A 65,765-nucleotide genomic window follows, 5' to 3' on the forward strand; every position below is an offset into this window, starting at 1 on the left:
ATTGCCTTCTTGTCTGTCAGCTCTGAATTTACGCTGAATTTTTATTTAATCATCTCAGCAAAGGCCGTGATGCCAGTAGTTGCTTCTTGGGGTCTCCTTGCAGAACCCACTGTACCAGTGTCCAGCAGGCTGGAGCAGCCGGGGCAGGGGAGGCAGCTCTTGCGTCCCTGGGCACTGCCTGCCCCGGCTCCCCATAGCTGGTCCCGAGGCACACATGCTTATTGCCGGCATTTTAAGTAAGACTGTTGTGTTGTAATTCAAATGTCATTATGCTCACCTAAGGAAAGAAACCTCCAGTTTTCAAAATGGTAGATTGGTGCTTCTAAAAATTCAAAGCTTGTATTGAATCATTTGTTAGAAGCTAATGACTGAGAATTTGAAAATACAGCACTTTTCCTTGGATTTTTACATTCCATTTTTATTACATCTGTAAACACTTACAAGCATTTATTTGCCAGATTAAGGGCTAGGTGCTGAAGGTGCAGGGGTAAAAATCTTAAAGCAGAATGATTAGGCAGCTGGGAACAATTTGTGACAGAGCTATCCTGCATAGTGAGACTAAAGCAGAAGGATCCAGTCACAGAAAGCTCTCTGTGCCTTTGAAAATGTTCAAGTCTGAAAGCAGTGGGAAAGGCATGTTAGCATTTACAGTTAAAAAAATTTACCTGGCAAAACATATAAAGGACAAAGAATTGAGGGGTACACCATAGTGGAGGTAATCCTCGTGACAATGCTGACAGGCAAGTAGAGAGAAAGGGGTTTCAGTGCTAACTAAAAAGATTCAGGGGATGTGGAGAGCGAGGTGTCTCAGACACTCGCAGGTCGTGCCCTGGGGCCCAAGGTGCTGCCATTCCACATGAGCAACTTTAAATACTTGTGTTAACAGACTTTGTAGGAGTATCATGTGTGTTTTTAAATAATTTCTGTTTATCACTGGATATTGCTCAGCACTGAACCTCCTGTTTTTAGGACATGAATTTTTCTCAGTAGAGATGTTTTGTTTTGGTGATTAATGTAACTTAAGTATTAACCTTTTATAAAAATAAACAGGAGCTTCTTCAGGAGGAGACACGCCAAAAACTAAACCTAAGTAGTAGGATTAGGCAGCTCGAAGAGGAGAAAAACAGTCTTCAGGAACAACAGGAGGAAGAGGAGGAAGCCAGAAAGAACCTGGAAAAACAAGTACTGGCCCTGCAGGCCCAGGTGGGTGTCATCTTAGGGTGCCTTGGTGACCTAGTTGTGTGTATTCAGCTGTTAATGTCCCTGTTATACCAGACTGTTTGAGCTCCATTTGGGACAGTTAATCAGGTTGTACTAAATTAAGCCCATTCAATGCTTTTTCTTTGACCTAACCAAGTGCTGACCCTGTGCTGGTAGAAGCATTTAAAATAAAGATACATAACTATGTCACAGTCTTTTACTTATTAGCTAAGAAATTCAGTTACAGTCGAACATTTATTTGCTTAAAATGACATTGTGTTGATATATGTTTCTTCTCACAAAATAATCAAAAGCAGTTTATATATATATTATATATCTATAATATATATATATATTTTAAATATATATAATATATATTTCCCCTTTACACAAAATCTAGTTGACTGATACCAAGAAAAAAGTAGATGACGACTTGGGAACAATTGAAAGTTTGGAAGAAGCCAAAAAAAAGCTTCTTAAAGATGTAGAGGCACTGAGCCAGCGCCTGGAGGAAAAGGCTTTGGCCTATGACAAGCTGGAGAAGACCAAGAACCGTCTGCAGCAGGAGCTGGATGACCTGATGGTTGACCTGGACCATCAGCGCCAGATTGTCTCCAACTTGGAGAAGAAGCAGAAGAAGTTTGATCAGGTGGGTTCTCTGTCCTCTTCTGCAGGACGAGCACCACATTTTCTCATAGCAAAGTTCTCACTTTTGTTGTTTTTGTTTAAAATAATCTTGTTTACAAGCAACACCTTTGTAAATTAATACCTTTGTAAAGCAAAATTAGAAAAAACAGAAAAGCAAAAAATGAAGAGAATACCCATAATCTGGTGGTAGTGTTCTTAGCAGTAAGTCAAGACACACAGTGAATGAGAAGAATTTATGTTGCTTTTTAAATTGTACCTAATACTCAGTGCCATTCATATAGCTATTAGCAGAAGAAAAGAACATCTCTGCTCGCTATGCAGAAGAGAGAGACCGTGCTGAAGCAGAGGCCAGAGAGAAAGAAACTAAAGCTCTATCTCTGGCCCGGGCCCTTGAGGAGGCCTTGGAGGCCAAAGAAGAGTTTGAGAGACAGAACAAGCAGCTGCGGGCTGACATGGAAGATCTCATGAGCTCTAAGGATGATGTGGGGAAGAATGTAAGTATCCCTGGGGCCCTTCTCTTCAAAGGAGAGTGGGCAGCTCCTTAGAACAGCGTGAAGCAGCCGGGGGCAGTGCTGAGCCCATCAGCCATGTCATCCACGAGTGAGTTTCTTGGCCTGGGATGAACAGGGATTGCAGTCGGTGGAATAAGCTGTTGGGCTCACTGACCACTTGTAGCAGCACTTAATGGTGGGGAAGCTTTTTTTTTTTCACTCTTCACTTCCATGACCCTTCCTGCCCTAGCCTGTATCCTGGCAGGGGATCTCCACATAAAGAACTCCACAGTGACTGATTGGGAGGGTCCCCTTTCCCTTTGAAGGCTCCAAACACATTGGTAGCTTATTCACAGTGGAGACATTACCACAACACTTTCTGCACCACTGCACACGTCTCTGACGCTGGTGGTGGTGGACCCACATCCCCCCTCAGCTAGGTGGTGCTGAAGTTACTGAAGGAAGCCAGGCCTGAGAGGTCATGACCATGCCCAGTCTTTAGCTCTGACCGTGGAAAGCCACTTAACCCCTCGTAAGTCACCTCACCTGTCAGATGGACTTTACACTTGCCCTGTTTCATAAAGCATCCTGCAGGTATGCCTTGAAAATCTGAAATATTCTCTTTTAACTTTATAAAGTCTCGTTTTCTTGGAATGGACTCTGGCCATATCATAAGAGGAGACTGTCCTGCCTTCCTGCCTGGTCTCCAACATGGTGCCCAGGGGACAAGCCTTAGGGACAAGAGTAAAAATGGACATGATTACATAACATAGAAGGGGAATTTCACAGCTGATTTCGTTTTCCTGTTTTATGTTCATTTTCTCTTGCATAATCAATAGTCACACATTCATTTCCACAAGCACTTCTTTGTTCCTGTGAAGAGCCAGGCATGCTGAGAGACCCATGACCCTCCTCCTGTCCGGAGTTGTCGTCTCACTGTGTAAGAAGTGAGAAGGCCACCTACACCCCATCACGGGGTGCCTCCGTGGTACCCAGGCAAGCCTGCCTGAAGGCTGGTTGGTAGCTGGATCCAAAGAGACGAGGTGGAAGCACTCAGCACAGCACTTGGCACAGAGAGCTACCCAAATGTTTATAGAGGTCTTTTAGCTGTACCCTGTCTTAGGCCTAACACCCCTTAATATTTTTTAAGTTTCCACATAACTCCTTTTCAGTACGCAGGAATGTACCATAGTACCTATAACACACAGACAAATGGCATCTAGTAGATGAGTTCTTTTGACCCTGGTCTTTTTGTTTTTCTTTGGTGTTTAAAAATCTCCTACCATCAAGGTCAGCAGAGAATAATTTACTAATAATAGTGCACAGGCAAATAAATCACTTATGCTGTTTCGATAGCATATTCTGAAATGAAGAACAGCAGTAGCCATAGAGGGAAAAGGAAGGATGTGTGAGGTGTGTCAGGGAACTGGCCGGCGGTGACCCGAGTGGCCAACATGCAGGCTACGAGCTTAGGAAACAGGAAGGCTGCTTGCCTCATGCCTCTGCCAAGGGTCAGCTGTGTCCTCAATGTTTCCTATGGTTTAGGTTCATGAACTTGAGAAGTCCAAACGGGCCCTAGAGCAGCAGGTGGAAGAAATGAGGACCCAGCTGGAGGAGCTGGAAGATGAACTTCAGGCTACAGAAGATGCCAAGCTTCGTCTGGAAGTCAACATGCAGGCCATGAAGGCTCAGTTTGAGAGGGACTTACAAACCAGGGATGAGCAGAATGAAGAAAAGAAGCGGCTGCTGATAAAGCAGGTAGATCAAAGGGGCCTCTGGAGCAAGAACCTGCTTGTTTTTAAAACCCAGTTTTTGGTCAACATCCTGTTCATTCACATTAGAACACATTAACAAAATCAATTTATTTGTTTATCTGATAATCCTTTAAAATTTAATGTCATTGATTTTCATATCCAATTTTTCAAACAATGTCATTGAAAGCCCCTATGTGGAATTTCAAGGAAATGCGTACTTAGATTCAAGTTCTAGGAGTCTTAAGATATAGGGGTATAAAAAAGAATCAGTGGGTATCTGAAAAGATTCAGCATATTTCTGAATTTCCTATCACATGTTCTCATTAAATCGTTTTTTAAGAAGAAAACAACTATTTAAAATTTTGAGTTTAAAATGTAGCCAGCACTGGTATTTTATGCATGTACTTTCCTAAATGTACTAAACTCCTAATTTAAAAGTTCACTTTTGAAATTAACTGTAGTTATGTGACACAACCCCTTGGTTCTTGCTATCAAATCTTGGATCTCAGATGTATTTTATTTTGTTCTTTTCACTCCGCTAGTATCTATTAGTCATTTATTGCTGGATTAACAACTACATCAAACTTAGTGGCTTAAAATAACACTAATCACAATTTCTGTGGTCAGAAGTTCAGAATCCACTCATTTAGGTGTGCCATTTGAAGGCCTGACTGGGGCTAGAGAATATTTCCAAGCTGCTCAGCTACATGATGTTGGCCCGAGAGCATAGCACCTCACCAAGGTGCTCCTCAGGCTGCCTGTGTCCCCGTAGGGAACTTTCCTATGAAGTTGCCTCCAAATCTTTTCATTCTGTTGTGTCACCTGGACTGCAGGTTTGAAGAGGACACTGCCTTCTTGTGTATCTCATAGCAGTTAGTGGAAAGGTTTGTACCAGGTATCGTTTAACGATCTCGTTAAACAATATTCAGCTGTGGGTTTTGTCTGTAAGAACAACTGCTTGGTAGCAGAGAGACCCTTACAGGATAACAGCCCTGACTAATGGCTGGCTGCCCGTTCTCTGAGAATACGGAGTCTTCTCGGGCATAACCAGTGCTGTCTGTTAGGTGCGGGAGCTCGAGGCCGAACTGGAGGATGAACGGAAACAGCGAGCGCTAGCTGTTGCTGCGAAGAAGAAAATGGAAATAGACCTGAAGGACCTTGAAGCTCAAATTGAGGCAGCAAACAAAGCCAGGGATGAAGTGATCAAGCAGCTTCGAAAACTTCAGGTATGTGCTGCTGCCTATCACTCTTCAACGGTGTCATTTGGCCCTGCTGAGGTCAAGCCTGACAGGACCCATGAGGCTGGGGGCGATTTTGCTGCCCAGCTCAGTGCTGACCCACCATCCGTCCAGGGGCCCAGTGGCGCTGTCACATCCTTGGTGGCGGTTTGGGGCAGCAGCCGTAAAGGCACCTCTGTTCCTCCAGTGTCTGTAGGGTGTGTTTGGCACATGTGCTTGAGGCTCTGAACAGCCTCTGGTGCTTCTTAAACATGTAGCCACATGACCGCCTGAGGGAAAGTGGCATCAGCCTCCCTCCTTAGTGCTGTGAGCTTTGTCATCTTTCAACACCACATCTGCTGCTCCCTTCACACAGGCTTTCTCACAGGCATAGAGGTGGTTTCATAGGTGGACATCAGGAATATAAAGGGTCTCTCACAGGACTGGTGGTAGCAAAATGGGCACAACTTCTCTGGGAGGATATTTGTCAGTTACAATTCCATTCCTCTGACTTGATGATTCCACACCTTAAGAATTTATTCCGGCCCTCCCTGGTGGCACAGCGGGTTAAAGCATAGCACTGAGAATCTAAAGCCGCTTCCGCATGAGTTCGATTCCCGCCTGCCCCGGAGGTGACCACATGGCGCGGCAGACCTCTCCTGACCCGCCCGCTGCTCCCCTCAGCAGTGTACTTCCTCGATCTGCCTGTTCTGCTCCCCACTCTGTCTCTGGTGAAGCCTCTCACCGCCCCTGGGCCTCTGGCCTGTACCCCAGTTCTGTATGCACAAATAAATAAATCTTTTAAAAAAAATTTATTCCAACAAAATATAGGAAATATTCATATACAGAGATTATAACTGAAGTGTTATTTATGATAGCAAAATGTTAACAATCTAGGTGAACTGCCAGACACTTAAATGATGGGCTTGAAAGATGTATGCTGTAAGGCAATTTCATTTATAACCCACGGATGGGTATAGAGGTCTACATACATACTGTATGGTGTGAGTTCTTCCTTACTTTTTTTTAAGCTACATGCAAAGGTTTCTGACTAATTACAAGGAATATGAATGATTACTATTTTTTAATAGTTTGTGTTATATAATTAGCATACATACAGTTCTATGTTAAAATATTTTCTGTTATTTTATATTCATAGGGTTTGTGCAGCCATCACTAGTGCCTAATTTTGGACATTCTGGTTTCCCCTAAAAGAAACCCTTACATCCGTCAGGTCTCACTCCCCACCCCCCACTATCGCAGCACTAATAAGCCATAGGTCTACTTCTCTGTAGATTTGCCTGCGCTGGACACATACAATATGTGGCTTTTTGTGGCTGGCTGCTTTTTTTTTTTTTTTTTTTCCATTTTAGTTTTCAGAGTTCACTCACATTGTAAAATAAATATTTCACTCCTTTTTATTACCAACTAATATCAATTCCTTTTTATGATTATACCACATTTATCTTTTCAGTTGGCCATCTCCTCCCTACTTTTGAGGACTGTCCCTGTGAACATTCAGATACCCCTGTGGGCTTGTGCTTTGTTTTCTCAGGCAAATACTCGACAGTGGGGTTATGTGGTAACTTCATTTAACTTGAGGAGCTACCCAAAACCTTTACACAGCAAGGGCTCATTTCTCTGCATCCTTATCAGCATGTGTTTTTGCCTGTCTTGTTTCATAGCCATCTTACTGGATATGAATTTGGGATCTCTTTGAGGTTTTTTTTTTTTTTTTTTTTAAGATTTATTTATTATTTGTACATACAGAACTGGGGTACAGGCCAGAGACTCAGGGGCAGTGAGACAGAGTGGGGAGCAGAACAGGCAGATCAACGAAGTACACTGCTGAGGGGAGCAGCGGGCGGGCCAGGAGAGGTCTGCCACGCCATGCGGTCTCCTCCGGGGCAGGCGGGAATCGAACTCATGCTGAAGTGGCTTCAGCTTCTCAGTGCAGTGCTTTAACCCGCTGTGCCACCAGGGAGGGCCCTCTTTGAGGTTTTTTTAATTTCCTTTATGACTAATGAGGTTGAACATCTTTTTGTGTGTTAATTGGCATTTACCTTCATTCTTTTGCATATGGATATACACTTAGCAGGTTTAAAATTATTTCTTATTGGACTGCCTGTGGCACCATTGTTAAAAATTAACTGACCATAGATTTATATGGATATCTTTGGATTCTCGATTCTACTCCATTCACCTAATGTGTTTGTCCTTATGCCAGTACAGTCTGTACAGTCTTGTTCACTATAACTTTCTAGTTAAGTTTTGAAATTGGGGTGTGACTTCAACTTTGTTCTTTTTCAGGACTGCTTTAATTATTCTGGGTTCCTTACAATTCCAAGGTCATATTTCCAATATTTCCCCCAACCCCGCAAAAGCCAGCTTGGATTTTGATGATACGCTGACTCTATAGCTAAATCTAGTTATTTAGATATTCTTCAGTCTTTTCAATGGTGTTTTATAGTTTTTGGTATGCACATCTATAAACTTGGTTTTTTAAATTCATACCTAAGATTTTAGGCCGTATAATAGCATCTTCCTGATGCTATTATAAATATAACTATGTTCTTAACTTTTGGAATATTCAGTATATAGAATCATTGGCTTTTATATACTGATCTTGTGTCTTCAACCTGCTAAACTCATTTATTAATTCTAATGGCTTTTTGGTGGAATTCTTAAGATTTCTAGATTCAGGGTATCATCCATAAAGGTTGAACTTGTCTTATTTCTTCCTTTCCTATCCAGAGGTCTTTTATTTCTTTGTTTTAGACTAATTGCCTTCACTGAACGTCTCCATTAACATGTTAAGTGGGATGGTTGGATAACATTGTTTTGTTACTGATCTCAGGGGGCAAACATTCCATCTTTGACAGTAGGCGGAGTGATATTACCTCTTGTTGAAGTTTCCTTGATGCATATTGTCAGCGCATCTGTTTACTGCTTTTATAAAGGGGTATTAGACTTTTGTCACATGATTCTATGTTTACTGAGATGATCATATATTCCTCAGATGAACCCACCTAGTCATGGCCTGGAATCCTTCCTTTCCTCTGTTGCTGGATTGTTTACTACTGTTTATTGAGCACCTTTGTTTCTGTATTCAGAAGGGATAGTGATCTGAATGCTTTCTTATATTTTTGTCACTTCCATGTAATTTTACATCTGATGACCTTATTTTATAATATGGGAGAAAACGCTTTAAAAGAATGTTATGCTTGAAAGGCTGAAATTCCTACAAACCTTCTTCCTACTTAATCTTAGGCTCAGATGAAGGATTATCAACGTGAATTGGAAGAAGCTCGTGCATCTCGAGATGAAATTTTTGCTCAATCCAAAGAGAGTGAAAAGAAATTAAAGAGTCTGGAAGCTGAAATCCTTCAATTACAGGAGGTTTGTATTCATTCATTTCTTCAAATAATTGCCCTTGAAATTTCTCCAAAATCAGGTAAATCTATTTTACTATCTTTGTAGCCTACTATAAAGTTCACTATCCATTTTTGGTATGGTACTCAACCATTCATTACTTCAGTGTGACAAAGTGTCACAACTTTGGTAATGCTCATATATTTTTCTCAACACCTGGCTAAAGGTAGTTGTGACTAGAAACTCCAAGCCACTTTACAGACCTTGTTCCCGTGTGTAAGGAAAGGGAGTGACTGACGTTAGTGTTTGTAAGCCTCAGGATCATTTAACTCTGACCTTATTGACACTAGAGTACTTTGTACACAGTAGCATTATTCATGTAATAATGAAACATATTTCTGTCCTTTTATTTTTCTACTATATTATCGTGTAGTCAAACAACTGTTTCACTTATCTCTTCCACTTATCTCTTCCAAGTTCTCAGATAGGGAGAGATGAGTAACAGTATGGGATTGTATCAGTGCAAGGCACACATGAATAAATACTTTTTTTTATCTAAGCAGCTTTATTGAACTAAAACTGGCATATAAAGAGCTGTACGTATATAGTACACATTTGTATAAAGGATCAAGTCTTAATGGATAAAAAAATATTACCCGATAGCTATAGCTATGGAGTTGAACTTGCAAGAAATAGAACTCCCTAGTCTCAAGAATGAAGATGGAACTGAAAACCAGATCCTAAGATTACCCTGAGCCCATTTTAGGTTTTGAACTTCTTTGTTTATTTCATTGCTTTTTGCTCATCTTTATTTCATTTGGACTCCCACACATTGTTTTTCTCTGTCCCAAAATTAATATGGTATGCTTCTGTTGTCATTTTTTTCTCTAAATTTTTTTCTTAATCCCATGAAGAATTTTAAAATGTGTTTTAAATGTCCAAATTTAACTTTTTTTACTTGACTTCTAATTTCATTGCCTTGTGGTTAGAAAATGCTGACAGCAGAGCAGCTCTAGGCCCCAGACCGTGGTCATTAAAGGTTCCATGTGTGCTTAAGCGTTCTTACTCAGCAGTGAAGTAAGAGGGCCAAAGTCGATATAGTTCATGGTGGAACTGATCAGCGACAGCCCCAAAAGCCCATTTTCCTGAAGGTGATTGGGCTCTGGGCACTTGCCTCCTGGGAAGCTCCTAGGGCATCCCCAAAGTATCCACACTCCCTGCAGCTCAGCGCTTTCAGGTCATTCAGAAAGCTGAAGACATTTCCTCAGCCTTCAGACACAAAGGTTCATTGTGTTCAGAAGCGGCTGATCTGGGACGCTAGCCCCTGCCCTTCGCACTATTTCTCTTTCCCTTGAGCACATTTATTCATGTGTGCAGGGTCCTCTTTTTTATTCTCCCATGGGTTCCTGAGCCTGCCTATAGTGCCCTGGGTCCAAGAGGATGAAGACCAGAGGTGAGACAGAACTGACGTTTACATGTTATATCCTAGACTCCCATTTCATGTGATACAGTTCTTTCGGAGGACCTATATCTAACAAAAGAGGTAAAGTTCATGTGTAGAGCCTGCCCACAAGCTCCCTTTATACACCCCTCCTCCTCAGACGTCTAAAGTACTCTGACTAAAGTGGCATCTTTTGAAAATGGTAGCTGAAGGAAGAGGCCCCAGACAACAAGGGAAGTCAAAGCCCAAGCTGCTGACCATACTTAGGACTTAGGGCAAGTGATTTCATCCATGAAATAGGGAGAAAGATGGCTGTCCTTCCTTTTGCAGATCCACTCTCCACAGAAAAACTGGAAAGGTAGCCACCATGCTGTTCCTTCTTATATGAAAGCTAAAGCAGCCTGCCTGGCCAGTACTCCCTCCCCTTCAAGAAAACTGGGCAAAACTCTAGCTCTCCAAACCACCTGAGCCCCTGAAGCTGCCTCTGTCCCCCTACTCTCTACAGGTAGCTGTGATCTGTGTTGCATTGATTAACTACGTCATGCTCTGATGCCGTGATACTGTGCCACTAGTGTACTTGACCTCCAAGCTGTATGACTTGCATGTGTGACAGACACTGCAGGGCCATGAGTTGGTAAAGTCAGGGTTTGAATGAAGTATGTCTTCAGTTTAAGAAACACCAGGATTCTAAGGGAGGCAGGAATAGCTGCCTCTTCCATTGACTGTGACAGCACAGCCCCTCCAGACTTGGACCGCTTCTGTCGGTGTTTCGATATGATGATACTGACACAGCACATCATCTGACTGACCTGCATCTAGATTCTCTTCAGCAAGTTGGCCAGCTTGCTTTCTCTTGTCCATTTGCCACTTGAGGCACATGTAGAGTGCCAGGAGCAAAGTAGCTGCCATATACAGGCATTGTCAGGTATCCCATTTGAAAAAACAGCTCACAGCCTTAAATCAATCTAAACTTCTTTAGGAACTTGCCTCATCTGAGCGAGCCCGCCGCCATGCTGAGCAGGAGAGGGATGAGCTGGCTGATGAGATCGCTAACAGCGCCTCTGGCAAGTGAGTCTCCTGGTGAAAGGGGGTGGCACCTAGAGAGTGCAGTGGCAGCCCCTCCAGTGTGCTTCTGCTTTGAAAGTCTGGGGTGTTGGCTGGTGTCTAGTAGTCAGAAGTTGGTTTGCTCGTTCAGCCTGGAAAGATGAGCACAGCTGGCTATGTGATCAGGCAGATCACACTTCTGTCATCCACACGATGGCATGAGATCTTCAAAGTCAGTGTTTGGCAAACAAATTAGACTTACCCTTTTTCTGAAAGTTTTACACTTTTTTTTTCCCAATTAAGAAGTTGCTTTGTCCTTCTAATTACCAGGTTGGCATGCCAATGCACTGGAGGAAACCTGTAGAGTTTGTTAGGGGATAAAGGCCCTGGTCATTTATTTGCATTTTTGAAAGCTAATTCTGGCTGCTGTGAGTGAAGAACAGATGGAGAGGCAGCAGGGAGGCCCCCCACAGTGGTCCAGGAGAGAGACCAGCATGAACTGGAGTGATAGCAAAGTCAGTATTAGAAAGTGTGATCAGTAGGAGTTGTTGGCAGATTGGGTGTGGGTGCAAGGAAAGAGAAAAATGGGGCTGCTGCACATGTTCCAGCAGCAGGGTGAGTGGAGGAGTCTCCCTGACTTCCCCAGTTTGACACAGAGCTGTCTCCTACCTTGGCCTGCCTAGGTCTGCACTGCTGGATGAGAAGCGCCGTCTGGAAGCACGAATTGCACAGTTGGAGGAGGAACTTGAAGAGGAGCAGAGCAATATGGAGCTACTCAATGACCGCTTCCGCAAGACCACACTACAGGTGATCCGACCGCAGCCTGTCCCCAGGGAGGGCTGCACTGCCCCTCTGGCGAGACTGACTCAACCCCTCTCTCTAGGTGGACACGCTGAATGCAGAGCTAGCTGCTGAGCGCAGTGCAGCCCAGAAGAGTGACAATGCCCGCCAGCAGCTAGAACGGCAGAACAAAGAGCTGAAGGCCAAGCTACAGGAGCTAGAGGGTGCTGTCAAGTCCAAGTTCAAGGCCACTATCTCAGCGCTGGAAGCCAAGATTGGGCAGTTGGAGGAGCAGCTTGAACAGGAAGCTAAGTAAGAGGTTTTGCTACCCTAAGCCAGAATTGACTGGGTTTTGGTTACAGGCTCAACACTGTGGCTCAAAGACAAAATAGACACCCCCTGCCCTCAGGGAGCTGCCACAGCATGGGAAAGGATAGGAAACAAAGGTGACTAGAGTAGGGAGACAGTGGTGTGAGCCTTCATGGACAGATGGGCTGGCCTGTCAGCTCCCCCCAAACTAGGGCTACTCTCACTATGGCTGTGTGTTCCTAGGCAGCATTAAGTTCACCCAAACTGTTTCCCAAGTTGGTGGTATCATGTGAAATGCTGATTCATTTTGGCAGGCAAGAAATGCAATGACAAAACAAAGGAGCTTTTCTTCTCCCATAGGAAGGGCTGTTTAACAACTTCCGTTGTTACAACTTATCTTGTACTCTACGATGCTGAAATGCAATAGCTTGGGCATTTATAGAACCATTAGAAATGGACTGTCAACTATGGGGTAGACCTTCAGATTCACAGTTGAGAGTCCAGAAATGCGGGGCCTATGCTCAGGCTCCAGCATTCTGTACACTTTCCATTAGACTGCACTCAAATAAAACAAGGGTTTATTTGTGACGAGTTGTAATCACCACACTAGTCCCTTCAGCTTGCTCCAGTGCTTCCATTTCTGTATATTTGTCAAGGAACATAAGAACTTTTTCAATCTAGTGTACTTCCTTCGTCATGTAGTACTCTGTAGGCCTATACATGGTAATTTGCTTGGCTTCAAACTAAAACGTTTCTGCTGGTTTCAGTGTTAACTTCAATGTCACAGTGCCCAGAATCACTGAAGCCAGTCAGTACATTTTAAATAGAAACCTTTGCTTAATAAACTGGGTCTTTGTTTTCCAGGCTAAAAAGTTAGAGACTAGAGAAACCAACTCAGCGCCTTTGTGTTCAAAGAGGCTGCACCTTAAATAAGTACAAGTAGTTTATAGATGGAAGTTACATCTTCTGAAGACCTCTGAATAAGTAAATATCCACAGGTGCAGGAATAACATGGCTATTTTCCTACTATCAGCATAAGAATATATAGTAAAGGCAATCCATATTTTGACTAGAAGGGTAGAGCTTCTGGGCCTTTGTAATCATGTTCTAGCCATAATCGGGCCTTGAAAATCACCTTCACCTTCCAGAGACAATAGCCTAAAAAAATTTTACCACTTAAATTAAACTTTCAGGAATTGTGGAAGTTAATGTGCTTATCATTCTCATAGGGAACGAGCAGCTGCCAACAAACTAGTCCGTCGTACCGAGAAGAAGCTGAAAGAAATCTTCATGCAAGTGGAAGATGAGCGTCGTCACGCAGATCAGTATAAAGAACAGGTAGGGGAAGAAAGCAGGGTGGGGCACGTGGCAAAATGAGGGTAGCGTTCAAGTGGCCTCACTAAAGGCATGCTCTTAAAACTGGTATTTTGGCAAACGTGTTCCTTATTGCTATGAGGCCCTACTGGATGCTGAGGACCGGAAGAAATCGTGCTCTGGGGCCACCCAGTGCACTAGCAACACACGAGGGAGGGGTGGTAAGAGCACACTGAGTGGGTTTTGAAGTGTGAGGCCTGAACTGAATTTTAATGTTGCCATCTGTTTCTTCCACTAGAATGTGGGCTTTGTGACTGCAGAGCTTTCTGCCTGTTCACTCACTGGCATCTCTTAAATACCTAAAATAGTGCCTGGGCATAGTTAGCAGTCACTGAACACTCACTAGATGGAGATGTTAATAGGAAACGGAGAAAATGCACTGTATGTGGGACCCAAATTATCTTCTGCTCTGCATCCAGGCGTCCTGAGCATTGAGGGGACGCTCTAATAGGATTCTGAACTGCTCTGCATTCACTGCAGCTACCTTTAGCGTTCTCCCCTCTGTCTTCAGCCCAAGCATTTTCCTAACCCAGCCTTCCCTTTCCACAGCCACCAACAGGGCCTAGCCACCCTGAGGTCCGTCATCAGTGTCTGTGGTGTATGAGTGAAATGAGGGGGGTTCTCTTAGTTCTCACATTGTCTTCCAGAGAAACTTAGTACTTCAAGTATGTCTGAAACACCCATATTAAGAGATGTAAAAGTGAATGATCCAATTCCTAGAGCTGGAAGTTGTCTATTGCTGGCTCTTTTATATATTGCAGGAATAGCAATGCCCCTCTCCCTACACCCCCCATAAGTCAGTTGTGAGAAGATACTAAATTCACAGTTTAATTTCCTTTCACATCATTTGCTCTGTAGACACTGGCCTTGCTTACAACGACAGGCCAATCAAACGCCCTTAAACCAGTCTCATTTTCCAGTGCACAGCATAAGGATGTAGATGTGCTCAGAGCTGACACATTTAGGGTCGCAGTGATGGTGAATCTGAATTTACCTGTTTGGTTCATGTCAATTCCCCAAGATGGAGAAAGCCAACGCCAGAATGAAACAGCTTAAACGCCAGCTGGAAGAAGCGGAAGAAGAAGCTACACGTGCCAATGCATCTCGGCGTAAACTCCAGCGGGAACTGGACGATGCCACTGAAGCCAACGAGGGACTGAGCCGGGAGGTCAGCACTCTGAAGAATCGGCTGAGGTGAGTGGCCCAGGAACTTCTGTGAGAGGTGACCGATCTCAAAGCGTGCAAAGACAGCTGCAGTTGTAGGCTTGCCGTGTTAAAGGTTCGCGTAGCTTCTCATTTTTGCCCTTGAATCATTCCTCGTTTTTCTGTGCCAGTCACTAAATTGACTATAAAGATACACACTACACACAAGGTCTGTGATCCCAGCTGCCAGTAAGTAAAATCCACCAGGTCCTCCTCCCCTCAGCAGCCTTCCCATCCTCTCCACACTGGTGTGACAGGCACCAGTGCAGGCAGACCATGGGAAGGGGCAGCTGAACTTCCTCCTCAGAAAACTGGGTTAGCACAGGTGTTGGCAAACTACAGCCTATGGGTAAAGGATTAAAAAAAAAATGCAACACAGGCCTTATGTGGCTTACAAAGCCTCAACGGAAGTTGCAATTTTTCCCTTTATAGAAATCCTGAGCCTTGGTTAGAGCTCTGTCCTTAATAATCCGTCTTCCTTACCATTTCTGTCATAAACTGCCTCAGTTGAATCCACTACTTCCCCAGTGTACACCCTGTGTCAGCCAGGACATTTTGCAGGCAGGGGTGTCGGAGAGGTGAAGCCTTTCCATGTTGTGTCCCCTGATGCAGGCATAAAGTCAAAGTTATGAGGCATTAAGGTGGTTGAACAACTTGACAGCCACATGCACTTGGCGTTTACCCACATGCTCGTCTACTTTTGTTCTCTGCAGGCGAGGAGGCCCAATCAGCTTCTCTTCAAGCCGATCTGGCCGGCGTCAGCTGCACATTGAGGGGGCTTCCCTGGAGCTGTCAGACGATGACACAGAAAGTAAGACCAGTGATGTCAATGAGACACAGCCACCGCAGTCAGAGTAGAGCCTAGGAAGCTAGTGGAGGCGATACAGTGGGACACGCAGGAACTCACCCAGAGCCAGCCTGCCTTAGGGCCTCCTACAGATTTAGGAAATTGGCAAGCTGCGAGATTCCTTACTGAAAGATCAACTGTGTCTTAAGGCTTTCCAGCCTATACATACTGTATCCTGCTTCAAACTTAGGTACAATTGCTCCCCTTTTTATATATATATATATATGCACACACAACATACACATATTAAACAGATTGTCTCATCATTGCATCTATTTTCCATATATTCATCAGAGACCATTTTATAAAACATGTTAAAGAGAACCTTTTTCAAAGAAACTTCCAGGCACTCATTGCCAGTCACTGGGTTATTGGGGCAGCCCGTGGTTGTCATTCTGCATGCTCTGTCATAGGACAGATAACTTAGTTCTGTGTTCATGTGGCCCCTGACTCCTCAGCCACACCAGTCTCCTAGAACATTGTGGAACCTAAACTGCACTTGTAGCTCTCATCTCCTTCAACTAATGATCGACACTATTTCAGTGAGCAAACTGTGAAAAGGGTGGGTTGGATTGGGAAAAGCAGCATTTGTTTAGGCTTACCTTGCCCATCTCTCACGTTGGTGGTGTCCCCACATCTGTTATGTGAACTGGCCAGGGCTGGTCTGTGCAGAGACAGGGTAGTGGCCACAATGCAGCCTAGGCCCTGGCGGGCGGCCATCACCTGACTTCCAGAGGGTCTCCTGAACCTTGTGGCTTTGCCAGGCAGGGTGCAGTCCTCACTTCAGAAGCAAGCAGCCACAGGCCCCTAAGCAGAAGTTAAAGAGAAGGCCCTCCCTTGCCAGCCAGGCTCTCATGCTGACCTTGCAAATTCAGCCGCTGCTTTGAGCCCAAGAAGGGAATACTGGTTTTGTGTCCAAGAGTTGTTCCAAGTTTGTCGATGAGGTTTATAGAACCTTGAGAACAAATGCCATCTGCCTGAATGTTGACATGCCAGTGGATGTGAATCCTTTTTTCATTTCTCCTCTCCCCTTCCCTCTGGACAGTGTTATAGTAAACATTTTAGCATTCAGTTTTTGGTTGATAGTTGAGCAAACTGACATTACAGAAAGTGCCTTAGACACTACAGTACTAAGACAATGTTAAATATATTATTTGCCTCTGTAACAATTTAATGTATTAAGTTTTGACTGTGCTTCTTATCATGTACCTCTCTCTAGTCAAGTGGTATTATAAACATTCAGTGACAATGAATCAGTGTTAATTATAAATCCTTGATCCTCTGCAATGTGCTTGAAAACACAAACCTTTTGGGTTAAAAGCTTTAACATCTGTTAGGAAGAATTTGTCATGTGGGTTTGGATCCTTATTCCCCCTTTATGAATTGTAATGGCTATTGACCACCAGACACCTGACTGCAAATATCTTTTCTTGTATTCCCATATTTCTAGACAATGATTTTTGTAAGACAATAAATTTATTCATTATAGATACTTACGCCTGCTCTATTTACTTGGAGGAAAAAGCACCCGTTGAGAATAAACAGACCTCAATCAACAAGAATAATCATGTGAATGTGGAATCTTTTTTACACTGTTCTTGATTTCCCATCTGTGAAATGGTTGAGAGATAAGAGAATGCCAGAAAGCTTCAAATGGTAACAGCCAAGCCCACTTTTTCTCTATGCACAATGATGACAGGCTAATTCTCTGGACATTCTTGGCAACAATTCCTGTTCTCACCACTGGGCTCTCAGTATGGGATGCACTGGGAAGTAAAGGGCCAGTTGAGGGAGAAGGGAATAGGGCTACAGGTGAAACCATAGGAGAATAATGAAGTTCGTTATCGGTTAGAGTATTTTAAGAGGTTGAAGAAGTTTCTGGCATTTGACAAGGCACAGTGTTAAGACGCACAGGCACCCTCTTCAATGTGGCCCAGTTAGAATGGGCTGTAGAGAAATATTAGGAGACCACAAAAACTACAGACAATGCCAGTTTTTTATAATTGCCTAAGATTAGGCTGGTTTAGGTAGAATGAGTTAATATATATACCCAGACTTCTTAGCAATTCTTGTATACATAAATAAATGAATCTTTAAAAAAGAAAAAAACCAAAGCAGCTTGTCAACTTTTCACCCAGTAGGAGTTGAAAATCCATTTTGAGGAGTTAGGCAGGCAAAACTTGGGAAAGCCTGACGCTTTTCTCTAAGATGAAGTAGAGATGAAGCTCTATTGGGCTTCAGACTTGTTCTGTTAAATGCTGTCTGCCTGGGCCACATCACAGGTTCCTTTTTTAGTGCAACTATTCCAGAAATTTTTAAATTGCTTTTAGTACGGATGATACCTATTCACTACCTACCTGGTTGACTTGAAAGCCTGACATCAGAAAGACTAAGCTTTGTCACATTTCCTGTCACCAATTTTCCACAACCCTGGAAATCCAAACTGGCCTCGTTATGGTTCTGGGTATGACAGCCCCTTCCCCGAAGCCACTGCTGCTCTGACACAGACTTATCTATGGCAAGATTAGGAAAGATCACAGTTGTCAAATGCTGCCTTACCTGCTTAGATAAAAAGCCAGAACAGACCACAAATCAGAATCTACAAAGTGGAAGAGATAGTCTCTTTCCCCCCTCACTTCTAGGGAGAAGAGACTGCAACTGACACCGAAGGGGGTCATTACAAAAAGGCTTCCTAGTAACTCTGGGAGATAACATCTGTGTCAAGAACTTTCCCAGGTTCCTATTTGGGAATCTAGCAAGCCATGTGAAGTAGCTCGATTTTTTTCTTAAATCTATTATGAAACTATCAATAAGGGCATAGTGACATAATGCCATTTTCAAAAAACAATGCACTAATTTACAGTGCCTTTTGTAACGTAATTGTAGTCGGCACATACAAAGTGTGACCATGTCCTTCAACGCTTACCAAGCTTGTAAATTCATGTTTGAGTAATTTGTGGCAGCAATGTCTTCTTTTTACAGAGTAGCCCAACGCAATGGGCTGCATCCCTGCTTACTGGATGTCACAAAACCTTGATGTGATCTGAGCAGACTAAACACTACACTAAGTCTGACAATCTACCCAGGCAGATGTCTGCCTCCTTCAAAGTGCCATGCTGCACAGACTCTGAGACACCCAAGTTCTCAAACATGTGAATCCCACACATCTCAGACATCCCTTACTAGATAGCAGCTACAATGCGGTTGTCACCACCTGACTCCTCCTAGCAAGTTCAGTAGAGCCCAGCACCAGATCTTACAGCATATGTAGCGACAGCTGAGAAGAAAACTCTAAGCAATGATGGAAGACACTTTTCAGAAATGCTACACCACCACCAACCCCAGGAAACATGGACAACTCAGTCAAAATACAGTTCAAAAGGTCAGAATCACAATTTAACAAATCTCATATTTTCTGATTTGTATATGATTTGTAACGATAAAGTGATGAAAACCTGTCTAGAGTCTGAGTTCTTTCAATAAACATAAAAAGCAATTAAGTAAACTCATAGTTGTGACTTATTTTTCTTAATGGTTCATAAAATAAGGGTGTGTCATAACTGTTGATGTTTGAGATTCTATGAAATACAATATTGTCACTAGGTTAGAGCTAGGGTAGAGCCCAGGGATCTGAGTTTTAAAATGTCCCCAAGTGTGACTCAGTCACCCAGCAGGTCAGAAAGCCACTGCCTTGTGCTACTGGTTCAAATCTCAGAATTTCTCAGCACTGATCATAAGGCCAACTTGGGCAATGAAAGAAAATCAATCTCATTACTTCAGTCAATGTGCAAAAAAATGAATTTGGGCAATTTTACAGGGAAAAAAAAAAACGAGAACCCAAAAATAGTAAAGTATTTGCAGCCTTTGAATTTTACTTCTGATTTTTATTAAGCTGCATTTAGCATGTCCATCTGTGTCCTTTTCCCACTGCTCACTCCCATTTGGCACCTATCAGCACACATGCACTGCCAAGGCTCTGTGGTGGTCTGGTAAGTCATCCTAGCCATTCCTCATGCCAGCAGATATTTGCTACTGAGATTTGTTTTACTATCCCAAAAGTAGAAGAGTTGAGCTTCTATAGCTTATTACATTGTTAGACTGACTTAAGACTTAGTGACTCAATGACCCTAATAAGGTGTTAACCTATTCCTCTAAATTGCAGGTGACAGTGGGATTTGCTGACTTATTTCCTAGCTAAAAATCATGATCCAAAAATTCTGCTCCTCAGCACCTATGCAAAGAATCAATAATTTGAAGGGTATATGCACTCGTGTTCGTTGCAACACTCTTTACACTAACCAAGTTATGGAGGGAAAAACTAAAAGCCCAAGGGCAGATGATTTTATATGTGTGTATACACACACACACATATTAACATAGCTATAAAAGTGATGAATCTTGCCATTTGCAACAATGTGGGTGGAACTAAGTGAAGTCAAAGGGCGAATGACAAAAACTGGATGATTCCACTCTAAACAACAAAAGTAATCCAAAACAAGCCCAGAAAATTTGACTATAGACCTGAGGCTACCAGAGGGAGGTGAAGGGATGGCATCCAATGGGTTATAGTAGAGAATCTTGGGTGCTTTGGTGGTGGGCCTGAAGTGGTGGTGTACATCTTGAGAGTCAAGAGAGATGGCTTATACCCCTAAATTATATACAGTGTTGTATATCATTTACAACACTGGGGGGGGGGGGGGGGGAGAGACATGGGGATCACATTTTGAGCCAAAAAACCGTCCCATCTAATGATGGAGCAGTGGGGCTCTGAACTAACTCAGATATCACTCATCTGTTTATCCAAACATATGCCAGAAAACCTACTGCCCATACCTGCTAACTCAACACTCTCCTCCTTGGCCTCTTGAAAATCATGACCCAGTCAGATCTCCACATTTTAATGGGTCCAGCAGATGAAGTTGGCACCTGACTAGGAAATGCCCACAAGTAACTTTGGTTGCAGATGGATAGCAGGAAAAAGCATGACTCCATAACAAATTCCACTTGTTCCCTCAACACTGGGAATATGAAAATTTGTTTTCAAATTTGCCTCCTCCTAAGAACTATTTTTACAAGGTCTGTTAATATTAATATTTACTCAACTGTTTCTTCCTTAAAATTGAACAAGGGCTACTATGTTCCCAATATACCATATTTTTTAACAGTCATGGGACCAGTTTTCAGAGAAGATGCTTTAAGTCATAAGAAATAATTTACAAAAATGCTTGCTTGTCCCCCACCCCCATTTGTGGGAAAGAAGTAACATCTAAGTTTTAAAGATGGACAGAATGTTCTCAATTTGTTTCAAACTTTAGGGCAAATACAGGCAAAAAAATCTATGACAAAGAAGTTGGACTGGAGCAAAGTCATATCTAGCATCTTCCAGGCAAACAGTGAAAATAACTGACAGCTTGGACCTATGCCCCAATCTCACCAGCCCCCAGGCTAGCTGTTCTCCATTCAACCAGGCAAATCTGGCCTCACCCCAGGATGCCTCCCCTTCCCCAGAGGTATCAGCTTCAACCCTGTATCTCAGAAGATGCTGACAGCATCTCTGGGACAGCAACTGGGCAGCGTTAACATAGTCAACAAAGAAAAGACTGGCTGAGGAGGAAAGCTGCCTGCACAGATTGCTGATGTCACAAAGGCTGGCGAGAAAGGAATATGGATTCACAAAGTCATTTCCAAATATCAATTGGTTCATCTCCTGAGGCACAAGACAAAGGTCAAACCCACCTAGGCCTCAAGTTGGTAGCTAGTATAGCAAAAATCACCCCAAGCTCATTACTTCCATTACTGGTTTTACTATGAACTGGCTGTGTGACCTCACACAGTCACTTAAACACTGGTTCCACCCTTCTTTCTGTAAACTGAGGTAAAACCAGCTTTTCCTGCTCCCAGGTCACCTATCTCTAATTCTCACATGCCTCACTTTGATTGCTGGCTCCCAACTAGTTTTTGGGCATTCTGGGCTGAAAGTAAACAGAGCACTGCTCTCATGCAGGAAGACATTCAAGAGGGAGGGATGGGAATAGAATGGGTGGTGAGAGGAAAATACCTGGAGGCAGGAAGCTGTACTTCACCACCGAGAGACACTACCTGTACCTCCCACGCAGGAAAGAGGACCATGTCGACCCAGTTCAGGAGAGGGTTCCTTCCTAAAGGCTTCAGTAAGAGGTGGGGAAACCTGGGCATCAGACAGCCCTGAGAAGAGTCTCCTCAGAGGCAGGTGGCTGATAAGCAATTTTTAGCTAGAGAGGCAAACAGTATGTACTAGATTCCATATCAGGCAGCAAATGCACTATTTGAACAAGTATAAAGTAGCAGCTTGAATAAGCCAAGTAGAAAGATGAGAGTCCAGGGGAAGTCAACTGGCTTCCTCTTGAGATCATATGTCAAATGCTGCTATTGTAGCTTTTTTCTTTAATTTATTTTTATTTATTTATGCATAAAGAACAGGGATGTAAGCCTGTGAGAGGATTTACCAAAAACAGTGAGAAGCAGAACAGGCAGATTGACATACACTGCTTAGGGGAGCAGCTGGCAAGACAGGAGAGGTCTGCTGCACCAGGTGGGTAAGCTCCCTGGCTGGGGATTGAACTCATGCCACAGTGGCTGGCAATAACTTGATAGTACTGAGACTTTAACCCCTAGGCCTGCTGTAGCTATTGAAACTGAAAAATGGGCCTCCCTGGTGGACTAGCAATTAAATCTCAGTACTACCACCAAGAAGGCCTACCTGGATGGCCTGAGTTCCTGGCCAGGAAACTAACCCACATATAGGGCAGCAGACCTCTCTCTCCTGTCCTGCCCACTACTCCCCACGCTGTCTCTAGTGACTCCTCTCATACTGATGACTCACACCTCTGGACTGCACCCCCAAGTTCTTCTATGCAGAAATAAATAAAACCTTTAAAAAATAAAATGGTTGTTGGGGAAGGAGTTAGGAGTTGGGAAAGGGGATCATCTCCAGGAGGGACTGAAAATATGCTCAGCTACCCTTTCATAGGTAGGGAGCTATGCTCTTCTAGGTCCAAAGCAGTGATGTCCAATGGTATATAACACCTGGGCACCCACAGTCAGAACCCCTCACCCAGCAATGGACAGAACTGTCTGGATGAAATGAGTCCAGAGGTGTTCAGCTGAAAAGGAACTGAGAAACCATGAGGGCACCAGGGACAAAGATTCAGGGCTCCAGGACTTATTCTCACTTTAGCCAGACTAACTCAGCGTGTTATATATTCAATTTGGGTTTCCTGCAACAATAAAGAGATCTGATAAATATTTAAACCTCTGAACTAATCCAATTCTTCCAATGATGGTTGGAAAAGAAGGTGGGGGTTGCTACCCATTGTTAGAAGACTTAAAAATTTTCTTTTCAACTGCTCTGTCAGCACAACACATATAACTGCCCATGCCTCTCAGTGAGTACTATCACAACAACTAATAGAAAGCATTCCTGCCCACATATTAACAAGCAGAAATTTTCAAAAATGTGTCCTACTTAATTTATCTCAACAATTTGGCTCACTTAATTTTAATTTACTTAATTTAAAACTATAAATTATTTGTGCTCCTTGATTGAAGAAAAGTATGTTAAGAGTATCTGACCCATTCACAGAGACCTCCAGTTTATATTTTCAAGTCATCACCCTGTATCTTGCCACCCAACCTTTGAGAACTTCTGTCAACCCACAGGAGTAGGTGGAGAATGAAACCTAGAGACAAGTCACCTCTAGTCCCAAGACACTAACACGTGCCAGAAAATCACAACTAAGACTAGAAACACACACCAAGAATCAGCACGAGAATATCTGCTCAGTGCTTTAAACATCTTCTAAAACTGCCTGAATTTTGTTTCATGTTTGCCACCTGCATAAGCGACACTCAGCCTGGCCTTCTATCTCCAGCTTTTGCTCAAGGGATGGCAGAAACCCAATAAAGCAACCTCAAATTTTTTTTCTGTGAAATTTATTGTTTCCACATTAAAAGATTTGGGGAGAGGGAAAGTATTTTCTTTTTTCTTTTTTTTTTAACCACATGATGATCCTATACCACTGTCCAGAGTAGGACACCATCATAAGTCATTAACATGCCATATGAGTTCTGAATAAATAAAAGCTACAAAGCCCAAGTTATATACAAATACCTTAGGCAATAATGTTTACAAACCTATGTACAATAAAACAAATGTAAACAGTAAATGCAGCATGAGCATAATCAAAGGACCAAAGGATGCACAGGACAACCACTGCGGTCAGTCTGCCCCCCTGCGGCCAGCTGGCCAGCCCCATGCCACTCGGCCCTTCCTAACACACTAGTCAGGCCCTCCTGAGACAAAACAAAAATGGTCTGAAGATGTCATTTAATTGAAGGACCAGAAAGCTGACAAGGAAGTTGCCACACCCCGAGTCCGAGGCACATGGAGGACGGAGACTGCACAGAGCGGCACAGACCTGTTTGCACCCAGGCCACAGAGACTCCTGCCGTCGGAAACTCAGGTGCTTCAGCGCTCTGGGAGACAAGCCTACGGAATGGTAACTGCACTAAAGTAAAATCAAAGGTGCAGAAAATGTTATATAATTCAATGACTTTCCTGACTCTGCCAGCAACAGGTCCAAACTGTGAGGGGTGAAGGGGTAGAATTGGGAGTAACATGATCATCAGCACTGAAGATGTTTGGGTGGGAGAGCTCAGGAGGAGGGAGTATGTCAACCTGATTGGGGAAGAAGTTCTAGAAGATCTGCAGTGTCCTAAACACAACTAAATCCTATCAGTACAGCAGGTTGGAGGCTAAGAGGCAGGTATGATGAGTGAGTACTTCTGCATCCAGTGACCAAGTAATACACATAAGTATCACCTTGTGACCCACAAAAGTGCAATCATGTGAAACCAACGGCACTACGGCGAGAAGAGAAAATAGCCAGTATTGATATCGCGCAGAGTCCTGGGGCTGGGCAGGGCCCAGCAGCCGCCACTGCATGCAGCCTGCCCTCTGCCAGCCATGGGGAGGCAGGCGGAGAGGCACAGGCTGGGCCCAGGCACCGAGGCGTGAGGCGTGGGTGTCCTGGGTTGCTGGAGGAGGGCAGGAGCCCCCAACTGGAGGTCGAGCACTCACACACTGAGAGGCAGCATACCCGGGGCCGACGATGGGCGTGAGGAGCCCAGACCAGGAGGAGGAGGAGCTGGGTCAAAGCCGTTTACTGCCCTGTGGGGATGACCAGAGCAGAGAAGGGAAGGGAGAGGGAAGAGAGAGAAAGACTGTCATTTAAAATCACTGGACACACAACAAGAAATTAACTTGCTCTCTAAAACTATTCCTCTTCCTGTCCCACAGTAGATTACTGGCAGCCCAAGGAAGAGCAGCCCTGGAAAGCATCAGTTGATTAGAGACTCGAGGCTCAGGCCCTAGCATAATGAGACTATGCTCCCCTCTCAGCAATGCCATCGCACTGACCACTGCCCTCATTTTTTTTCCCCGTAGACCAGGTCAAAGCACCTGCCAATAGAGAATTAGTAAAATGATGATACAACTAAATGATCAAGTATTACGTGATTATTAACAACATAATCTACAGTGTTTTAAAAGTATGGGGAAAATTCAGAATGTAATTACTTTTAAGTGGAAAAAGAAACAAGTTACCAAAAACTGTACATGTTCAATGATGTGAATTAAAAACTAGCAAATACTTAAGAATCTGGACTATAGCACCTTCTAGAGCCATTATCACCTATGCAGTAAAATCTAATGTGTGAGGCTACACACGTACATAAAATCGTATTTATATAAGAGGAAAATTTAGCAGTAGCTACTTTTCTTCCCTCGGGCTTGTGGGAAGATTAGTTATTACTTTATACTTTTTAAATTGTTCTCCAGATTCATATATTAGGTGTATATATATGGGTATGCACTTATGTATGTATGTATGTGAATACATATATATGTATATATGTATATATAAATCTCTTAATTAAGAGGATAAAAATAACAAAATTATTTAGCAAGCAAAGCCAGATGGGTAGGCTTCTCTGCAGACTCGTGAGCCACCAAACCAGGTCAGCACAAGAGCCTGCAGCTAGGACCCAGCACCCAGGGTGCAGTGATGCAGCTTGCCCCACCCCAACCCTCCCTGCCCAGCAGCACAACCATGAGAAGCAGTGAGGGAAGGAGTGCAAAGCCCAGAACCTCTCTCAGGAAGCCACTTCAGCCTTTCCATATTGAAAAAACCTCAAGGAATATTTGTCCCACTAATAATTTGGAAAATGAGGCCAGGTCCAAGAAGCTACTCTGTACCACAACTTGCTTGCCACTGTCTTCCTTCCCACCCCAACCTTCTCATCTGATGGGTCCACAGGGTTTAAAGTTTCATGGAGAGAGGTTCTCTTAAAAAAAAAAAAAAAAAGGCACACATTCCCCAGCAAAGATAATGGTTTCATACAGTTAGAGAGAGTATAATCTCATGTGGAAACAAGCATGAAAGAAATTTGACAAATGACTCTTATTTAGAAAAAAAAAAATCTCTAAAGAAACTAACCTCAGATTATTAATTCCAAGTTTGAAATCAAGTTACTCACACACAAGCCAAGAGCAACAGGAGGAGTTCTAACAAATTTTTCCCCATTGCACCCTTCCCTACTTCAATGACATATCCAAAAATCTCCCTTTTCTTTTTTGGACTACAAGAAGGTCTAATATTTGAGTTTCCTTATACTTGAAATCACCAAATCACCTGTCTCCACAGCTCCCACAGTCTCCCACAGCTATACATTACTACTGTGCTCTTTTGCAGGGAGGGCCACATCCTATATGCCATGTTGGCTGTCACATTATAAGCCCCGTCTGGCATTTGTCTGATTAAACCCAGAGCCCCAAAGCCTGCTTCTCCTACCACTTCAGGAAGAATTGCACCAACCTCGCAAACAGCCTGAATTTTAAAGATATGAATTTCAGTTTCCCAGCATCAAACTGAGCAGCAGCAGGCATGGCAATATGTGCTACAGTCAATCACAAAACTTCAGCAAAACAGAGAGCATTGCTGGGTACCAAGAACAACTTCTGGCCCCTGTTCCACAGAACTGCAAATACAGCTATAGAAGATGGTTCCACATGCAGTTTTAGGGTGAGATCCCAGCATTTTCAAGCTAGAAGGACCCTTATAAAACATCAAATTCAAGAGAAGCAAGAGAAGGTCCATTCACCTGCTCAACCCATAAGCCCATTAGTGGAGAGCTGAGTCCATCCAATACTACTAGGTGTCCATCCTCTCCCAGTATCCTCCTGGCAAGAGAATACTCAACAGCCCTGAGGCAAGCAACCATTACAATGAGCCCAGTGCAAGTCAACTTTAATGAGGAAAACAGTGCAATGCAGAATATAAAAGGGAACTAGAACCTAGCTAAGTAATTGCTCTGAGTGGATGGAAATGGGAATTCTAGATTCCCATGAAGGCTAGTTGAGGTAGAGAGGGATTAACAATGTGCCAGAGTCCACCGTCCACTCTTCTGAGTCAAGAATTGGGAAGTAAAAGACCAAAGTGAGTAGAAAGCTGACCCTACATGTAAGGTCCCTTTAGGAAACAGTAAAGCTGTGTAATGAGAAAAGGGTTCCAGAAGAAATCCCTCCATACTCACCACATTTCAGGGGACTGCAAAAGAGTCGAAGGAAAATGTCCCAGTGGACAACACAGGACTGAATGGAGAGAGAATGGGCAGGAATGGAGATACTGATCTGGGAATCATCTATGTAAAAAAGATTCCAGAAGCTATGAAATGTCACCATCATATCACCAAAATCTAGTTAAAATGTCTAAAAAAAAAAACATAATCCAACTAGAAGAAATGGAGCTAAGATCAATTGTAAAATGGCAACACAATAAAAAGGAGGAAAAACCAACACATGTTTAAAAGCTAGACAGGACAATAACTCTAATGCAACAGAGACACTAAAAACTTTCAAAGCAGCAAGGCAGATACACCTAAGAAGGCAGTAGAGAAAAGGATGAGAATCGGCTAATTCAGGAGAGCAGACAGATACACTCCAAACCCAAGTCTCCCCAGAAGGATGAGTGAGTAGAAGCTCAGCACAGCTCCAGCCAGCTACAGTCCTCAGCCCAGGCTCTGCCAACTGCAATGTACATTCCTGAAACCTAAGGAAGATCTTACAAACACATCAAAATCTACCGTTCTGATGTACATTAGGACTACAGGAGTCACTACAGAGGGAGGGGAGCCCCTTCATTAGCACTAATGTCCACTTTGAGAAAATAGAAGACACTGGATAATAGGGAGAACCCCAGTCCCATGAAGATAGTCAAATGGAATCCAGGGCCTGTGAGAGACTCTTACCTGCTACCACAGATTCCTGGTGTCATCACTATAGCACTCTATGAAATATCAGGAGTGCCACCAGGCATGCTATTCACAACCATCCCAGAATCCTACAACTAATTTGTTTCTGTTTTTGCACGGCTGAACCAATAATAATGGTATATAGTCAAGTCAAAAAGGAACTAGAAAACTCACTCATGGGCTGTAAGATGGTTAAAGCAGAATCAGCCCCATGCAGTTAGTAAAACCAGTTTGTTAATATCTTCCACCACACCACAATTAAGAAAGAATGAAAAAGAGCACAGCAAACAAATTCAGTTACCCATGAACAATGTGGGAAATATGACTTTTTCTTGCCTAATAAAAAAAAAGGAAAAACCATTAAACAGCAATGCAAATACTATTTTTATACCGAGCCCTAAAATTAGTCCATGCCCACCTAGACACAAAAAGAAATCAGACTGACTTATAAAATTACAGTAAGTAATTAACAGGAAACTAAATAAAAACTACAAAGAAAAAAAATGCTCTGAGACAGTTCAAGTGATGCACTACATGTGAATTTGTGTCCTCTTAGAAGAATGACATGAAGAGCTATAAGTGGCTGGAGGAGACAGAGCAGCACCTAGGAAGTAAGCTCAGCAAGTTATAAATTGGCAGAAGTGATCACAAACTAGGTAAGATTCTAAGAAGTCCTCAAATAACCAGAACTTACAAAATGTTTTCAAATCCCATAAAGCAATACATTAAAATAAGGTATACTGTTTTATGTGGAAAGGCCTCACTGGATCTGAAGATTTTGAGGGGGCAGGAAACTGGATATATATTCACATGCATGCATGTGTACATGTGCATGTGCACACACACACCCCAACTCTGACTCTTTCCCTAAAATATGCTCCTCTAGGTCTCTATAGTGGCAGTAAGACAGACGCTCCGTAGGAGAGGAGAAAAGGAGAACAGACAAGTTCCAGGATCCAAGCTTTTTAAGTGGTGAGCTTTTTCTCATAGTGATACTACAAACTAGTAGTTTCTACAAGTAGTTCTATAATAACTGGCATTTTTGTTTATGCTCTGCCAAACTGAACAATAGAGCTGACAGTTGGGATATATTCCTCTTTCTTTTGCAGCTGGTACATACCATTATGGATTTTATCTCATCAATAGGTCAGCAGGAAGGGAAGCCAAAGGAAAAAGCCAGGCAGGCCAGAAGGAAGCCAGAACCAAAGCAAAGCAGCAAGGAAGACACAGCAAAACCCACAAAAGAATTATCCTCGGGAATATGGTAACGTAGCTCAAGCAATGGGTTAATAATTAAATGTATGTGTATACATAAATAGACTATATAGTCTATTTAGCATATAAATACTAGAGAAAAGATCAGTCCAAAAGCACATTTAATTCTTAACAGAAACAGTACAATTTAAAATGTGAGCCTATTAAACCAAAACTAAATCTCATCTGTCACTTTCAGTATCAGGAAGTCCATTTCTAGGTTCAGTTCAGGAAATAAAGTCTGTATCTGGCAGAGGGCTTCTAGGGGACAGAGGCTCTGTCACCATGCTGGAAGCCCACTCCCTGACTCCCATTACACTGAATCCTCTACATCCACCTAAGATTGAGTTCATCTCTGGGCATTCCCTGTCCTGGTGCTCTGTACCAGGGGTAAAGCAGAAGTGAGTCCCTCTGGAAGAGAGGTGCAGAGTCTGAATTGATACAGTTCTCTCTCATTCATCACAATTGTCCTAAGGACTTTTACCTCCAACGGCGAATGCTGACCCTACAGTTAACAACACACCCTATTCATTTATGGTTCATGCCTTGTTCTCACAGCATAAGTTGCCCATGACCCACACCAAGACATGATTCAAGATAGTGACTAATAACTACCCTATTAGAGGTAACTACAAGTCGCAGGAAAAAATAGCTAGGCACTATTTCAACATTCATCAAGACTAGCCCTACACTTTTCCTACACTGTTTTGGGAAAATGTCAATTCTAATATAAATCGATTCTATTTACCATTATAGTATTAAAAACAGATGCTCCTTACAGTTATCTAGGGAAAATTAACTAATCACCTGAGGCATTCCAATGGTTAGGATAAAGTTCTGATCTACATATACTTTGGAAAACATTCTTTTAATGAATGTATATAAAGTTCTGATTTATATACTGTTTAGTATTAGCTTCTCAATGATATATGTGTACTTCGAGGCAGAATTCTCTTAAGGGAGAGAAACACCCCATTACTCCACTACACAAAGAGGGACATTAAGAGGTTTTTTAGAGTGGACTGTATACCAAATCAGATCCTCCAGAAACGTGCCATAGTTATGTAAAGAAAACAGAAAACGTGAGCTTCTTTAAAAAACTGAAAATTTCAGGAGCTGTATCTATGTTGTTTTCACAAAACAAGAACAGCCTTAACAACTCACAGTAGAGACCATGGAAAGGATTGTGGTGCCTCAGTTGCTATTCCAGTAAGAGCGACCTTAAGCAGCCTGGTCAGCATTATCAAACCACAGGTCCTAACTGGTTGCTCTAAATTTAAGGCACACCCATACAAAAGTAAAACCAGTGTTTTGCTCTTTATTATAACTGAAGTAGAATAATGTTTGCCTCACATAGAAAGATACTGATAATTATTTAAGACACAAGAGGCATACTACAGAGCAATATTTAAAATACCGTAAATTTTTAAAATTAACAACAGATACATAAATACATGATTTTACATTCCTACAAGTGCTATAAGGATGTGAAAACAGAAAACATTTATTTTCCATTTTGTATTCTTATTACCAACTGTAATTTTGGATGTACCACTGCATCAATCTTATCAATATTTCTTAAATTCTTAATTCCCAAACCTCTTCAAGTCTCCTGAACTATACTTGGTCCCATGATCTCTTTTTTTTTTAATCTTCAGACAGAAAGCATTTTGCAGAGATTACATATACAAAATAATGGTGTTCTATTTCTACCCTTAAAAAATAATTGCTGAGAAAGTCTACCAGCCTATAAGCCCCTTGAGATCAAGAACCAAATAACCATCTTTAGTTCTTTAATCCTAGTACTGCTGCCTCTTCAGAATCTGCTTCGGAGAACAGAAGCTTCAGAGTCAAGGTTCCCAGGGCAACAGACTCCATGGGGAAGCAAAAACAACAGAGTCCATGTCTCCTAAGAGTTGAGTGATAAAAGTCTGCATGCAGGCAAGTTTATCAAACTTTTACCATTTTGAAGCTCTAATAAGCTCACTTGACAATGGGCAACTTTACTATTCAAAATATTATCTTAAATTTCCAAGACTTACCCTTTGTCGAAGAAAGATGTGTGCCCTGATCGAGAGAACTTTGTGCCATTGTTATTCATCACCCCACAGTTAACATTCCCTGAAATGTATGATTTTCGAGATGCTTGGTCCTTTGCAAAATTCCTGCAAGCTGCTAATTTGGATTCTAAAGCCTACAAAAAGAAGGAATGATTTGGTTATCAAAATAGTAGCTACACATAAAAAATGCATTTCAAAACATTTCTATTTCAAAATTCAAAAATTATTCTCAATTTAATAGTGGTGGCTAGTTAAACCATAATCATTACTTTTCTTTAAAAAAAAAAGAGAGCAATTATACTTGACTCTCCATCTAATGAGCTCAGAATATTTGATTCCTCTCAGAATTCTCCTCACCCTATTACAACTCCTCACCTTACAACTAAGAAAAAAGTGGTTTATGTAAATAGAAACAGACACTAGGATTCTTGAGCCTTTCATCTTTCTTTCTGAAGTGTGAACAGTTTGGTTAGTTGGCTATTTGGGTGCACGTGTATACATATAAATGGCTGGATGGATGGATGGATACCTATATATGTATATATATGAGACGTAAGCATTATAAAGAATGCAAAGCTATCACCTGAGAATTTTTTTTAGCGTAATGAATTCTTTTATGGCTTCAATTTAGTTATTTCTACTGCATCAAATAGATGAGTGAATTTGTAACATTACACATGAAGTTAAAAGTTACTCTTAGAGTACAATGAAAAATGTCTGATACCCTTTACTCATAATTAAATAACTGACCAGAAAATGACACCAGCCTTTAAAGCATTTACCTCAAAACTGGTTGCCCTTCTGACCCCTGGTCAGTGCTAGGTTCTATAAACAAATGACATAAGAACAATAATTTCTCACCTATTTCTACCACACACAAATACCACCAATACCCCCTTTTTCCTAGACATTTCAACCACATTAAAAAGACAATGGGGGGTGGATATAAACCACGGCCAAAAAGACACTCCAATCCTATTATCGATGACAATAAAGAATTAGGAATATATAACAAATAACAGAGATTCCCCCCTCCATAATTTCAATAGCTTAGCTAAGAAACAGCAACAAAAATAGGCTGAAACATCTTTCTCTTTCTCTTTTCCTTTCCTAGAACAAAAGTACAATAACATAGTAAAACAGAAAAAAAGAAAGGTAATGATATCGTAGAATATCCTCTGAATAAGCATCTTTTCAGCAACTTGTAAACAATATGTATATGTAATAAAAATTGAGCACTATTCATTTCCTACATTCCAAATACTCATTTAAATCTATGTTGTACATGTACCATCTGAAAGGCATAAGTTATATTTGAGATATTAGTAAGACTTCATAGTAAAAGTACTGGGTCTTATACACAGAGTGGTACAGAAATTAGGATTTAGAAGACATCCATGCCAGGTAGTAGACAAAATCATGGTTTGAATAATAAGATCAGAAAATCAAGAACAGAGCTCTGAGTAATAGCAACACTGAAAGGGGGGGCAAATGAAGACACAAGATAATAAAAAGAAATGGGCAAGAAGGCAGGAAATAGACATGATAGTGTTAGAGAAGTAGAGGAAAAAGATAATTAGAAAAAAATGGTGTTCAATATTTCAAGTAAAATTATGACAGAACAGCACCCACTGGATTGGACAGCACTGAAATTAGCAATGAGGAATTTTGGTGGAAAAAGATAATTAGAAAAAAAATGGTGTTCAATATTTCAAGTAAAATTATGACAGAACAGCACCCACTGGATTGGACAACACTGAAATTAGCAATGAGGAATTTTGGTGGAATAAGCAAACTGAAGCCTAGACTAGGATGTTGGGAGACATCCTGTATGTGCAATCAGAATGTTAACAATAAGTGGTGACACACTTATACTTATACTTTAAAAAGTATAGTTGTGGAAGGAAGAAACATGATGACTAATAGAGAGTAAAAGAACAGCTGCTTTCATGTCTGCTTTCTTAGATTAAAATTTGCGTAATATATAATATGTAAATATAACATGGATAATGCATGTAGTACACAAATATTGCATGTAAATGCCTCTATGACAAAAGACTAAATATATGAGACAAATGAAAAGATTGGAAGGAAAAGGATCCAAAACATAGAAGCACACAGTCAGTTATGAGCAGAAACATAAGAATATGGGACTTTTACCACTAAGGTAAAAAAAGAATGCCTACAGAGATACAGAATCTAATAAAAAGAAAACAAGCTTAAATTCTATAGCCTTGATTTCTAAGTCAAAGAGGATGCAAGATGGGAATGAGGCTTCCAGTTCAAATCAGTGGACAAAGTAGTACAAATAGAAAATGAAATAAATTATGAAAGCATAAAGGGGTTGGTGGATAATAGCAAACTGAAAGTTTTTCTCAGACACTCAGTTGAATGTATAAACAAAATCAAAGACTCCAAGTTCAACTTTCAACTTTTCTGAATACACTACTTAAAGTTATAAAGCAAAACAAGGAACAAAGAAAAGATGACAACATGGGGTCCAAGAATAGGCAGTATGTAATAATGAAAACGAAGGGTGAGTACACAGCAGCAAGCCCCAAAAGCTTGTTAGAGCATTCAGCCGAAGAGTGCGAATAAGGGCCTCCCTGGTGACCTGGGGTTTAAGTGTCAGCACTATCACTGCTATGGCCTAATTTCGATCCCCAGTCAGGAAGCTAACACACCTTTCCTGTCTCTCCTATTTCTCCCCATGTTATTTCAGTAAAACCTGTCCTGCTCTCCACTGTCTCTGGTGAACCTCCTGCACCTCTAGTCTACACCATAGTTGTTCAAAAAAAAACCTGGGATAAGAAACTGGAAAGCAGAAGTTTATAGTACACAAAGTGTATGTTTCTTCTCTCCACATGGGAAAAAATAATTTGAAATGCTAAGTAAAAAGAGGTCAAAGAAAAGGGAAGTGACTAATGCTAGAAATACTAACATTTTAATGGCTTTATATAATGGTCTCCAGTGACCTGACTATAAGGAAAGAGAAGTCCAATTGTCTAACTGATCCAGGCTACATGGCTCCTTTGTGTTGGTCAAAGAGTTCATGAGTTAACAGTGACAGAACAAGTCACCTGTAGGATCAGATATGTAGGAAGAAGTGAAAGCAAGAGATGGCAAAAGAAAAAAAAAAAAGCACTACTCTTAATAAGATCAAAGAGTAGGTATTGCATAGAGTAAAAAAGCTGAATAAACAGAAAAACAAATTATCTCAAATACAAGGTTCAAACTGTTCAAATACAAGGCTAGAGTCAAAGAGACAACAGTTGAGGAAGGAAGTAAGATGGCATGACTAACAGCAGAAAGTCACACCACAAATCAATGTTTGTGTCCTAAAATGTAGACACTCAAAGGAATGACCAGAAAGATGGCAGACAGCCACGAACAAGACTGGAAGGTAGTATAAGACTAACTTCAAGGAACTATTTTAGAAAGATGAGGCAATCATGATGTAGAAACAGCCATGGGGAACATAGAGAATACCCCATGGGAACTTTAAAAAGCTGAGAGCGGCCCTCCCTGGTGGCACAGTGGGTTAAAGCACAGCACTGAGAATCTAAAGCCGCTTCCGCATGAGTTCGATTCCCGCCTGCCCCGGAGGAGTCCACATGGCGTGGCAGACCTCTCCTGACCCGCCCACTGCTCCCCTCAGCAGTGTACTTTGTCGATCTGCCTGTTCTGTTCCCCACTCTGTCTCTGGTGAAGCCTCTCACCACCTCTGAGCCTCTGTCCTGTAACCCAGTTCTGTATGCACAAATAAATCTTTAAAAAAAAAAAAAACAGAGCACAGGGCCTTCTGCAGAAGAACCCACAACTCAAAGCCCTGGAGATATTTATAGGGACAGTGTCAGCTATTTACTGGATACTTTTGCTTTTGTTTTTCCGCCTAAGTACAACATTTACCAGAGGAAGGCATCCTTATTTCTTCCCTCACTTCAAGTTAAGAAATAATTAGATATATTGGCAGCTGTAACACCTATTGATAAATAATTGAATGCTTACCCCTACTTTCCGTAAGAGATCTCCTACAATGTTTAGTGCCGATATTCTAGCAGAAGGAGTTAGTGGACTGGTACCAAAACCATTTGGTATAGCTAGAGGAAAGTAAAAGACAAGGGATTACACTGGATTCCCTTTATATTTGGAATTAATGTTATTACAAAGCAGTACAAACTGAATAAAAAATCACTACAGTATTGGATAAAGAGAAACCATAAGTATGTTTAACCACTCTTCAAAATGATGGATACTTACATTATATCTAATTTTTCATCACTGTAAGTAATAGTAAAAGGACACATATCCTTAAATCATCCAGAGAAGAGATTCCCAAATATAGAACTGCTGGATCAAAGGGTACAGTCTTTGTGTCCCCTAAATCATTACTGTCAAAATGTTCTCTAAAAAACTTTGCAGGGCCTCCTTGGTGGTGCACTAGTTACAGTCAGTGCTATCAAGCTATCACCAGCCACTCCAGCCTGGTCCAATGCCCATCCAGGGAGCTGACCCACATTGATTCCTATTTTGCCCGCTGTTCCCCTTAGCAGTATATTTCAGTAAATCTACCTGTTCTGCTCCCCACGCAGCTCACCTACCTACACACCTGTGGCCTACACCCAGTTCTTGTATGTATAAATAAATAAATCTTAAAAAAAAAAAAGATTTGGGGAGGGTGAAACTAAATTAAGAGGTTCAGAGTTCCATTCTAAGGTTCTCTTTAGTGGCTACTAAATGGTTTTTCTGCTTACCTGGACTTAAAAACATATTGGCTAGTGACTAAGGAATAGTCTCTATATACTACCCATTAGTTACTCTAAATATCATCTTTAAAAATGGCAGCTACTGAAGCATATAACAGGATGGATTATCTATTTAAGCAGATCTTGCATAAATCAATAAATATCTGATTATGAAGACTTCTAGCCTCCCAAAATATGTTAAGCAGCAAAATAAAACTATTTAAATATGATCCCAATACATGTGATATCTTGGATTACAAAATAAGCACACAAAATAAAATTCAAAATGTTAACAATAGCAATCTTTTAGTATGACTGTAGATTTTTGTTTTAAATTTTTCTATATAAACATATTAACTGCTATAATCAAATAGTTTTCTTAAAAATCTTTAACTTTAAAATCCCTATTAAGCTGCTTCTTCTCTTAAATGTTTTCATTGTTTTCTACATACAAGCAGCCTAAAAAATCACTTATTTTACACAATGCTACATCTAATCAACTTTTAAGTTTAAATTACTGCTTGAACCTTAACTAACTCATGTCATCAATAAAGTCTCTTTTAGTTGACAATATACCATAGGTTCAAAAAGTAGACACTACAAACCTTTTGGCGAAGGAAAACTGTTTTCTGTTCCCTTGCCAACAGGAGTAGCTGGCAAAGAAAGTGATGCTTGGACAGCAGAATCCATCTTTTCACAGTCTAAAGTTGGAGAACTGGGAGCCGACTTTCTGGTTACTTCCTGTTGTCTTTCCCGAACTGCTAGTTCTTGTCTTAAATCTGTAAAATGTTAGAAAGGTATTAATATCCATTAGAGGAAGCAAATGCATCAAACAAAATCAGATCTGTAATACTTTAAAAATATACTTCTTTAAATTACTATTTCTCAAAAGTGAATTTCCTATTTAACATTTTTTATTTATTTACAAGGAAATAAAGATAAACCTTACTCTCTAAAAGATCTTGTAAAATTCAAAAATGCTACAGCAAATAAATACAATCTAAGAGAATAGTTATATATGTCCGTAATGCAAAAAGTAAAAAAGCAGAGTCAAAGTAGAACTGAGAGTAAACTATTTTTTATTAACACATTAGCTTTTATTTTGAAGTGATATAGTCTTGGGGTTGTTGCAAAATCAAGTGACTGCATTTTTGTAATTTTTAATGGTTTGTTATTCTTTATTATTACTATGAAATATTTTTAGAAAGGAAGTGCTGAAATGGTTTCAAATTTTTCTTAGCTTATTTAATTTTTAACCTAAAATTAATGTCTTCTTTTCCAATTATGCAACTAAACTACAGAATATTTGCTTATATAAGAATGAATACAAAAATCTCCCACATCTTGGTATATACACAAAGGAATTCAAAATAGGGTCTCAAAGAGGGATTTTGCACACCCATGTTCACTATATTATTATTTACAGTAGTCAAAAGGGGAAAACAAATATACATCCATAGATGTACATATAAATACACATACACACACACACAATGACATATTATTCAGTCTTTAAAAAAGAAGGAAATGCTGTCACAAGCTACCACATGAGTAAAATATGCAGACATTATACTAAGTAATATAAGTCAGTCAAACTCATACCAACAGAGAGAAAAATTGTGGTCACCAAGGAAAGGAAAAAAGAGGAAATGGAAAGTAGTTATTGTTGGGTATAAAGATTCAATTTGGTTTTCTTGTTTGTTTTCCTTCCATGCCCTGTTCAATCTGGAAGATGAAAAGGTTCTAAAGATCTATTGCACAACAATGTGAAGTGAATATAGTTACCAGTACTAAACTTAAAATGGTCAAGATGCTTATCACAACTTATCACAATTGCAAACAAATAGGATGCAAAAAAGGTCAAAATAGGATATGGTTAGTATTTTACATATTATATAAATTATGAAAGAATTTTCCCAAAAAAAGGGAAAGGCATGAGAAAACAATTTTTAAAAAACCAATAAACATTATTCAAAAATTTTTTCAAGTAGTAATCAAAGAACCACAAATTCAATAATGAGACATCAATTTCCAACTTTCAAATTAATTTTTAAGTTCTTATCTATTTTTCTTCTCCACAATGCTGGTAAACAGTATGAGAGACACTCAATCACTGTTAAGTGTATGTAGTGATGTCAATTTTCCTTAGAAATACTTTAGCAGGGTCCTCCCTAGTGATGCAACAGGTTTGGACACAGCACTGCAAGCTAGCAGCAGTAGCCACTTCAGTGTGAGCTTGATCCCTGGCCCCAGAGTTGACCCACAGGGCACAGCAGACCTCTCCTGTCTTGCCCGCTGCTCCCCTCAGCAGTGCACTTCATCGATCTGCCTGTTCTGCTCCCCATTCTGATTCAAGTGAATCCTCTCACCACCCCTGCACCTATGGCCTGTACCCCAGTTCTGTACGCATAAATAAATCTTTATTTTTTCAGTATTACATCTTTTGCTGCTTCTAAGGATTTAGTCTAAGGAAATTATCAAAGATATTCAATGTTACATTCAAGGACATCATTATTTAAAGCAAAAAATTAATCACCAATAATAAAGAACCTGTCACATAAAGCTTACGTAATAGATTACCTAACATTTTTTGAAATCTGATTTTAAAAAAATTTTAATAGCATGGATTATATCATTAAATTATGGCATGGAGGGAAAACGAAGTTAGGAAAAAATATAACATACATATATATACATACACACACACATATACATATATATATATCTATAGTTGACTCGAACAATATGGGTTTGAACTGGATTTATACACCATGTTGTTCAAGGTCAACTGTAGTATGGCCTCAAACTATATAAAAATTTTATATAGGTATGTTTATGCAGTCATAGGAAAACACCAGAATCATTTCAAGATAAAGGAGCTGGCAGTGATTTGTTTTCTTCTTTATAATGCTGTGTATTCTACCACACATTAACAGCAAGAGTGAGGGAAGGGGAATTTTAAAGAATGGACATACTCACTATATGCATGATGTGTATTAGGAATATGTACATATATGGTATTACTATTGTGCTATATGCATAGCACAAAATTTAGGTAGACACAAAATAAGTTGTGTATGCACAGCAGTTAATCTTTGGAAAACAAACCAGGATTTGAATCCCCACTGACAGAAGGCTTTGGACAAAACTGTAACTCTTGTGCTCCATATAAAAGGAGGGTAGGCCCTCCCTGGTGGCACAGTGGGTAAAAGTGCAGCACTGCAAAGCTGGCCATGGCTGCTTCAGTGCGAGTTCGATCCCAGCCCCGGAGGTAACCCACATGGCACAGCAGACCTTTCCTGACCTGCCCACTGCTCCCCTCAGCAGTGTACTTCCTCGATCTGTCTGTTCTGCTCCTCACTCTGGCTATGGTGAATCCTCTCACCACCCCTGCACCTCTGGCCTGTACCCTGGTTCTGTGTGCATAAAGAAATAAATCTTTAAAAAAAAAAAAAAAAAAAGGAGGGTAATACCCTCCAGATTTATGATGCAGGTATTAAAGTTTAATAGGCTAAAGCACTTATTAAATGAGCTTCTCTGTTCGACAAAAGTAGCTTTAAAAAGCTGATCTTGAAGCTAGCCTAGAACTCAGTTTAGGAACAGTATGTTAGTGAATAAATACCCTATAAGTTTTAAGTTTTACCTCTTGCTTCATCCTTTAACCTCTGTACAGAAACCAACAAAGATTCCTTTTCATCAAGTTCACTTTCTAAAAATGCATTTCGTTCAATGGCCTGATTTAGCCTTTGTTCAAAGTCTTCCAGGGAAACTATTGTTGCCCTAAAAGAAAAAAAAAATTTTTTTCAAGTTCATGAATTAAATAACATGCAAATGCTAATACAAAAGGAAACTGTTCTTTTATCTCATTCCATTTCCTGACCTAGAAAGCGTGGCCTATTTGAAATGGAATGATCTCACTCCATTCTGATCTCCAGTGGTATTTAATATTGCTACTACCATTTGGCAACATTCAATATATTATTTTTCTTAAATCCCCACCACCTAAATCCCATAGTTTTACTTGAAGAAAGACCACTTAGTATATAGTTTCTACTTGCTCATTAGATTTTAAACATGATTCAAATCAACTTTTTAGGTAAAGAATTTTTCAATAATTTTAGAGTACGAATTAGGAACTGTTAAAACACACAAGTCCTAGTTCCTATTTCATTTACCTCTTTCCTTCTTCCTGTATTCCATATCTTATTCATTTATTCAATAAACACTAACAGACCCCTACCAGGAGCACCCTTGCTTGCCATGTGCTACTTAATAAGATAAAACTTCCCTAACCTCAAATTATTAAGTCTTAAATGCTAAGTCCTGTCAACTATAAAAAGTCTCTCAATTCCATTCCTCTCCACCAACCTTCCCCTGGCTTTCTTCATCTATTACCTGGAATACTCCTAAATAGTTTTCACATCTTGTCTTTCCTTCTTCTAGTCCCCTAGTGTTATCATCTCACCTAAAAACCTAGTACCACTCCTTTAAAAAAAAAAAAAAAAAGCCACACCACTCAATTGTCTATAGAATTAATTTCATATATAGCACACAAGATTCTTCACAACATGGCCCCAACCACCTTCCTGTCTCATCTTCATGTTTAGTCACATGGTCTCTACACACTTTTATCAACACAGGGTACTTATAACCTCATGCATTTTCCTGCCTCTGTGTCTGTACCTCTCTTTTACCTAGCCTACTTCTAGTCTTCTTTGCAGACTCAGCTTCAGCATACAAAGGTTTCTCTGGTTCCATGGTTTAGCTGCTTCCTTCTCTATGTCTTGGAACAATGTGTACACTCCTTTTACTAGAGTATTTATCATACAGAATGCTCATCTGTCACACCCAAAGGCAGAAGACAGTTTATCTTTGTATACTCAACTCTAACATCAAGTCAGGCATTCAGTTTCTCAATATAAGTTGTGAGGAAAATTACCAGACAAAATTGTATAGCTATTAAGTTCAGAACAGGTATTAAGAAACAGTGGTGTATGTGTGTATATGTGTGTGAAAGTTTGCAACAGTAATAGCAAGCCACTAAGATTGTATTGTTCAAAATCATAATGAAATCAGTATTTCATGAATATTCATCTACCAATATTAGAGAATGAAAAGGAGTAAAATTTTTTTTTTTAAAAATTAACTAGGAAATAACTGCACAGTTCAGATACTAGACCTACAAAGTATGGTAGTATTAAAAATATAAGAAAGAAGGTGATCAGAAGGAAGACTTGGAGGAGGAACATGGAACAGAGACATGTGAAGCTGCACTTGCTTCTCAGTCTTGGATTTGAACCTGGAATTTATGGGAGAAGGAGACACTTGAGAGAGAGACATGTTGACAGATTGGTGGGGAGACTACAATGTCACCCTTTATTTTGACTTGTCTTTTGATTTTGCTGTTTCCTTCCAAGTTTGTCTGGCCCCTTCTGCCCTTTTCCTATAGATCCTGGCCAGAAGATGCCTAAGACTTGTGGAAAGCATTTGAGTCACAGCAGTCCTGCTTTGGGCCAACCTTGTTTGACTAGACATTTACCCATGAGGGAGTGGGGTCTTCCAATACCCCTTGTTCTCAGGGATACCGTCTTGGTGCCCAGAGTTTCTGCTTGTCAGGTAGGTAAGATCATTCAGGAAGTGTCTCAGCAAGGGCAAAAGTCCTGGTAAAAGGAACATATTGGGAAGCCAGTATCTGCTGAAAACAGCAGAGATTTTAGAATAAAGACGAGGGCCCTCATCTAGTAGTGCAGCAGTGGGTTAAAGCACAGCACTATGAAGCTATCCTCAGCTAACTGAACTCAGGCCAGGGGAGGTGGCCCTCATGTGTGGCAGACCTCTCCTGTCCCACCTGCTGCTCCCTTCAGCTGTGTATTTCAGTTAGTCTGCCTGTTCTAGTTCCAACTCTATCTCTGGTGATTCCTCTCATACAACCCCATGTCCCTGCACCTCTGGCCTGTATCCCGTTTCTTGTATGCATATATCAAATCTTTAAGAAAATAAAAAAGTGATATGCTTTGACCAGCAGGAACAATGAAACCCCCCCAGGTAACAGCCCCTGGTTACTCCACCCTAGTTTACATCTCAATAACTGCCTCCCCATGCAGTGCTGCATGTACACACTTATCACACCTCTGTATTTGATGCTAGTTAAGTATGAGACAGCCTTTGGATGAGGGCTACACATCTTATTTTTGGTGTGATCCCTCTAGGCTTCACATTACTTCACATGGACTTTGAGTCATCTCTCATCCCGAAACACTCCAAAGCTGCAGCCCAAGCCACAAAGAGTCAACAAGAGAGGATAGGTAATTTATGGTGTTTAAATGGAAACTTTTTAACTATAAATTCTTTCTCTTCTCTTTATAGCACACTAGTTGCATTAAAGTCATTTTCCATTGAAGGTCTTATGAACTTAACAGTATGTTTTCTCTTGATGTGGCAGATGGCAGAACCTATTTAGAGCACAGGAATGTTTAGGGGTCCCAGTGTATCCCTCACCCTGCCCTGTAACAGAAGGAAAGATAGAAGAATGAATGAGATGTTTTAAAGAAAAACCAAGACCATCAATAGCATATGAAAGAAGGAAAGAAAAGTTTGCAAAAGCATTATCTGGGAAGGTAAGGATTTTTGGTAAGTTTCAACATGATAAGGTACAGGTAACAAGAAAAACCAAAAGGAAAATGTTCTGAAACTAAGATTGAGGTAATAAGCTGAGCCTAAAGACAGAATTTAATCACTGACTGCCAACTTTGGTTATTCTAGAAAAATAAACATCATCCACTTACCGTTTTGCTCTCTCCAGGTCATCATTGGCCTGCTCCAACTCTCTGACATACTTATGCAGCTGTTCCTTAATGGCCCGAGTCTGACTTAAATCATCTTCTAATACAGAGACCTGCTTGTAGCTTTGTGCATATTGATGTTCTAGTTTCTCCTGAAAGCGCAGAAATAGGAAAGTATGTGTCATTAAATGTGATTTTCTTTAATAAAGGATGTAACCCAAGTTAGAGGAGGGAGGAGACAGAACCAAGGAATTCACCCACAGTCTAAAATGATTGTACCTTCTTAGTAAACAATAACACATTTGTTCCAAATACCTCAATTCATATAAAATTTATAATAAACCATTTTCATCTCAGGAAATCTACACTTTCCAAAAAGAAATAACTGTTGCCTCAAATGTTAACTTATTGCTTCAAAAACCAAACTTGGTGGAGGAACCTCTGTTTTTTCAGGCTGACTGTAGGCCAAGGTAAGCAGTGCCACTCAAAAATGAGGCAGACTGTGACTCAAAATACCCCTTCCCATACTTGCCTACCCCCACCCCTCAAATCCACCAATTTTCTAGGCATAGAAAGATAACAGGGTGGTGCTCTGTAATTGAAATACCCCGAGGACCCTCCTTGGTGGCAAAATGGGTTAAAGTGAGCACTATCAAGCTACCAATGACTCCTGCAGGGAAAGTTAGATACCAGCCCAGGGAGGTGGCCCATATTGGGTGGCAAACCTCTCCTGACCCGCCCACTGCTCCTCTCAGCAGTTCTTTCAGTAGATCTGTCTGTTCTGTTCTCCACTCTGTCTCTTGTGAATCCTCTCATCCCCTGCTTCTCTGGCCTATACCCCAGTTCTTGTATAATAAATAAAATCTTTAAAAAAAAAAAAAAAAAAAGAAAGAAGAAACACCCCAGCATTTGGCTAAGGCAGATGGTAAAGAACAGGAAAATGGTTAATCCTTTTATTTCTGAAAATTCCTTCGTAAGAGGGATTTTTTTTTTTTTTTTAAGATTTATGCTTACAGAACTGGGGTACAGGCCATAGGTACAGGGGTGGTGAGAGGATTCACCAGAGAGAGAGTAGGGAGCAGAACAGGCAGATCGACAAAGTACACTGCTGAGGGGAGCAGCGGGAGGGTCAGGAGAGGTCTGCCATGCCATGAGGATCACCTCTGGGCGGGAATCGAACTCATGCTGAAGGGGCTTTACCTTCTTTTTTTTTTTTTTAAGATTTATTTATTTGTGCATACAGAACTGGGGTACAGGCCAGAGATGCGGAAGGTGAGAGGATTCACCAGAGACAGAGTGGGGAGCAGAACAGGCAGATCGACAAAGTACACTGCTGAGTACAGTGGCGGGTCAGGAGAGGTCTGCCACTCCATGTGGTCACCTCCGGGGCAGGCAGGGATTGAACTCATGTGGAAGTGACATAAGCTTCTTAGTGCAGTGCTTTAACCAGCTGCGCCACCAGGGAGGGCCAGGGGCTTTACCTTCTTAGTGCTGTGCTTTAACCTGCTGAGCCACCAGGGAGGGCCCAGGAATTTTTAACCCAAACTATTCTCCAAAACTAAAGGGACTATGGATAGTAATGAAATAAATTAATATTTCATACAAATTTTAAAGTACAAAGAATGAGACCATATCAAATATGTCATCCTTTGAAAATCATACAACTAAACATAGCTAGAAAACTAGTTAATAGTTTCTATGTGAATTACTAAGCTTTAAGTCACCTTTCTCTTAGTTCTCTGAAAGAAAAGGTTTATTTCAAAAATTTACCAAGTTTGTTTTTTTTTTAAAGATTTATTTATTCATATAGAACTGGGGTACAGGCCAGAAATGCAGAGGGTGAGAGGATTCACCAGAGACAGAGCGGGGAGTAGAACAGGCAGACTGACGAAGTACACTGCTGAGGGGAGCAGCGGGCAGGTCAGGAGAGGTCTGCCTCGCCCTGTAGATCTCCTCCAGGGCAAGTGGGGATCGACTCATGAGGAAGTGGCTTAAGCTTCTTAGTGCTGTGCTTTAACCCGCTGCACCACAAGGGAGTGCCCCAAGTTTGTTTTTTTTTAAGATTTATGTATGGGGCCCTCCTAGTGACACAACAAGTTAACAGCATAGCACTATGAAGCTCGTCGCAGTCACTTCAGTACATATTTCATCCCCAGCCAGGGAAGTGACCTACATGGCTCAACAGACCTACCCTGTCTTGCCCACTGCTCCCCTCAGCAGTGTGTTTCAGTCAAGCTGCCTGTTTTGCTCCCCACTGCCTCTGGTGAATCTTCTCACCCCCACACCTCTGGCCTGTACCCCAGTTCTGTGTGCATGAATAAATATATATTTTTAAAGATTTACGCACATAAGAACAGTGGTGCAGACCAAAGGTAGGAAGTGGGAGAGGATTCACCAGAAGACAGTGGGGAGCAGAACAGGTGGATCTACTGAACTACACTGCTGAAGGGAGTAGTGGGCAAGACAGGAGAGTTTGCTGCACTCTGTGGGTAGCTCCCTGGCTGCAGAGAGCTTCATAGTGCTGGGTCTTAATCCCCCTCGCACCATGTCTTTTTTTTTTTTGGTTGCCTGCTGCTTTTAAGCTTCACTTGGAAAAAAAATACACTTCTCATTTTAGTAACACCCAGCACATTAAATACTACTTCCACCAATTACCTTTAATGCTTCCACTTCATATTTCAGTCTTTGGTTATCAGCTTGCAAGTCTCTGTTTCTTTGTTCAGCCTGTACTAACTGGGCCTCCAACTCTGCTTCTAATTCTCTGCTTCCTTCCTGGAATTCAACTAGCTCATCCCGGGCTTCCTGGAAGCTACTCAGAAACAAAGTGGGAAAGATAAGTTATAGCAGGAATCATAAGGATCATCTTGAAGATGATTATCAATCCAACCATTTTTGTATAAACAGTTAACAGTCTCATAAAGAAAAATGTTTTGCATCTGTTACTCAAAGTTCAATGAAAATGAGTTAAAAGCCCCTAAAAGAACTCACATTTTATATCCTCACCCCTAGATATTTCTTAATGTATTAATAAAGATGCACATATTACTATACCAACCACAAGTTAGCATAATATATAGATGTTTTTCAATGTAACCAGTTTCTTTTGTAACTCAAATATATTTAATTTTATGCATTTAAAAACATTATGCTAGGAAGGAGTCCAGAGGCTTCCCAGACCTATTAAGGTGTTTATGGCAAAAAAAGATGAAGAACCATTGCCATAGATATATACCATCTACATAAATCGGCACAGTAACTGCCATTAGTAATGACAATGAAATAGCAATAAAAGGTTTGATAAGGCTTAGTATACTGCTCAGCAAAGTAGGAAAATGTGTATACTTTAGAAATAGTTCATTTTAAAATGAAAATTTGATACAATTTTTGGTACTTAAAAGGTTATTAGCTAAAAGGTTTCCCTACTAGTTAAAATCATTGAAATCTTACAAAATGCTCCATATTCCTGAGCTCTTCTCCCTCAAAGTTTGCTGATTCGAAGTACTGAAAATGCTGCCTGAAAAGAACTAATAAAGTCTGCTATATGAAGTCCTAAACAGTTTATCAGAATCATCAAAAGGCCAAAATGAGGCAGAATCAGTATGCACTCAACAGGCTAAAGATGACCACGTGTAGTAATAAATATGAAAGGAGACAAACTGTACAAGGAGCTGCAAATAACACTCAATTTTCTTATTTTAATAATTTAAGAAAGATATATGGCATTTTTATGCTATTTAAATATAAGCAATGTTAAAAATACTTCTAGTACCCAAATCCTAAAAGAGAGAGAACCACAAATGGTGTACTCCAAATGTTCTCCCCTATTTTTATGATGCTTTTCAACATTACCTTTGTTTATACTTCAAGGAAAGTTCCTTCCAGTAAGCAGTTTCCTCCTTTAAACTTGAAAAATCTGGTATATCGTCACCATCCATGATCAAGAAAGCCTGTGAAATATTTAAGCTTCATTAATGAGAATATCAGACCCTACGTAAAAGCATAAAGTCTGCACAACCCTGTATGTTCAGAACTTGAAAGTTAACTCCATGAGTTAAGCATGGAAAACTCTGAGTGGTGAACTACTATATCATAGGTACATAAGTCATTTTACTGCCACAATCTCAAGGTCCAACATTATGGCTGTAGTCTTGATAATAGAAGTTATCAACAAGCAGATACGCTTTAGAGGTAATAAACAGATACCCTTTAGTGTAAATCCACTAAGAATGCTTGGTTGCAGCATGAGATTCTGGACAAATTAACACTCAGAGAATCATCCTGCATGCCCAGCTCCAGCAGCTGGTTTATAGCTAATCAGTCTTCTGGGAATAAGGTGACAGAAACAAGCATATTGTCAAGCTGCTGCTATTGCGTGCCGTTCTGTGTTACACAATTGCTTCAAAACACCTGTTTCAAACATTTTGTGTCAGGTGGTTCTATTAGGAATCACCCTTCCCAATAATTTATTAGAAATACATAAACAATAATGTTCTATAAAATAAATAACAGTTAATAAATAATGAATAACTTATTCATTAGAAATTTATTAAATTTCTAAAAAAAAAACAACTTCCCATTACTTCCCATTACAAGTCCAAAGTCTCTTCCATAAATCCACTATAAACCCTCAACTTCAATGTTTTTTTTCAACTTGGTTCTTCTCTTCCCAGAAAGGAAAGAAAAGGATACCTACTTAATTAACTATGGTTTAGATTACCTCAAAATTTCCACTGTATGTCAGGTCAGATGAAATACCAAAGACACTAGGCTCTCTCTAGATTCACGTCTAGAATATTTTCAGTCCTACTGCATACAAAGAGGTATATAAAGCTTCCCAATTCATATTCCAGCAATACTGAACAAAATTGTATAATACACCATTCTGTTTCAGAGCTGAATGCTTCCTCTACCAGAATGGTTCTCCCTTCCTTGCATACTTTTGGAAAACTCCTATTTATACTCTAAAACCTGTCTTCTTTTCCAGAAAGACTTTCCTGCCTTCCCCCAAGACAGCACTAAAATCTCCTACTCTTAGCTACCTCCATAACCCATACATTTTAATGAATATAACTTAATCATATAGTATTGCATTTGCCACCACCTCTGTGTCCCCTATTAGACTATGTATTATTTTCTGCCCCAGCACACTGCCTGCACAGTAATACTCAATAATACTGACAAAATCAAACCACAACTGATTCAACCTAGTTGATAATGGTAACAAGGCCAGCTTTGAAAGTAAAATAAAAATCTCAGAGTGGTAAATAGTATTTAAGAGTTCATCTAACACAATCCATTCGTGAAGATTTAACAAAGTCACACACAAGAACAGACACAGAAATCCAAGGGTGGAGGAAGGGAGGGTACCAAAAAGGTAGAAGAGTGACTTCTAGTTGAAATTAAAATACAACTTTATACAATGATTTTAATTCCTTTGAGGCCTACTAATTTTTTGTTTTGAGTGTCTTCCCAGACCACATCATCTGTTATTACTTTTGACCTCTATTAGTCAATCTTCTAATTATCTTAAATTATCAGTCAGCCTAAGAGTTCTTTGAAAAAGAAGGCTCCTTAACATTCTTAGCATACTTCAAGGCACTAAGCATAACGCCTTGATCACAATGTTAATGCCTATAAACATTTACTGAACAACTATTATGTTTCAGACATTAAGTACTGATTATTGAGTGCACCAAATGCTCCCTCCTCTAGTCTAACTATCCCTATTATTTTGTTCTGCAGAAACCCTTATACATGACAGCACATTAAATTAAAGCCCCACAGGGTTCCAATTCTTTCATTAAATTCGTTAAGCAATCTGCTTATCTCTTAAAGTCTTTTTTTTTTTTTCCCCTCTTCATCTAGTGAGGTTTTGGATGACTGAATGACGTGTTTTTTATAAGTATGTATACTGACTGTATACTAGCCCTCTCTCTACCTAAGTTCTCAAATACTATTCAATTTCCCCAAAATCTAAGAAAAATGTTATTTGCAACTGTAATTTGTAGTAAAGCATAAGAAGGAAGTTCATCTCATTAGAAGAGGTATTGGTATTTCAAATTAATATCCAAATCACTTTAAAGTATCACTCCATGGTATCAAATAACTCTGGATTATTACCTAAATTTCCTTGAGGGAGGGGGTCTCCCTGGTGGCTCAAAGGATTAAGGCACAGCACTAGGAAGCTAGCTACACCCACTGCAACACAAGTTCGATCCCCAGCCAGGGAGATGGCCCACAAGGCCCAACAGACCTCTCCTGTCTCCCCACTGCTCCCCTCAGCAGTGATGAGTGGATCTGTCTGTTCTGCTCCCTGCTATCTCTGGTGAACCCTCTTACCACCCTCTCCCTCACATCTCTGACCTACAATCCAGCTCTTGTATGCATAAATAAATCTCTTTTAAAAAGTTTCCTTGAGGGCCCTCCCTGGTGGTACAATGGGTTAAAGCATAGCACTATGAAGCAATCGGCAGCCATTGCAGAACAAGTTCAATTCCCAGCCAGGGAGCTGACCTACATGGCGCTGCAGACCTCTCCTGACCTGCCCACCGCTCCCCTCAGCAGTGTACTTCATTGATCTGCCTGTTCTGTTCTCTCTGCCTCTGGTGAACCCTCTCACTACTCCTGCACCTCTGGCCTATACCCCAGTTCTGTATGCATAAGTACATAAATCTTTTTAAAAAAAAGTTCCTTGAGAGAGATGTATTTCCTATTAACCAACCTGCAAAGACAAAATTATGAGATGTAAGAGAAGCAATTAGAGGTAAGGGAATAGTGACTATGTCCCATTAGTGCTCTACATAAGATCTTATTTGTTTCCTTTCAGTTTAGGAGGTTTTAGGATTTTTGTATTTATGGTCCTGGGTTTTCTCACTTGTTTGGTGTTCTTGGTTGCCTGTATTTAATAATAGAAGGGTTAGTCGATTATTTTAGGTAGCTGTGTACAGAGGTATTACCAGACCCCCAAATTGTTAAATACATTTGAGTGTCAGTCCTATAGAAATTCATGAGTATTGATGCATTTGCCATTTGAACAGGGGAAACATCAATATAAATGTGCAGCTTAAAGACTCAGTTTCTGATACATAAAGTTCAATAGGGACACAAGAAGCAAAGTTCTGCTGTTACTTAAACAAAAAAAAATTTGCAGGGAAATCACAAGTTAAGCCTCTCCAGGTAGCTTCTTGCATTCAGGACCTGTTTCTTACTCAGAAATCCCTTTGTACCACTGTAAAAAAAAATTTTTATTTAAAGAGTAAATTTATTAGAAAGAGACAGGAGAGAAAAGACACTTGCATAGACACAAGTGGGCAGAAAGAGATGCCCCAAAAGGGACAGGTTTGCAGGGAGAGAGGCCTGCATGGTTACAGGCAGGTAGTCTTAGGAGAGTGGCCTCCCTTGAGGGAGCTCAGTGCAGAGGAGTACCGGCTTGTGCACCACTGTAAATTAAGGAACACCGACTTAATAATCTTCCTTTTATTGTTTCCCTTTTACTTTCAAGGTACTTTCCTTTTTTAAGGAAAAATACTCCTATTTTAGGAACAAAATAAACAAAAAAACTTGTGGGAGGTTTATTTCTACCTCACAAAGCACCAGCATGTATTAAATCAGGATTATTAAATCTATCATTCTCAGCCAGACAAAATTATCAATCTCATGCATGCCAGGCCACATCCACAGTCACTGATAAAACCCAACACAGGCTCCACATCAAAGAATAGGGAGTGAGTGACCTACTGGGGGTCTGGAGATACCTCTGCAAACAGCTATCTAAAATAATCATTGACCAACCCTTCTATTATTAAGTACAGGCAATCAAGAACACCAGACAAATGAGAAGCTCAGGACCATAAATATAAAAATCCTAAAACCTACTGGACTGAAAGGAAACAAGTAATTCAGGAAATGAGAGATTTTTGCTCATACAAGAACTCAGGAGAGCTACCTCCCACACTCTTCCTGAGATAGTTATAAAAGGAGGGAGAAAACCAAGTACTAGACAACACAGGATGCAGGGAAGAGTGGCTTCAAACAAGACATTCCAAAATGAAGCCTAACCCCAAAGAGTAACTCAGCCAGATAATGATGACACCAGAAAAAATGAGGAACCCCAAATAATTAATGATTGGGAGTCTGGGTAAATCTGGGGTTGTGATGAAAGCATTATCAATATGGGGGGGGTGGAAATTCAAAGAGAAATCAAAACGCAGCATAGTGCCTTCCCTAGTGGCACAAGGGATGGTTAAAACACAGCACTATGAAGCAATCTGCAGCCACTGCAGCATGAGTTGGGGCCTTGGCCAGAGAGCTGACCCACACAGCTCAGCAGACTTCTCCTGTCTAGCCCCTGCTCCCCTGAGCAATGTGTCAGTCAATCCGTTTGTTTTGTTCCCCACTCTCTCCCCCTCTGCACCTCTGGCCTGTACTTCAGTTCTTGTATGCATAAATAAAATCTTCTAAAAAACTCAAAATATAGCATAAAAATTTCCTGAGTCATATAAAACATTTTAAAATTAATGATTTCAAGTTAGAATTTTTGTACTTACTGATTTAACATTGTTTTATGTGACTAAGGTAGGTTCTATAACTTTAAAGCCATCAGTGTACTTTCTATTTCTATAATTTTACAGGAAATTTTGCATGTTGCTCCCTTGAAAAAGTTTAGTATTTGGTAAGTTTATATATGTATGTTTTAAAGATTTATTTATGCATACAGAGCTGGGATACAGGCCAGAGGTACGGAGGCCGTGAGAGGCTTCACCCAAGACAGAGTGGGGAGCAGACAGGCTGATCTACAAAGTACACTGCTGAGAAGAGCAGTGGGTGGGTCAGGAGAGGTCTGCCACACCATGTGGGTCACCTCCCATGCAGGGATACAACTAATGCTAAAGTGGCTTTAGTTTCTCAGTGCTGTGCTTTAACCTGCTGCGCCACCAGGGAGGGCCCTATATTCTTTTTTATGCCCTTTCTAATTACACTTTTATAATGATAGTTCTCTGTCCTGTCCTTTTTTTAAAGTGAGTATTTCTTGCCTTTTTACTTTGTATTCACTATATTGCTATCTCTGTCCATGAAATGTTCTCACTGCCATGACTTTGGACCTGCTTTAGATTACATATATACCTTTCTGGGGTGGCATAACCTATATTACTTCAGCATTTCAACACTTCATTAATGGACAGGATACTTTTTCAGTCCTCTTTCTGTTATTATGCTGCATTTGATGTCAATAGTGTTCATATGAGCCAGTAGTGTTCATGAGCCAGGGTCCTTATGCAAGTTCATACTGACAGATGCCTTCCTTGAATTTCAATATATTTTAATTTTGAGCCAATCCTACAAATCCAGGCTGGTTAGGATTGTTTTTAATCTATAAATTTATAGAAAGAAGTTTAAAACTTTTCTGTGGGGCTATTATTGCTGTCCTTATCCATTTATACAGTATCAGAGAATCTATGAGCAGTTACTACTTTGAAGAGTACTGAGGAATATCACTGTTCGCCCACGATGAAGTATTCATTTGTTCTGACTTTCATACAACTACCAACCTTTCCACCAATATCCCCTGGTAACTCTGGTTTTAAATAGCTTTCCTTGTGAAGCTTCCTGAGAATCTAACTCTAGTTCATGTATCTTTCCTGTCCAAATATTTGGCTCAGGGTCCAAAATATCCAGCAAAACTTTTAAAATAATTTTATTTCACACACACTTTTCTATTTTCTTGCTAATTTTATGTGAACTGAATGGTGACTACAAATTTTCCAGTAGCCTACTTTTACAAATTGCTTATTGACTCCACAAACAATATAATCTATGCACAAAAACTTTGACTAAGATGACCATCTTTTCCAGGATAAACCAATTTAAAGTATTTAACCATGGAATAAGTATTAGGAACAGCTGAGCATAGTTAAGAGCCCAGACCCTGGACTCAAGTTCCTAGGTCTGAATTCAGACCCTTCTACCACTATCTAAGCAAGTTACTTTATTTAGTATTCCAGTTCCCCATCTGTAAAACGGGAATAATAATTGCAATAGAGTTGCTGTGAGGATTAAATTAGTATTTGGAAAGTACTTAGTAAAGACTCTGGTACATAGTAAATGCATGTGTATCTCATTAAATTATAAAGTTTGGTAGTTTAGTAGTGGACTTTTGAAGTATGAGCACAAAATAAATATGCTTTAAAAGCTTCGATATATAAACGACCCCTTAAAATTATATAATAATATGTATACATATTCCAGTGATATCACATTACTAAAAGCATTTCAAATCCTCTTAGACAATTGCTTTGAGGTTCAGATTGAGAACTAAATAAAAAGTTCTTTATGAGCATATCTTATTTTACTGCTTCCTAATGGTATTACCCAACTTCAGTACTCTAATTTTATTCACCAGACTTACCCTTACCAAAAGTCAGATGCTTTACAAAGGACAAGATTTGCTACCACTGCAGATATTCAAAAGACCTTCTCAGGTTTTAGAGACAGTTTGTTCAGTTTGCTTAGAGTAATGGAGGGAGGATGTGTTTGCTGTATTATCTCAAACTATGTAACTGGGGATATTAAGGCTCTACAAAGCTAGCCAATGTAGAAAACTAAAGCAATATAGAAAACTATATTGCTAAAGCAATGCTTTCATAATACATCTATATTCTGAAGCTGAAAGGCAGACAATTATATATTCTTCCCCCGCCCCCCCCCCCAAATGTCCCTCAATACCACATTAGTAAGTGTGAATCTCAAAAGAATAATGACTTTATACTGGGCATTATCATACACTGTATGACCTTCAGATCTAGCAACTGATTTGGGTATAAAACAACCTGCCCAAAATGTACTTACAAGTTAACTATACAAAATTGCTTAAAAATTGATTTTTGTTAACTAGATTTATTATAGTGATCATTTCACAATACATATCAATTCTTATCATTTTATCAGTACACTTGAAAATGTTATAATACAATAAAAATAAGTTTAAGAAAATCCATTTTAAATGATACTGTCTTGTCAATAGTAGAATGGACTAATGGGATTGGAGAGTTCTTTCATTCACTGTAAGTAAAAATACATACCTTTAAACAAAATTCTATTTTTCCTAGCAGACCATTTAAGAATTTTTAACTTTTTCAAACTGAGCAAAATTGGTCCTATCCACCTTCTTTTTCTACCTTCTGAAGTGCTCAGTAAACTGTGTCAAAATTAATTTTAAGCTTCAGTAACCAAACTCACTTCACCATCACTTAGAGTTTTGCAAATGTCAAAATCAAAGTCCAAGTTTCAAGTTTCTATTATTTAAGTGTTCCTTATTTAACTCTAAGTTTAAAAATCAGGACTAGCGCTTCATAAAATTTAACAACTTCTACCTGGGCCAGGTCAACTTCTAATGAGGGCTAACCAAAGGTTTTTTGTACCCTGTGTTCTCTGGTTTTAAATGGTAATACTCTAAGTAAAAATTTAGAAGAGTTATCTTACCCTTTCTCCCCTCACTTCAACCTATGACAATGTTGCATTTCACCCTATTTCATGATTTAGCAAAGACATTAAATACCGTATTTCAAAAGTGAATTATGAACAACACAATTTATCAGACCAATTAGTCAGCAACTTGTGACCAAGCTTCAAAGTAGGATTTTTTTTTATGAGTTAGCAGTTCTTATCCTAAACGAATTTGCTGAGAAATATTTGAATAAACCTACTGGTTTCGGGCACATTTTTACAAGTCAAATTCTCTGCTTTGTTTTCTAGCTAAGAAAAGCATTGAAAGCCCTCAAAAGGAAACCAAAACTGCGAGCCTAGAGATGTATTTTCTGATTCAAAGAAGTCACCCAACAGTTGGCAGAATCCGCAGGATAAACCACTAATACTTCCCACCCCACTTGGGTACAATCACAGGGTAATGAGGTCCAAAAGGGATAGCAATAGTGTTCCGAAACGCGTAAAGGCGCTACAGAAATGGAATGTTACAGTGGTTAGAGAACCCTCGCTATACTTTCAAAACCAAAAGTATTTTCTTCGTCGCTGGCCAGCAATAAAGAGACGGACACAAGCAACCCGAACCCGTTTGGTGACACTTTTCTGAACTCCAAGAAAAATGATTAGCAGCTGGGGCTGGTAGCCGAGGGAAAGCCAAACAGCCCAAGGTGGGTTGCTTCCGCTCTCGCCCCCCACGAGACAAGACAGCTCAAAATTCAACGCGGCTGCAAACCACCCTCCCGACAGAAGGGGTATGAGGGCGGAGGCGGCGGGCTGGGCACATCACCGCCACCTCCAACTGAACCACTCCTAGCGCCACCGGCGCCCGAGCCCACGGTGCCACGTTCGGGCCTCCGTCCCCGCCGTCTCCCACCCCACCCCCGAACGCGAGCACCTACTCCGGAGGCCGCTGCACCAGCTCCGTTCCAGGTGGCCCTGATGGGCCACGTCTCGGACCAGGTGCGGGAAGGGTCAGTTAGAGCGGTTGAAACAGTTGCCTCCGAACTAGACGCCCCCGAACCAGTCCCGCCCGGTTCGGTCGGGCCTCACACACAGCCCCCAGGCCCCGCAGGTTCCCCGGGGACAGGCCGTGGCGACGCGAAGGGCCCAGCCAGTGCCCCTGGGGAGGGGCCCCGCACCGTACGCTCACCTCTAAAGTGTCAAAAACGCATGTTCGCCGCCGCTCCACCGGCGCCCCTACTCTGCTGACCTGGCCAGGTCCGCCCAGCAGCTCAGCTCCGCTCCCCTCCGCAGCCCACGGCACCACTCCCCGCACCTCGGCGCCCGGCTCCTCCCCGACACGTCAGAAGCTGCCTGGGTGTCGGAGACCATTCTGTGACGCACGGGGGCGGGGCTCGGAGCATGCGCGCAAGAAGGGCCTAGGCGGGGTTGCGTCGACCGTGGCGTCACAGGGGGCCGGGCCGAGCCCGGCGTGCTAACGTCAGACTGGCGGCAGTCTTTTGCGCAGGCGCCCCGGCACTCAGTGACGTGAGGGCTTCGGCCTTGCGGGTTTACACGAACGTTTTGACTTTCCTGAGAGTGGCACGACAGCAGACCAGCACCTGCTTTCCAGTTTTTCAGCGGTCACAGCCTTTCCAGTGTCTGTACTCTAGGTTTCCCATTCGTAAAATGAATCTGTGCCACGGTTTCGCCTCCGAGGCCACCCCCAGCACCACCCAATAGAATACTGATCCGTCCTCTATTTGTTATTTGTAAGGGCGAGTCCACGAGCTGAGATTTCTGTGCTTGTCTTCCTCCAGTAGAGTATCTTCCGTGAGAGCTACAACTTCGTGCCTGCTTATCCCAACAGATAACTTGATCCCGGACACAGTATTTACTGGATAAATACTATATTTGTTATCCTCATTTCCTACCCTCATTTCCATTTTTATATTACTAAGCGTACATTTATATAAATGTGTTTTCATCCCCTTGTAGTTCCCCATGAACAGAATCCCATCATATATACATACATATGTAAATATACATGTATACATAGACACACACACACACACAGTCCTCCCTTAGAGGAGAGCCTGGAGGAGAGGCTCTAGGAGGGGAAGGCTAGCTCAGAAAGGGGGTGGGCAATTGCTCAGATAAATTTGAAGAAATAGAGCTGTTTTAAAAAACAATTTTGGGAACTTTTGCTGTGTCATGTACAATATAATTCTGATGCCAGTAAAGTAAAGCCGGCCTCAAGGTGAGAGCAAGGTGAGCCTGCAGTCAGTTACAGTTTTGAGGGAATGGACATAAACAAACCATGCAAGATGAATTGTAAGCGATATACAAATCAATGAAGAGCGGAGAAGTGATTAATGGGGGTTTGTGGCACCTTCCAAACTCTGAAGGATGTAGGGTTGAAAAAATCATGATAGTATTAATAATAATGAGTAATACACTTCTGTTATACCATTTGTGTAGACTCTCAATTGTTAATAAACATTTGATTTGTTTAATTTAACCCTTATGCTGATTCTAAGAAATAGGTATATTATTTTACAAGTAAGGAAACTAAGACTCAGCAAGATGAAGTTGCCCAAAGTTACTCAAACTAGAAATAAGGAGGATTCAAGATTCAAACCCACCCACTCTTAACCACTACATACTGCCACTCAAGAAGAGGACTGTTAATAAACTACTTATTGGGCTGAGTACTTTGCATAGATTATTTCCTTTGGCCCTCATAAGCCTGGAATTACCTTTGGAAAATTATTTACATGTTGGAAAACTGAATCCCTGAAGAGCTGGGTTTTAAACCCAAGCAGGTCTAATTCAGTGGCCTGGGACATGCATGGGAGCTCTTCCACGCTCTGCTCTCCTGGCTGAAGCTGTTAACTGGCCATGAGATCACAGGCAGGGAGGTGATTAATGGAGGCTTTTCTGTGGATCTAGTGCCAAGGCAGGCACTAGAAAAAATAAAGGCTGCAGCTCTTGTACTTGCCTCCTGGCCAAAATTCTGGGAAACACATTGATTGAGTCACCTAATGGCAGGCCAAGCCCTACAGAAATTGTTGATGTCACCTTCCAGGACACCACCTCTCCCATCTTTCCTGGACCCAGAGCTGGTGTTTGTCAGGACTGGTGCACTGGCCCCATCCTAATGAATGGACTTTGCCCAGCAGGACTCTCAGTGATGTCAAGTCACCTTCATCCTTGGTTCAGCCTTTTTCCCTAGGGCTGGACAAGGCAAGTAACAGTCAGCAATCCTTGTCCCACACCTTCTAATATGCCCATTCAAGGAAAATAAAGTGGAAGTGAAGTGACAAAATCAGCTTTGTGAATACTGAGAAGGTGAGAGGACCCTACTCTTACCTTTCTACATTAGAAAGGAGTTACGTGAGGCCTGGGGCCAATACAAAGTCTTTCTTAAATCAAGCATGTGAATGATGGAGTCTAAGAACAGAAAAACTGAAAGGATGCTACAAGGTCAGGAAACGATCTCATATAAAGAATGAAGGTAGAAGGGGTTAACGATTAATGTAGCCATTGATCCAGCTATAAAAACTATCAGACAGCTGTAGGGAGTGTCAAGAGCACAGACCTGAAGGTGAAGATATGGGGATTAAGGAACAAACCATCCACTCACAAAAATGAGACTCTCCCTACCAAAAGATGATGATAAAACCCAGCACTGCCCTCCCCTCCATAGAGGGGCAATCTTTTTGCCTGCCTGTGACCTGCACGTTGCTGGTGCTTCTCTTCACTGACCTCCCTCAGCAGAAGCCACTCTCCTCAAGGACACCTGCCTGCAACCATGCAGGTTTCCCTCTCTCAGCAAATGTGTCCCTTTCAGAGCAGCTCTTCCTGCCCACTTGTGTCTATACAAGTGTCTTGTACTCTTCTGTCCCTTTCCCTAATAAACCTGCTCTTTTATATATAACTAAGGTCTCTATGTTGTGGAAAATTCACCACATGCCACTGAAAGGGGAGCTCTGGTGAAACCTTTCCCAGAGTAAACCAAGGACTCGCACTCCAAACTCATCTCCAAAAACAACATCACAACATCTTCCCTGTCACACTGACACTTGAGGAACAGACAGCAGGCCCCACACTGGGAAGGGTTGGGTTGACCTGATGCCTTAGGGGAAATCTGGACTGTATGCCAACTCTAGCTAATCAGGATGCAGGACTCTGGCCACATCACACACTCACAAAAGATGACGCATTCACACAAGCCTGCTATGAAATCTCTGAGCTGAGGTATATGTAGCTCTTAAGTTGGGTGAGCAGATACTTGAAAATCAAGTTTGATTCAGCCTAATCTCTCCACTTTCCTTTGACCAATATTTTCTGCTAAGCTTTAACACAGAAATCAGGTTAAGAAAAGGCCTCCCAGTGGCTGGCTGGTTTCTAATGACCTGCAGGAAATGTCTACCAGATGCCTACCACCCCCTCCAGGTCTTCATATCTAAACCTGAAGTAGGCTATAGGCCCAAGGGGTTGTTGTCAAAATGGGCAAGTTCATGATACCTGGGGAAGTAGTGCTGGTCCTGACTAGACACTACCTGCAGTTACTGTGAATTGCACTGATGATTGCCCCTCAGACCACCTTCACAGTCATGCTCTGCTGGCTGGATTTGATTGCTATCACTATCCCCACAAAATGACAGCTGCTATGGATTAGAAGAAAAAGCCAAAGATTAAAATATCAAATATGTTGTGAAAGTCTATGACTACAATCACCTTGTGCCCACAAGGTACTCTGTGAATATCCCCTGGGACAAAACTGTCCTCAGTAAGGATGTCTTTAGAGATCCTGCTCTTAAATGTAAGGCCCGACAAGAGGCCAAGGTCAAGTTCAAGGAGAGTTACAAGACCAGCAAAAACAAATGATTCCTTCAGAAGCTGTGATTTTAGATGTGTTTTCTTTCAGTCATTACAAATACAAATGAACAAACCTGAAACAGATCCTCCTCATGCATCAACTAAAATTTCCAAAACAATTTTCATGTTTCCACAAATGGCATTTTTGCGTATCCAGTCACTGAGACACAAAGACTTCTTCAAATCATCCTTCATTATCCTCTTCTCCAGGCTTTGTTTCACTCACATGGTCACAATACCACAAAGACTTTCCCTTCAAAACTCTCTTAAATAAATCCATTCATTTCTCACTATTTCCTTATCTCAACTGAAAATTTTCTATTTATCTGCCTCTCCCTGCCCGAATTTCTCCCCCTCAAATGTCTTCTTGTTCCAGTACAACAGTCCACACAACCATCAAAATAACTTTCTAAAACCCCACTGTGCACAGGACATGCCTGGCTCCAAAACTTGTTTTGATATCCTGTTCTCTCTGTAAAAAAGTACAAACTGCATTTTCGGCCACTCAAGGCCCTCCCACAGCTACTCCAACACTCTTCTACATTCTATGGTTCACCTGTCCAGGTCTAACTGAACCTTCCCCCAATGAGCAGCTGTCGTCCTCTCTAGGGCTTTGAGTCCCAGTAGCCTGTGCACTCCTCCCTGGACTTGGTCAGCCCACTTTCCTCTTTGCCTTTTATGTCTCATTCACATGCAACCCCCTCCAGGAAGCATTCCCTCACACCTAAGGCTCCAAAGTGAGTGTGCCTTCCTCTGAGCTCAGCAGAGCCCCACACAGTTCACACAGGAGACTTACTTTTGGTCATAGAGCTGCCTGGGCTCCCCCTAAGCAAAATTCACTGAGTTCAGGGTCAATATCTTCACAACAGTCACTTAGCACAAACATTCATTTAACATGTTTCTATACAGTTAAAGGAGCGAGGGGCTCTCCCTGGTGGCACAACAGATTAAAGTGCAGCACTATGAAGCTTTAGCATGAGTTCCATCCCTGGAGGGAGCTTACCCACATGGCTCAGCTAACCTCCCGCTGCTCCCCTCAGCAGTGTACTTAGTCAATCTGCCTGTTCTACTCCCCAGACTGTCTCTGGTGAATCCTCTCACCACCCCTGTACCTCAGGCCTGTACTCCAGTGCGATATGCATAAATAAATAAAAATCGTTAAAAAAAAAAAAGTAAATGAATCCCTGGTTTGGTGGTTATATATTTTAATGCAATTTTGACAACATTTTCTGAAAGATTCTGGAAAATCTTCCCAATTTGGAAATTATCACCACATATAGAGGAGATATTCACTGTTATGAAAGGTGAGTTTAGGTAATGGCAAATTACAAAAGAAGTAGGATTTGTGTCATGGACAATTATGACTTCTCTAGCCCAGATCTTAAAACCAGTCTATAGCACCTACAATACCCAAAGCAACATCGTTTGCTTTTGAAATTAAAATGAGTAAAATTTTGGGCCCTTCCTGGTGACACAGTGGGTTAAATCACAGCACTATGAAGCTATCCAAAGCCACTGCAGCACGAGTTCAATCCCTGGCAAGGAAGGGTCAGTAGTCTCCAGACCCTAGTTCTTGTATGCATAAATACATCTTTGAAAAAACTAATAAAACATTATTGCTACTATTTAAAATAGTAATAAAAAGTGTTTTTAATTTTAAAAAGTATGTACTTGGAACTTAACATGAGAAATGGTTTTATAAAGACAGGAAAAGTCTTAGCTTCATGAGCTATGACTTTAGAGCTGCTCTGTATTAGACACTTTCCTAGACTTTGGGGAGTCAACCATGTAACTATAAAAAGCACTCACTCACTCACTCCCCCCCCCATGGACCTTATGTCTAATGGAAAAGATAAAAATAAGCAAACAGACAACTTATTTCTCTCAGATTACAAGTATTCGAAAGAAACATAAGTAGGGTAGAAGGACAAGATGTAGCAGGGCTGTTCCCTGAGTAAAAATATGGATTAATATTCCTGGATTCTTTTCCTCTGTAAAGTTGTCAAGGCCCTTAAGATAAAGGGTTGATATATGAAATGCGATGGAGATGTGAAATTGAGAATGTAAAAAAGATGTGCTGTTTCCTTAAATAGCATGATGGATCGTGCTATCTATCAGTGTGCCTGGCTTCAAAAGGGCAGTCAATGAGTATCAGCTGGATGAGTGACTCACCAAGAAGTCTACAGAATACCAGTCTTCAGCCAGATGAGAAATTTCCCCTTCCAAGATAAGGTTCATGTTCAATACAAAAATACCAACTTCTGGGCCCTCCTGGTGGTGCAACTGGTTAAAGTCAGCACTGTGAACTAGCCATAGCCACTTCAATTACAAGTTTGACCCAGCCAGGGAAGTGACCCACATGGTACAGCAGACCTCTCCTGTCTTGCCTACTGCTCCCCTCAGCAGTGAACCTAGTCAATCTGCCTGTGCTGCTCCCCACTCTGCTTCTGGTGAATCTTTTCACCACCCCTGCAACTCTGGCCTGTATCCCAGTTCTGTATGCATAGAAAAATCTTTAAAACACACACACACAACTTCCAGTTTATCTCTGACCCTTACTCAGGCAGCCATGAACAGCCCAGCCTGTACCACCTCAAAGGGAAAATAAAGTTGTATTCTTTGTCTTTATTATATCCTATTCAGATTCTCAATGCTCAGCACTTCTGTTGGAATTTGTTCCCTAAATGTCAAACTCCGGTTCACTGAGTTAACAGAAAGGCAAGAATATGAATGACAACTTTCCAATGTGGCCTAGTTTCCAAACCTCCTTCCAGTTCCTTCCCTTTCCATTGTGCCTGACTGAAAATGTGGCCTGCTTCTGTCCTAGGGCCACTTGCCTGTCAGGTGCTTCACCTGCTGCAGCCCTCCCCATGTGGCTTATCGAACAGGTGTAGTTTCAAAGCAATGAAGGCTTCAACAGGCTTTCCCATCAAGGTCCTCCACTGACAGAAACAGTGATTAGTAAATAGTACTGGAAATAGTGATTAACAAGTCTCATCTTTATGATGGGGGATGGAAGGAGATGAAGCAGCAAAAATCTCTTCCTAGCCTTTTATCCCCTATTCATGAAAGCCAAAAGAGTTTTAAATCTCTTGGAGCTAGCCCAATTTGAACACTAGCAGCCTACCTGAACAGTGGACTTCCTCCTGTTCTGGTACTCTCTGCAGCCTTGTGGTCTTCCTGGCTTCAGAGCTCGACTCTCCCAAGCTTCTGTCTTCACTGTCAGCCCTGGCCCCCACCCCAGAGTGAGTTGCAGAGTGGAGTTGCCTCCACAGAAAAGGACAGCTGGGCCTGCTAACTGCTAATTTGGTTAACACCTGGCAACCCCAAGGGCTGTTGACATCACACCAACATAAACAGTATGACTGTCCCTACACAAAGGCAGTATCTGCTCACATACCTTTCCACCAAAAAGGTGGCAACAATTTCACCTATTCCCAAAACCATTCTACTGAAATAACAGGACTTCGAAAAAAATAGAACCTGAGCTGACATATCAGGCAATTTCAGCCAAATTCCTATTGGTAAGCCAACAAGTCAACCTTACTAGTTGGAAAGGTCACGTATTCAACCATTCAACAGATATTACAGGGTGCCTGATACTGTTCTAGGCCACAGGGATAGAGTAGTTAATAAAACATGCTTACAATAAAGAAGGGAAATTGAAGGGAAACAAAAAATAAGGAAATATTACTATTTGAAGAGCAAAATGTTAGCCAGAATTTTTCGACATTATACTTAGGGAAGTGCTGGCAAGTGGTAAGCACTTATCCAAGGTTGACCAACAATAAGTGTTTTTAAGCTCTGAGACCTATTCTTTGCTCTCTTCTGCTGCTCCTCCTTTCTCTTTCATTGAAGCACTTCTATTACTTAGAACTCTAATAAAGAACTCCCCCATTTAAAAAAAATGATCAATAATAAGCAATTAACAACATTTTAAAATGTAGTTGTTGAGCAAACATCATATGCCATCATTTTCTCATCAAAAGCATTCAAAATTGAACAGCAAAAAAGGATTCCATATTTCACCCAACAAATGTATGCAGTTTTAAAATATTAGATTATGGCGCCTCCCTGGTGGGTTAAAGAGCACTATCAAGCTATCTACAGCCACTGCAGCATGAGCTTGATCCCCAACAAGGGAGCTGACCCACATGGCACAAGAGACCTCTCCTGTGCTGCCCACTGCTCCCCTCAGCAGTGTATTTCAGTATATCAGCTTGTTCTGTTCCCCACTCTGTCTCAGTCTCTCATCCCCCACACCTCTGGCCTATACCCCAGTTCTTATATGTATAAATAAATAAATACACACAAACATTACATTACAAAGTGTAGACAAAAACATAGATAAACCCCTATTGAGGCATATGATGCCAAAAGGGCGTCACTAGGTGTGAGTTTTCCTGGTAGATTTGAATCAAAAACTGACACTTGTGATTCAGTCTCTCCTTGAATTTACCTGAAGAGAAATATCAAGGATGTATATAAAGATTTACCCATGAGGATATTCATCAAAACAGTGTAAAGCAGAAAAATTACAACAACCTTAGATGAAAGGAACAAGTAAATGGGAGAATGTATAGCTACACAATATACAAACACAATTGGTAATGAAGAATATAAACAATGAATATATTACAGAAGAATATAAACAATGAAAGATGTCACAATATACAATTAACTGAATAAAGCAGTAAACAATATGCATAACATGATCCCACCTTTGTAAAACAGAAAAATATGCATACACTCTACATAGAAAAAGTCTAGAAGATAGACACTAAAATGATGTTAACACTGGTCATCTCTAGCCAATGAAGCCACAGGTTATTTCTCATGCATTTTTTCCCCCTATTTTGTTTCTTTTCTGTATTTTTTATTGTGAAGGAGAAAAATTTTATATTAAGTTGATAAAATAAGAATGTATCCAAATTTTATATTAAGTTGATAAAATAAGAATGTATCCAAATGTAAGGAAAGACAATTTCCTCAATTTTTTTTGCAAATGATTTTATGTCTAGAGATTTAGAACCTTTTTAAAAGCTAGCCTTTCAGCCAAGGTACCCAACTGATAGGAGAGTGACGTGGGCTTTCCAATGTCAGCAAGCTTCAAGAGGAGGGTACCCCAATTCTGCGACAGAGATCCTAAGAATCCCTCCTGTCGTGACTCCCTCATTAGCCCAATCTAATGTTATTCTCTCCTATAAACACATATATGCTGGTTCCACAGATGTAAAATTTCCACTCTACAATCTATTCAACCGTGTATCTCTAAACACCTATTAACTGATGACATGATGACATTTGGGACTTTGAATGGTGGAATTACCTAGGATGCCAAATACAGCTAACCTAGAATGTAAGGATTGCTTCTCTAAAGGTCACTTGTCTGGTTACTGTGGTTAACTAAGAACAAGACTCTGACCACTTATAACTACAACCTAATATGAAAAAAAGAACAGACCAAGGAATTTCAGAGGAAACTTTGTGATGTTTTTCATCAATTCCTATATAATACAACAGATCTTGATGTCTACTTTGAACATTACAGTAAGGGATTTTATAGTGCACATAGATGGAAAACATTTTCTGCTCAAAACTAGGAAGTTGGGCTTTATTAAGGAGTGTTTGTTTCATAAAGGTCAGGTTTGACTCCTGAATACTGAAATGCAGAAATGAAATATCCCAAGTTTCATGTTAATCGCAGTAGAAATGTCCCTGCTATGAAAAGAAAATAGTGTCCTTCAGGCAGAAGAGAAGATATTAACTGCTAGGGGAAGAATAAAAGTGGGGACACGGCAGTCCTTTCTCCAAATCATGTTGCTGTTGCTACAAATTGCTGACGTTGATTACTAACACCCCGATAAAAAGATAACAAAGGAAACAATGTGAAAGAAAGGCCCAAACTCACAGAGGTGATCAAAGAGTGACAAGATCCACCTTCCACCCCCACCCAAGGGTGCAGGCCCCACCCCTTCTCGGGCTCCCCACCCTGGTGTGAGAACAGTCACGCCTCTGTCTGGTGCTATTCCCTCCCACGGCCTTAGGAACTCAGGTGTTTATTCTTCTCAGTGACATCAGCCCCATCGCAGGTGATTTTACTCATTACTTCCCTTCCCTGAGCCTCAGTTTCTTAATCTGTAAAATGAGCAGGTTAAACCAGATAACACCCTTGACAGTATCTGTGAGTCAGTCCTGTCTTGTCATCTAGGTGCCAAGTCCCCCTCCTGAGGGAGCCGACAAACTCTGCCTCTCCTTGGCCTGTTTCCCCAGTGCAGGGTCAGCACTCAGATAGGTGGAGGGAAGTGACTGGGACCGTCTTACTGGTGCCAATGTTCCTTGCTGCTACACCCTGGGGTAACTGCTGACTGGCAGAACAAATCACTTTCACATGTGTCTGATGATCCATGTATTCGTTTCCTGTGGCTGCTGTTACAAATGACCACTTTTAAGGCCAGATGTTCTAAATGAGACATGCACGAGGCTAAAATCAAAGTGCAGGCATAAACATGGAGCTTCCCTATGACCCAGCAATCCCACTCCTAGGTATCTACCCAAAAGACACAAAAACACTGATTCAAAAAGATACCTGCA

General features: G+C 41.0%; 2 protein-coding genes across 8 annotated transcripts in view; one reads left to right on the plus strand and one right to left on the minus strand.

Moving 5' to 3' along the window:
• MYH10 (myosin, heavy chain 10, non-muscle) overlaps positions 1-17,261 on the plus strand; it is a 130,013-nt gene extending 112,752 nt beyond the window's left edge. For 4 of the 7 annotated variants that reach the window (XM_012726191.1, XM_012726192.1, XM_012726193.1 and 1 more), the window contains 12 exons: positions 1,051-1,203; positions 1,601-1,849; positions 2,130-2,342; positions 3,885-4,097; positions 5,158-5,319; positions 8,581-8,709; positions 11,103-11,191; positions 11,851-11,974; positions 12,051-12,259; positions 13,486-13,594; positions 14,652-14,824; positions 15,547-17,242. In XM_012726191.1, coding sequence (XP_012581645.1) covers positions 1,051-1,203; positions 1,601-1,849; positions 2,130-2,342; positions 3,885-4,097; positions 5,158-5,319; positions 8,581-8,709; positions 11,103-11,191; positions 11,851-11,974; positions 12,051-12,259; positions 13,486-13,594; positions 14,652-14,824; positions 15,547-15,691 — 1,968 coding nt within the window. In that variant the 3' untranslated portion in view covers positions 15,692-17,242. Of the gene's footprint in view, positions 1-1,050; positions 1,204-1,600; positions 1,850-2,129; positions 2,343-3,884; positions 4,098-5,157; positions 5,320-8,580; positions 8,710-11,102; positions 11,192-11,850; positions 11,975-12,050; positions 12,260-13,485; positions 13,595-14,651; positions 14,825-15,546 lie in introns of all 7 variants that reach the window. The other 3 variants (XM_004684602.2, XM_004684603.2, XM_004684604.2) reach the window with 1 other exon arrangement.
• A 6,373-nt stretch (positions 17,262-23,634) lies between these two features.
• NDEL1 (nudE neurodevelopment protein 1-like 1) lies at positions 23,635-55,691 on the minus strand. Its single transcript, XM_004684606.2, has 9 exons — positions 55,498-55,691; positions 46,719-46,816; positions 45,525-45,678; positions 42,873-43,021; positions 39,731-39,867; positions 36,693-36,866; positions 35,351-35,442; positions 31,325-31,476; positions 23,635-24,888 (listed from the first exon to the last, which is right to left on the minus strand). The coding sequence occupies exons 2-9, from the start codon at positions 46,802-46,804 to the stop codon at positions 24,795-24,797; spliced, it is 1,038 nt and encodes a 345-aa protein (XP_004684663.1). The 5' UTR covers positions 46,805-46,816; positions 55,498-55,691; the 3' UTR covers positions 23,635-24,794.
• Positions 55,692-65,765: the final 10,074 nt, after the last annotated feature.

Source organism: Condylura cristata, unplaced genomic scaffold, assembly GCF_000260355.1.
Source record: "Condylura cristata isolate star-nosed mole 26May11 unplaced genomic scaffold, ConCri1.0 scaffold00017, whole genome shotgun sequence".
Lineage (NCBI taxonomy): Eukaryota > Metazoa > Chordata > Mammalia > Eulipotyphla > Talpidae > Condylura > Condylura cristata.

Excerpts from the sequence above, each read along its gene's own strand:
- NDEL1 (XM_004684606.2), bottom strand. The coding sequence starts at position 46,804 with ATGGATGGTGACGATATACCAGATTTTTCAAGTTTAAAGGAGGAAACT. Across the intron at positions 43,022-45,524 it reads ATGAAGTGGAAGCATTAAAG|GAGAAACTAGAACATCAATA; the intron begins GTAATTGGTGGA and ends CTGCGCTTTCAG. Across the intron at positions 36,867-39,730 it reads GTTAAAGGATGAAGCAAGAG|ATTTAAGACAAGAACTAGCA; the intron begins GTAAAACTTAAA and ends AACATTTTACAG.